At 43.9% G+C, this 72089-nt stretch overlaps 4 protein-coding genes, 2 non-coding genes and 2 pseudogenes across 7 annotated transcripts; 3 read left to right on the top strand and 5 right to left on the bottom strand.

Moving 5' to 3' along the window:
* Positions 1–7185: 7185 nt before the first annotated feature.
* LOC133899797 (NAC domain-containing protein 21/22-like) lies at positions 7186–10477 on the bottom strand. Its single transcript, XM_062340862.1, has 3 exons — positions 10217–10477; positions 8573–8880; positions 7186–7814 (listed from the first exon to the last, which is right to left on the bottom strand). The coding sequence occupies exons 1-3, from the start codon at positions 10392–10394 to the stop codon at positions 7431–7433; spliced, it is 870 nt and encodes a 289-aa protein (XP_062196846.1). The 5' UTR covers positions 10395–10477; the 3' UTR covers positions 7186–7430.
* TRNAV-AAC (transfer RNA valine (anticodon AAC)) lies at positions 8938–9011 on the top strand. The gene has a single exon. It is a non-coding gene; the product is annotated as a tRNA-Val (tRNA).
* A 16980-nt stretch (positions 10478–27457) lies between the features above and the next one.
* On the bottom strand, positions 27458–27805 carry LOC133899487 (uncharacterized). Its single transcript, XM_062340465.1, has one exon. The coding sequence runs from the start codon at positions 27803–27805 to the stop codon at positions 27458–27460; it is 348 nt and encodes a 115-aa protein (XP_062196449.1).
* A 2108-nt stretch (positions 27806–29913) lies between these two features.
* On the top strand, positions 29914–31089 carry LOC133899484 (ABC transporter G family member 7-like; annotated as a pseudogene).
* Positions 31090–40876: 9787 nt separating this feature from the next.
* LOC133899483 (putative F-box/LRR-repeat protein 23) lies at positions 40877–47766 on the top strand (annotated as a pseudogene).
* On the bottom strand, positions 45753–45891 carry LOC133899829 (small nucleolar RNA Z247). The gene has a single exon (XR_009906439.1). It is a non-coding gene; the product is annotated as a small nucleolar RNA Z247 (small nucleolar RNA).
* A 13836-nt stretch (positions 47767–61602) lies between the features above and the next one.
* On the bottom strand, positions 61603–63249 carry LOC133899380 (putative F-box/LRR-repeat protein 22). 2 transcript variants are annotated; one of them, XM_062340372.1, is made up of 3 exons: positions 62881–63249; positions 62594–62642; positions 62220–62346 (listed from the first exon to the last, which is right to left on the bottom strand). In XM_062340372.1, exons 1-2 carry the CDS (start codon positions 63231–63233, stop codon positions 62612–62614), a joined length of 384 nt encoding a protein of 127 aa, XP_062196356.1. In that variant the 5' UTR covers positions 63234–63249; the 3' UTR covers positions 62220–62346; positions 62594–62611. The 2 variants fall into 2 exon arrangements, with proteins under 2 accessions (XP_062196355.1, XP_062196356.1); XM_062340371.1 differs by lacking the exon at positions 62594–62642 and having other exon boundaries at positions 61603–62346.
* Positions 63250–68483: 5234 nt separating this feature from the next.
* LOC133899299 (putative F-box/LRR-repeat protein 23) lies at positions 68484–69840 on the bottom strand. The gene is made up of 2 exons (XM_062340276.1): positions 69411–69840; positions 68484–69214 (listed from the first exon to the last, which is right to left on the bottom strand). The coding sequence occupies exons 1-2, from the start codon at positions 69815–69817 to the stop codon at positions 68686–68688; spliced, it is 936 nt and encodes a 311-aa protein (XP_062196260.1). The 5' UTR covers positions 69818–69840; the 3' UTR covers positions 68484–68685.
* Positions 69841–72089: the final 2249 nt, after the last annotated feature.

Here is a 72089-nt window from a genome sequence, read left to right as displayed (position 1 = left end):
GGATCTATCCTCTCGTTCATGGTATCAAAGCCCTAAGGGAGCTTCATCCCCATCATGTCTTGATCCTCTTTCCACACTTCTGTAACCCTAGATATGGATCAAAACCTCAACCCTCTCTTCTCTCCCTCCAACTCCCCAGCTTCTTCCCCGGCATCTACCCCTCCAAGTAGCCCGCGCCCCGCGGTTGTCTCGATGTTCGTCGTTGAATAGGTGAACATTTGTGCTCATGTTATGGTCATCCTCGACATGGAGTCAAATTACACGCATTGGATGCACTTCTTCGATACCATCTTCGGCAAATTTGATCTGCACAACACATAGAAACCGACCTCACCTCATAGCACGTGAACGCATAATGGGTGATGAACGATCATTTGATCGTCAACTCGCTCTACACCACCATATGTAAGGAGGTGTTGCACATCATCATCAAGCCCGACGACTCTGTTGGAACCGACGGTGGCCGTCGAGCTCCGATCAACACCGGCGAACTCAGAGAAGAAAACGGTGGACGCGATCACCACGAACGCGCAGAACACGGATACACACACACGAGAGAGAGAGTTTTCTTCAGTGCCAATTACGCACTAATTTTCTGATGCATTACTTGAATTTAATCCCGGGCTTGATCCGCATTCCCCGCCACAATGCGCAGCTGCACGGTGCGCCTCTTTTTGTGAACAACCGTGCGACATGCACTGCGTGCTCACCATGGCGGGAGTCAGCCCTGAAGACGCGGTCACGGCGTGGCAACGGGCAGTCTCCGTCCCACCCGCGATTCTACGCAATTACAATATGTTTTGTAACAAAATCAAACATCTAGCTAATGCAACTACATGCACGATACATATTTGACATGATTACAGGATGCTTGTGCAACATTTCACCCCCTTAATCTTGTCAAACTCAAACTCTGATGACCCCGAGCTGCCTTCTCATCTCAACAAATCTGATCCTCCCGAGAGGCTTTGTCAGAATGTCAGCTAGCTGTTCATCAGTGCTCACATGATCCACATCCACCACCCCATTGCCAACACACTCCCTGATGTAGTGGTACCGAGTGTCTATATGCTTGCTTCTTTCATGATACACGGGGTTCTTGCTTAGTTCCTGAGCAGACTTACTGTCAATGAGAAGTCTGAACTTTTTCACTTCAGTGCAGGTCAGATCACCTAGCAGCCTGCTCAACCACACACCCTGACAGGCTCCTGTTGCAGCTGCAATGTACTCAGACTCACAGGAGGACAATGAGACCACCCTTTGCTTTTGTGATGTCCAAGTAACAATGTTCCCACCTAGAAAGAAAACAACACCTGTTGTACTTTTCCTTTTCTCTAGGTCCCCTGCATGATCACTGTCAGAATAGCCGAGCAACTCTGAATGTGCTCCTTTGGTATACTTGCAGCCATACTGAGTTGTTCCTGCAATGTATCTTACTATTCTTTTGATGGCACTCCAATGTTCAGCATTTGGTGTTTCCATGAACCTGCTCACCATTCCAACAGAAAAAGCAATATCAGGCCTGGAATTAACCAAGTACCTCAGGCTACCAACAACACTTCTGTACTTTGTTGCATTCATCACCAACTCAGGCTTGCCAGGCAGCAGTTTGATGTGCTGCTCCATTGGTGTATCCACAGGATTGCACCCCTTCATACCACAAATTTCTACAATTTTTTCTGCATAAGCACTCTGGCAAATGGTAATTTCACCTGGTTTTTGTTTCACCTCCATACCAAGGTAGTAGCTCAACAACCCCAGATCACTCATGTTGAAGCTCTTCATCATCTGCTGCTTAAATTCAGCTATACCATTGCTGTTTGGCCCACAGATGATAAGGTCATCTACATAAACCCCAACAAGCAGTAGTGAAACACCTGTCCCTCTTCTGTATACAGCATGTTCCTCCATACTCCTGTTGAAACCCAACTTCACCAACTCTTGATCAAGCCTGGCATTCCAGGCTGTGGGTGCCTGCTTCAGGCCATACAAGGCCTTTTTCAGTCTCAAAACTTTTCTTGCAGAGCTAGAGTCAGCAAAGCCTGGAGGTTTATGTACATAAACTTCCTCCAAAAGATCTCCATTAAGAAAAGCAGACTTCACATCCATATGATGCACTTCCCACTCCCCTTGAGCTGCTAGAGAAAGCAACAGCCTGACAGTCTCCAACCTTGCCACAGGAGCAAAAACTTCCTCATAGTCCACCCCCTGGATTTGAGCATATCCTTTTGCCACAAGCCTGGCTTTGTGTTTCACAACATTACCAGCTGGATCTCTTTTCACCTTGAAGACCCACTTCAAACCTATGGCCTTGTGATCACTTGGTAGATCTGAAACTTCCCAAGTTTGATTCTGATGGATTGAATTCATCTCTTCTTGCATAGCCCTCTTCCAACACTCTTCTTCAAGGGCTTGCTCAACACTCACTGGCTCATCAGCTGCCAGCATACAAACTCCACTGTACTCAAAGTCATGCACCTGCTCTGTTGAATCAAACAGATCAGTCAATGTTCTGAATCTTTGTGGCCCTTCTTCAGTGTTAGCTGAATTTTAGCTTGGTGGTGTTATCCACCCATGGTTAGGTGCTGCACTTGTACCTGGAGTGTTTAGGGAATTAGGTGCTGCTTCATTTGGACCCACAACACCTCCCTGACCAGCTGAATTCTCCCCCACTGCATCTGCAGCAGGATGCACTGCATTTTCAGCATTTTCAGCTGTTGTCGGTTTTTGGACAGTCATCTCATAGTGAACAATGAAGGTGTCAGTCTCCTGCTGATCTGTGCTGCTCATTGTGTTGTTCCAATTCCATGGTTGATTTTCTTCAAAAATGACATCCCTGCTCACCACCAATTTATTAGTTGCAGGATCAAACAGTCTATAGCCCTTTGTGCCTGACTCATAGCCTATGAACACCATTTTGCTAGATCTGTCAGAGAGTTTGCTCAAACCTGGACCAACCAACTTTACATGAGCTACACAACCAAAAGTTCTCAAGTGACTGACCCTTGGCTTCCTCCCATGCCAAGCTTCAAATGGGGTTTTGCTATTCAGGCTCTTTGTGGGTGACCTGTTAAGCACATAGACTGCAGTGCAAACTGCTTCACCCCAAAAACTTGGTGGAACCTGCATTGACTTCATCATACACCTAGCCATCTCCACCACTGTCTGGTTTCGACGCTCTACCACTCCATTCTGCTGGGGAGAGTAAGGAGTAGTAGTGTGGTGTTTGATTCCACTCTCATTACAGAAAACTGAGAACAGATTTGATGTAAATTCTCCCCCCCTGTCTGTTCTCAAAGCTTTAAGCTTGCCATCTGATTCCAATTCAGCTCTCAGTTTGATTTTCTTGAAACATTCTAGAGCCTGGTCTTTTGTCTTAATCATCTCCACCCACATATACCTACTATGATCATCTACCACTAGTAAGAAATATGAACAACCACCCAGGGTCTTAGGAGTGATATGACCACACAAATCAGCATGCACAAGTTCTAAGCCTTTTTCTGCTCTGTAACTTGACACTTGTGGAAAAGGAAGCCTGTGTTGTTTTCCAAGAGCACACCCATTGCACACTTGCTCTACTCTTTTTACTGTTGGCATACCATCAACCATATTCTTGCCACTTAGATCATGCAGAGCTCTAAAATTTAAGTGACCAAATCTAGCATGCCAACGCCATGACTCACTATTTGACTGTGCAAGCAAACACATTGGGGGTACCAAACCAAATTTGACAGTGTACAGTCTATTTGCAATTCTTGGAGCAGAGATTAACAATGAGTGCTCTTGATCAAACACACGCAATTTGCCATTTTTCAGAGAGACTTCAAAACCCTTCTCCTCTAGCTGACCCAAGCTAACAATGTTGCTTCTCAATTTGGGGATATAATAAACGTCAGTTAGTACCTTATGTTCATGGTGGCGACCTTCCATCACCACTGAGACAATGCATTGGATCTCGACACGGGACCCGTCACCAAAACGCACCATGCCGCGAACACCGTCGTTGAGCTGTGTCAGCGCCGACCGTGTTCCGGTCATGTGGTTGCTTGCGCCGGTGTCCAGCACCCACACGCCGTCGGGAACGTCCACCGGGATCACGTTCTCCGCCAGATGGACGATCTGTGTTGGCCCGCGCGCGACGTCGACGTCGCACGTCGCCAGCATCAACGCTGGCTGTTCCGCACTGGCCACAGCCATGTTCGCCTCCGGCTGCTTGGCATCTTTCTTCTCCTTCTTCGGGCGCTTACAATCTTGCGCCCAATGGTCGTAGATCCCGCAGTTGCGGCACCAGCCCTTTCGACGTGGCGTGCCCTCAGAGGTGAGTTTGACGCCTCCAGAGCCGCCGCCATCAGATCGCGCTGCCTGCTTGCCCTTCGATTGGCTTGCACCAGCTCCACCGCCTCCCTCCTTGTGAGAACCAGCTTGGAAACGGTGCTTGTGTTTCTCAAGCCAGTCCTCTTCGATGAGGAGCAGGCGTCCCGTCTTGTCATCGATCTGCTCCACCTTGTCGTCGAACCGTTCCTCCGCCGCGCGCAGCCTCCCCACCAACTCTTCAATTGTCATCGTCTTCAAGTCACAAAACATCTCAATTGAGACAACAACCTGATTGAAGCGTGGAGGAGCAACGCGAAGGAATTTCTTCACGACGCGGGTGTCTTCAATCGTTTCCCCGAGCGCCTTGAGGTTGGCCACGAGATTGGTGATTCTCATGCCAAAGTCGTCGATCGTCTCGCCCTCTTTGAAGCCGATATTCTCGAACTCCTTCAGTAATCTTTGGGCGTTGACGTCCTTGACGCGATCGGCTCCAAGCCGCATCGTCTTCACCACATCCCACGCCTCCTTGACAGTTTCCTTGCTCCCCAATGTCTGCCACATCTCCTTCGGCACGGAGCGGAGCAGCGCCCCCATCGCCTGGCGATCCTGCGCACGCTTCACGTTAACGCCGCCGGGCATGATCACCTCCCAAATCTCCATGGCTTCGTAATTGCATTGCATCAGCATCGCCCACTCGGAGTAGTTGGTGCGGGTGAGCATTGGCCACATGAGCGTGCCCTCGCGGACGCCGGACATGGTGCTCGGTGACGCGCCATCGCCCATCTTCTTCGGGATGTCGTGCCGCAGTCGCTTCGGCCAAGGTGGATGGTTCCACCCAGTGTCCTCCACCTCGATCTTCCCCCTGGACGCCTCCTCAACCTCGGCTCTGATACCAGATTGTTGGAACCGACGGTGGCCGTTGAGCTCCGATCAACACCGGCGAACTCAGAGAAGAAAACGGTGGAGGCGATCACCACGAACGCGCAGAACACGGATACACACACACGAGAGAGAGAGTTTTCTTCAGTGCCAATTACGCACTAATTTTCTGATGCATTACTTGAATTTAATCCCGGGCTTGATCCGCATTCCCCGCCACAATGCGCAGCTACACGGTGCGCCTCTTTTTGCGAACAACCGTGCGACATGCACTGCGTGCTCACCATGGCGGGAGTCAGCCCTGAAGACGCGGTCACGGCGTGGCAACGGGCAGTCTCCGTCCCACCCGCGATTCTACGCAATTACAATATGTTTTGTAACAAAATCAAACATCTAGCTAATGCAACTACAAGCACGATACATATTTGACATGATTACAGGATGCTTGTGCAACAGACTCTGCGTTGAAGGTCTGTCATGCCGTCTACATCAAGGCCGAGTAACAATCTTTGTACCAAGGTGAGCTAAGTATCACCCAATACTGCAGCAAGTTAAAATCCCTCACCGACAATTTGCATGGCATCGGCCAGTTCGTGTGTGAAGAAACGCATGTCCTCAACATGTTGCATGCCCTCAACCCCAAGTTCTGGCATGCCATCTTCGTGCTCACCGCCCAGGAGCCCTTACCATCATTCCAACACACACGCTCATACAAGCTACTGGAAGAACAAAACATTGATCTGTCAAGAAAAAAATGGGGTTTTCGGCATAAGACAAACCCAAAGGATCATTTCACTGTTACAAGATGTGGTGGATAGTGCAAGGGTTCTCCCAGCAGCTTGGCATTGACCTCGGGGAAACTTTCCGCCCCGTCATCAAGCCCAGCACAATTCGCACTATTCTCTCCCTTGTGGCGTCCAAGTGGTGGCCTACACATTAGTTTGACATGTCCAATGCCTTCCTCCTTGGCCGACTTAGTGAGGAGGTGTACTGTTAGCAGCTAGTACGGTTCATTGACGCCATGTAGCTGGATGCCGTTTGTTGCCTATCTATGTCCCTATACGGCCTCTGGTAAGCACCACAGGCTTAGTACATGCGCTTCACAACATTCATCACTTTCATCAGATTCACAACGACACGCTCGGACTCTTCGTTGTTCGTACTACGGTGGGGGTAGCAACACAACACATCTCCTTTTATATGTCGATGATATGGTTCTCACTACATCAACTAATGCTATCCTGCGATGCATCATCATTTGGCTGCGGTTTGGGTTTGCACTCAAGGATATGGGACCTCTCAGCTACTTCCTTGGCTTCGAAGTGAAGAGATCTTTTGCTAGCTTCTTCCTGTCACAGGCGAAGTACGCTGATGAGCTTCTGTAGCGTGCCGGGATGCTCAACTACTGAAGAAGAGTATCGGGCGGTAGCGAACACCATCGCTGAGTGCAGCTAGCTTCAACAACTTCTTGGCGAGCTGTTCTACCCCATTCACAAAGCTACGGACGTGTTCTTCGATAACATTTTTGGTGACCTATATGGCGGTCAACCCGGTACATCACTGTCGGACCAAGGCACATAGAGCTTGATATCCATTTCGTTTGCGAAAAGATGGCCATTGGTGAAGTCAAGGTTTTGCACGTTCCTACGAATCAGTAGTTGACGAAGGGGCTACCAACATCGACGTTTGAGTGTTTTTATAACAGCCTTTGGATTGGTTAGCGCACATGCTGTACATTATCCCTAAACTCGTGGCTAGCACACGGTCAGTAGAGAGATTGTTATGGCCATAATAGGTACGTTGTGCCGTTCTTTAGGGAGTTAGTCTAGTAATCCTTGTACTTGTACTACATAACACCTGATATCAAACAACAAACTGTGTTGGATCTATCCTCTCGTTCATTTACATCCGAGAATTCGATGAAGAAGGTCTATCATTTATAACTTATAAGTTACCTGAATAGTTGCTAACCTCTGGAGAGTAGAGAGATGTAAGAAATTAGGACATGTTTCCTTAGCCATACCATATACAAATACTATGGAATCCATTCCACTAATCTATTCCGTATGTCTATGTCACAGTACTCCTATTTTAAAATTAAGCAATATAAACTGTACCCACAATCCACCAATACTATACCAGTGGGAGAAGAAAGAATAGCTAGGTCATCTATTTACTACTATCCACAACACATAACTATCTAGCAACTGCACCCTATCACACATCAATATTAATCAAAGGGGGTTCCACATCTGTGACATGCCATTTTCTGGGTTCCAATTGCAATTTGGAGAGAACTCCAGTCCTGAAGTGCTGTTGCTTGGCATGCTGCTCAGGACTGTCCAAATGGCTTCCTTCTCAGAGGTGTCGTAGGTCAGCAAGTCCCCATGGCTCACCGGGACCTTGAATGGCAACACCGGCAGGCCGGAGAAGCAGGGCAGCTGCTTGGCCGCCGTTGTGACGCCGTCAAAGGCCGTGTAGGTGTCCACAAGGTGTGAAGCGGGTGGCGCAGCCGGCAGGTCCGGCTCAGTGGACGGCGTGCAGGCCTGATCTTCAGATGGTGGCCTTGGGGTGGTTGTTCTGCTCTTGTAGAACACCCTGCATAGCACCCAGTCCTCCTGTATTTTCGCAGAAGCATCTTACAGTTAATATGGCAATTGTAAGTGATCTATGCAAATGGAAAAGCTCTAATAGGTGCAATTCAAACATTTCTTCTTTAAATGACAACCAAATACTTTTCATAGTAGCAGGTAATGAGGAGAAGACTTCTGAATTCTGGTTTGTTAATTCAGTAGCCTGATAGATGGTGTGGATGTAACCAACTTGGCAACCTTTGCAACTAGCCCCTTGTAGAATTTCATTTTTGGATGTTAGTTACTTCAGGAGTTAGCAATCATACAAACCTTTTTTGCGAATCATACAAACCTGAATGTTTAATTGGCAACTTGGGGTAAAGAATCAGTCATCTAGAGAGTCAAATCATTTTCAAGGGAATGTTCAGTACAATAATTCACTTTGTTATAGCTAGTCTGATGGAACCAGTTGAACAGCACTGGAATGGATCATTTCAGTAATGTGGACATGGATTAACTAAAAAGAAATGGATAGGAGACTAGGTCATGCCTATTACCCTGTAGAATGATTGCAGGTAGCTAGTTTATCATGCAAGAGTGCTCAAATGGGCATCTTTAGCCTGAAGGAGTGCTCAAATGACAGGACTAGGAAGTAGTACTCATTATACTACTATCCATATACGTACCGTCGAATTAAGTTTATGATTCGTGCCGGAGCTTTGTCAGACGATGGTGCAGGAGTGACAACTTAATCTAGGAATTACAGGTGAGTATCAGTCGAACAACACGTTTGAAGAACATACCTTGAGACGCTGATCATGGCTTGATGGGACCGGGAGCTTGCGTCCCAGCCATGGTGCTGATGGCTCCAGGCGGAACTCGTGCATGACCCACTCCGTCTTCCGCCCCTTGGGGGCCCGCCCTCGGTAGAACACCAGCGTCTTGCGCATCCCGACCGCCGCCGCCTCCCTGCCGGCGACGATGGTGCGGTCCTTGCCGGTGGCCTTCCAGTAGCCTGACCGTGTTGCGCGGTTGGTGCGTTGCCCCGTGGCGTACTTGCGATCACGCAGGTTGAAGAAGTACCACTCCTTCCCGCCCACGCATGCAGCACCTGGTCAGAAACATTAGGAGTATAATATTTGAAATTGATAGTTCACTGTAACAGCAAGGTTTCGTGGTGTAGTTGGTTATCACGTCAGTCTAACACACTGAAGGTCTCCGGTTCGAGTCCGGGCGAAGCCAACGCATGTTACTCCCTTTTTCCTTTTCGATTCTTACTACCATTTTCCCAGAACTATACTCCATTCCAATTCGGCCTACAAAGCTCAGTTCTTTGGCTCAACCGAGACTAACTAGGCGGATTCTCGTTTTTTACACAGAATATGATAAAAGAAGAAAAAAAATTATGTTCATCAATTTTAGCATCTCAATATTTATTTATGAATTTATTAATATTTAACCCATATACTTAATTATGGGGAACAAAATATTATTTTTATATGTGCACATAATTTTAATATGTAGACGACAATAATACGAACCTAACAAAATTTGTTTCATATTTTTTTAGTTTTAAATATTTTTTTGTGCATTTGGATTATTTCAACTAATTTATCAATATAACTATTATATCTTTCGATATTTTTCTAGAATTTCTTAAAAAATTATATTATACATATAAATATATGGATACGTATATACATGCATACACATATATGTATATATATACATACATATATGTAAATATACATATCCATATATATACATATATACATATCTATATACATACATATATACATACGTAGGACCCATATAAACACTAGCTACAGTGCATATGCTACAGTGCCTACAGTTCCTTAGTCTATGAGAGGCCCCAAATCTTGGCCGGTTAATATATATAGTATAGATTTCCAGCATCCCATTTGGAAATGTTCAGCATCGGCCTAATTAAATGCAAGGTTTTGCATGGCTTGCTATACAAAATAGTTTATGGACTTGGAACATAGCAGAGGTTGGCCACAAAAAACTCACTGGCCCTCTGCCTGCCAAACGGCTGAATTGGCACATCACATCCTCGCGGCTTGCAAATACAGTAGGCGAATATGGGCAGAAGTCGCAATGGCTTGGCCAACCAAACACAGAGGTGGAACTCCCTAATCTCCACCGCGGCTAAAGAGCTCTCGACGACAACCTGGGCAATTTTTTCCCGATTTGAAATTCGTTTTGTACATATTTGTACTTCTTTGGTTCATCTGGGCTCTCCTTCTTAATCAAAACAATAGATAGATCTCCACTTGTTCTGTTTCCCTTTAATTGATTCATGCAAAGACAAAATTGCTAGAAATTAACAAGCCTGTAACACAGTACATGATGTCCCATTCCTTTTTGAATGGAGAGAGAAGTGCCAATTGTTGGATTGATCAGTAGCAAGCGCTTAATATACTAACCTGGAAGGTCCCATGGCTCGCACTTGTTGAGGTCGACGTCGACGATGGAGACGCCATCGCAGGCGCGGCCGCGGCCGGAGAGCTTGTGGAGGAGGTAGTCGAGCACGAGCTCGTCGTCCCTAGGGTGGAACCTGAACCCTGGAGGCATTCTCGCATCCATCATGCTGATGAAGCTCATTCTACCAACCTACCTGTTCTAGTCTATCAGAAGAGAGAGAGAGAGAGAGAGAGAGTTGTAAGGTCTGGAAGAACAGCAGGACTCTGAATGGATCAGCCAATGGTATTAATAGGGTGCACAAGTAAAGTCAACCATGGACCGAGCAATGCCAACTTGGTAGTATTGCATTGCTCCTATATACAAATCTTTACTTGCTTATGTTATGGTTCGAAAATCTTTTTTTCTTGGACGTCCTTACAGGAACCAAGTGGCTGCCTACCTATTGGCTTTAACATCAGGTGGTCAAATGAAATGGCACATCAATCGCGATTGAGCTAGCTACTCCTTCCATTTCAATTTTTGCTTGCAACTGTGTTGCAAATTCAGTTAATGTTAATTTGTTCTTCTTGCTCTTATTGTATCACGCGAAGAAAATGAAAAGAATTAAGGACATTGCTAACGTAGTGCAGCAGGTGGAGCCAGGGGCAGATCCAGAGCACCTGGCCATGGGGTGGATCTGTATTACCAGCAAACAGTAGGAGACACAATCAACAAGATTGTTCGAATCCATGCATCCGATGGTTTGCCCCCAACAAGGCAGGAGGGCTTGAGCGGAGAAAAATTTTATAGGACCGGATCTACCGCGAGACTCTCTCTCTATCCAATACGTGTCGTGCACGGTACATGCAGGGCTAACATATCTAACGTGTCGCGCAGCTGGTGGAGGGAGAGAGGATCTATCCCTGTCGGGTCCTATAAAATTTTTCTCCGGCTTAAGCCACCCCTAGCCCCTCAGCCCCCTAAGATCCGTCACTGGATATAATGAACCGTCTTCTCTGATGATCCACAACCGCCTCTCTTCTTTATTCATTCCCGACCGTCACCCTCTCCACCCTTGCCCCATTGTGCCTCTGAACCTCCATTCCACAAATGGCAGCCAACGATGCCACACCCACTTGCTATGTTGTCAGGTCTAACCTCTCTGATTGCTTGCCCCAACCCTACCAATTGACCTCTAGGTAGCAAACCCTAAACTCGTAAACTCTACCAGTTGAGCTCTTCATTATTGACAAAATAACTAAATTTAAATAATCCAGATGTAACTACGTATGAAGCTTCTAACCATTGTAAAATCACATCAATAAATATCGTAAGCCACATGAATATCTGTGTAGATCATCACCACAGATAGGATCCTACATGACCTATTCATATACCAGTAAAATTTACACAAAATTTTTCATACCCAAAGTGAAGATAGTAGAACATATCACTACCACCAAGTAAATTTATTTTAGTGCTAAAAAATATACAACATAAATAGAATTGTCACCATTGCTTGCTGGCTGTTTTGCTGAAATAAGAAATGCAGCTCTCTAGCGAAATATACAATGAACAAAAAATTCATACTCTTATGTATTGCTACCCTAATTTGGATGCATGGCTAAATATAAAGATACATGCGTCTACATGTAGCAATGTAGACGAACAAGATATACAATGCTTGTTGGGAAGTGAACGGAAGTTAATTTGTTATTTGTGGATTAGTATATACTATTAGATATATGATCAGAATTTTGTTGAAGTTATGAAACGTGGTTTTTTTTCTGCAACGCTTTTCCATGTAAAATCATGTCTCCCATTGTTCTTGATTTTTTTGATCCACTTTATTTGTTTATTATTCCCTGTGAATTTCTAACACCGTTCTCTGTCGCGTTAGTTGCTCGCTTCAAGCCTCTTGAGAATTCAGATAATCTCGAACCTGCCAGGAGATGGTAAATCATTGGCAAGAAGTGGTATTGGGACGTCAGTATTGTGCGAAAGATAGCGAAAATGACACGTATGCTCAATTTAAAGTACTTCGAGGCTTCTTTTGTGAAAAAGTCGCTCAATTATTTAGATAAGCTAGCTAGCAAAAAATAACTTATCCATTCGCCATGGAACACACATAATACAACATGGATTAATTGGCACATATATTATCGATTAATTCTTGACATACCACTGCAATTTTGCGAAATATGTCCCTGAGGGGATGGGTACAGAACCACAAGTTAGTGAGGATAATGAGCGGTATATAAAGCATAAATAAAGTTAACCTAATTTAACAAGCACCAATTTACCATATCCGTGCGAACATGCCAATGAAAGAGAGACCAGACCGTGGATAGTCACCACTAGCTCGTCACCATGCACGTACTCTCACCAGTAGTAGCACAATCACATATTTCAACCTAGCTTTCAAGATAGTGCTCATCTACCCATCAGAAATCAAACGTTAGATTCGCTCATTGTGTGCCTTATTAATATAGATTTTTTTTAGTTAGAGACGATGTATTCATCGATAACGAGACGTCTGTGATAACTTCGTTAACTTTTAAGTTTCATATCTCCTATCTTCAATATATATAGTGCTCATCTACGCATCAAAAATCAAACATTAGATTTGCTCATTGTGTATCTCATTAATATAAATTTTTTTAGTTAGAGAAGATGTATTCGTCGATAACGAAACGTCTATGATAACTTCGTTAACTTTTAAGTTTCATATCTCCCATGTTCAATATATATTATGCAAATACATATATATATATATATATATAGTGATATAAGAATATACGCGCCTCTACAAGTTGTAGCGTTTCTTTAAAAAACAAGACAGTGAGTGCTCTAAATCTTATCTACTCGCTTGACGACGACCAACCGAAAGACGTTCACCCTGGGGGCCTCTTCACATGGCCTCTGACGTGCCACCGCCCACATGTCCACAACTACGGCCGCCTTATCAGAGATCACCGGTCTGGGAATTGCGTGCGAGTCGCCGTCCAGGGCCACTGGATGCTACACATATGGACAAAGTTACCCTCTTTTTTTTTTATGTGAAGCAACTTCTACATCGTAGTAGCATCTATTATTGGCTCCAATTGCACCTGATATGAGATGAGATCGAAGGATGGATCTTATCGGAGTCTACAGCTATCATAAGCCAATACAAAGACCTACTTTCTGTAGATTTATCTGGACAGCTATACAGTGCACACGTGTTGCCACGGCGATGCATTCGTCCCCTAGTCCTCTTGTACGAAGGCGATGCATGCGCCTTGAAAGAGCTTCAACTTCAGATTAAACCCGGCCCTAGATCAATTCCGGGTAAAACTTTGCCACGCAAGTCGATCTGACTTGTTGGGCATGTTTCTAGGGGTGTAAAACTGTCGTATTCGATCTGATAAATCTGCATTATCAGACGGACTGTCGTATTCTACAAGGTGCAAATATGATCTAGATTTTGCCATCTGATTAAGAATTTGTCTCACACTTGCATTTTCTACTACGTTAGATTTGTTTTCGTATTATTTGTTGCGTTTTGATGATCAAGTGCATGCACCGCATGCCCCTTTATTTGGTGCATGCCCTTTATATACTGTTCGAGTCATTTCCATAAGAACTAGGTTGATTGGCGCGCCTAAGTAGCGCATGTTATTTTTTTCACAGAGCATGATAAAAGAAGACTAAAAAATTTGAATTTACCAGTTTTAGACATATCAATATTTATTTACGAATTTATCAATATTTAAAACATTCACTTAATTATAGCGAAAACAGTAGTACTTTCATGCATGCGCATACTTTTAACGTGTAGACAAAAGTAATACGGACCTAATCAAATTTGTTTCATTTTATTTTGAATTTTACATATTTTTCTCTGTATTTTAGATTATTTTAGTCGATTTATCAATATAACTAATATTCCATTCGACATGTAGACAAAAGTAATACGAACCTAACAAAATTTATTTCATATTTTTTTAAGTTTTAGATATTTATCTCTGTATTTTAGATTATTTTACCGATTTATCAATATAAGTAATATTCCATTTGACATTTTTGACGGAATTTATCGAAAATGAAAATTATATGTATATGTGTAAACATATGTATAAGCATAGAGGTACAAATACACATACATATATATGCACATCTATACCTGTGCATAAGAGGATTAAATGCTACAGTATTTGCTACAGTACCTACAGTGCATTAGCACTGCTGAGAGACCTCTAAATCTTGGCCGGTTAATATATAGTATAGATTCTGTAGAAATAGATGCTTTTTGCATACCTGATTTGTACTCTATGTATGATTCGCATATCTAATTACAGATATGATTTGATTTGCCTTTTAATTTTTAAATTTTATATAACTAACATATTTTTAATAGATCACGTGAACTTCTATATATTTACCGAATATTATTTATTGCAGTTCGGTCTTCACGATCATCGGTCACAACTGTTCACTGGACATAGACGTTGTACATCTAGTTAGAATTACTGTTTACCTCATCGGAGTTACTGTTCATCCGATCGGGGTGTTATATATCCATCCGGTCGGAGGGACTGTTCATCTGATCGGAGGTACTATGTTCACTGGTCGGGGAACTATTCACTGATAGGGAACTGTTCATTAGTCAGGTAACTGTTCATGATCAGAAATACTATTTATGGTATTTGAATGTCAGATTTTCCCAACATAAGGTCCTCAGTCCCGAATTATTTCCTGGACCGGACGTTCTTGATCCTAACAATAGAAGTTCCGATGTGCTTAAATCCTCCGGATCGGGGATTCTTCACGAAATGTCAATTTCTATGGTCAACAGGACCAGTCAGTCCGGCAGGAGTTACCAGTTCAATTTGGGCCCTAATAAACGGTTGCTTGCGAGACATTTTGAAAGGAAACGTTGCTCGCGAGACTTTTAGAGCCATGACACGGCTTTCCCTGACTACATGTCATATGTTAGTTCAGTGCTTTGTTTCTGTCACAGCGCGCCCTTCTCTTCTTTTTTACCCGTGATACTTTATTTTTCTACATATGCACACATTTGTTTATTTCATGTTTATATATTTAGCTAGTTAGATTATCTAATGATGAAACTTTGACCTCAGAAATAATAATAAAATAAAACAATGAATGCATAAAACATTTTATTCATATAATAAAAAAATTTACCTGGAAAATTCAACCCTACAGCTATATATTTTGGAAGTTGTTACTCATAGTTCTCCCTTTGAACTCATCAACTTCGAGCTTTTAATTTTTACATTTATAAATTTAGCCAGACATAAAAAACTAACGACTTTCAAATTGGAGAGTGAAAACATTCTATTAAATGTTAGACACTTCAAATCATTCCACCTTCTTCAACTTGGTAGCTCACAACATTTTAATTTCCCCATAATTCCCAACATTCAACTTATTAACTTTGATCTTTTGAACGGTAAATTTATACTCCCTCCGATCTTAAATATAAGTCAAACTAGATTGGTCCTGAGTCAAATTTTTTTGACATTGAAAATCGATAGCTAAAAAATCATATAGATTGATAATATAAAGTTGATGTTACTAAATTCATCATGAAAAAATATAAATATATAATTCTTTCTATTTAAAATAATATATTTTTATAAATATTATTAATTAAAATTTCGTATTAGAGACTATGTCAATATCGTTATAGACTTATATTTTAAGATTAGGTGGAGCACATGTAGCTGGACGTGGGAAACCCAGATGTGTTTACTGGGAAGCGATGCGTCCTATGGTGTTCAGCTCGACGCAACTCCAGTCTCGGTGGGTCCTACGTGTCACACAATGAGAGGTGTCCGTGAGGTAGCCTGGTAAAGAACGGTGGACCGCTAAATAGCTCTCGCCCATGCAGTTCCATGCTCCTTGCCAACCCCCGAGCGCCTCCGCTTCCCGAGCCCTGGCCCGACGCGATGTCTTCTTCCTCCTCAAGCTGCCGCCTCCGCTGCTGCGGCGAGGTCCAGCCTTCACCGGCTTGGTGGATCTGCCTACCGACGTGCTCCTGTCCGTCCTCCACAGGCTGGACCTCGTCGGTCTCCTTGCAGGCGCGGGGGCACACGTACGTGCCGCTCCTGGCGCCGAACCGTGCGCGACGAGCCCGAGCTGTGGCTCCGCGTCGACATGCGCTGCGGCAGGGGCCTCCGGTACCGGGTGCGCGAGCGCCACTGGACGGCAAAGAGGCCGTCCGATGCAGCGCAGGGCGGTGACAATATGTAAATAAAAAACTCATTAGTAGTTACAGATCTCATACTCGTTACTCTAAATACGTCATTAGTAAAAAGTTATAGGTAATAGATCATTTTTTATATATTTTTGTTTAAGTTTGGTGTAAAGGATGGTGATGATAGATATAAATGCGTGTTCCAAAAATAATATAGAAATTTTATGAGGCGAGAACTCAATCTTTCAGTCTATTTTTTATCTAAAAAATCTGCTGAACCCGACACTGTCGGGGAGAAACAAATATAACTTTTTATGTAGATGTCTGTAGAGTAAAAAAAGTCAAAATCGAAGTCAGTATGTAAAAGTTATAGCTATTGTATCGAAGGTCACTCTGAGCCACCTATCAAATTACAATTCAGTAAAAAAACAGCAATAAGTGATAGGTCATAACTGTAACCTATCACTTCTGACATTCAGCAGAAAATATTAAAAGAATAAAATATCTGGTTTCTTTCAGAACACACGTGATGGTGAGGTGGTAAGGGGGCAAAGCACGCGAGCGGAGGTCGCGACTTCGATTCCTACGGTTATCACTCATCACTTATGATTTTTTTTCACATAGTGCTCGTCTCCCATATACTGAGGAGAAACACACCAGTGATAGATTACAGGGTTACCCATCACTTATGTGTAAGTCATAGTGACGATTAATGGTCTTAACTCATCACTGATGTGTATCTCTCATGTGCTTGAGAGAAACACATCAATGTTGGGTGACGACGTTACCGGTCACTTATGTGTAGGTCATAAGTGACAAGTAATGGTTTTCACCCTTCACTATTGACTTCACCCCTGCAGGTTTGTAGGTTTCTCTTGTTTCCTGACTGCATGCTAGAGCATAGCCAGAATTTAGCAGCCGTCTTCTCCTTGCAAATAATAGCAATGCATCCATATCCATATTGACAAACACACTTATACAAGAACTTACTTCATCACAAAATCGCAAAGGTTATAAAGTTCCAATCAAATCATCACAGAATCACAAGTTATAAAGTTATAACCGCTTCATATTACATAAGACATCACGATGTGGGTTAATGACTTCAGATATTATGAACTCAACTATCCGTTGTCGAATCACTAGGAGTGCACCGTCATCAAAAAAATAAGCCTCACAATCATACATAATTTGACGCGTAACCAATGTCATATTATCATATAATTAAACTAATTACTGAAATTAGTTATGAATAATCTTGTGTTGAACTTACATCGGAGGATTTGATATACTTTGCTCGAATCGCGAGTAGGAGCATGTTGTACGCAACATAAAATCTGTAGGCGTTACTCGGTGATTGTTGGTAGCACTATGACAAAGAAAATTTACTGTTAGATAAAAAAACAATAACATAGAATATTTAGTAATCTGTTTGATAGTATTTACCGTAATCTCGATCCTGACGATCCATCACCAATTTAACATCTCCTTTGTCTATTTTTCATGTAGCGTGAGAGGCCTTCTGGCGTGGGAGCATCCCCTTCAATGATGCTTCCTCCGCTTCCTCTCTAACTAGTGAGTGAAACTTCATTTCTCTATTCCCCTAGTCGAATACACAGATTAGTTAGGCCTTTTTGTTTGGCTTGTCTCGTTCCTTTTTTAGATAAAGGAATGAATTATGGCCTTTTGCATCCTTCGATGCATAGAATCTTTTGTTCATTATTACAAAGTCTCATCATGGATGATTGAAACGATCAGAAGGTAAAGGAAAAAAACATAAGGTCGGCATAAGGATTATTCGTATATTCTATAATTAAGCTATCACCCATTATTGGTGAACATTTCTATGGTCACCACCTCTAAAGTTTGGCAAGTCTTCAAAAAGCCTTCCCTTTGATCCTCCTTTTGTAGCAACCTCTAGAACCACAACTAATATATTAGGAGTATGACTGAACACGATATCATTTCAGCAGCACCATATTGACCAAAAGATAGCAGCTACCCCACTAAAATCTTGTTCTTAGTTCGTGCACCCTTTTCTCTTAGCTAACTACCCATAATGCGGCATGTATTGCTAGGTTTTTTAATACCTAAGGTGATAGAGATAATTTACCAACAGATTCTAGCAAAGTGGCATTAAAAGAAATTTTGATTAATGGTTTCATTCCGGTTGCAAAAATGGCACTTTTAGTTTCCATCCAGTTTCTTTTAACCAGATTATCCTTGGTCAAAAGAACACCTCTACCCTAAGTACCATAAGAAACCTTAATCTTAAGCAGAATCTTGAGTTCCACAGACATTTGATAGTGATAATGGTGGATCATAATATCATTTGCTTGTACATGGATTGAACTAAGAATAGTTCATGTGCACGCAAATCCCATAAAAATATGTATTGCTCATTACATAATTGAATAGATGCTATTTGTGATACCATATACTGCCAAGCAATTAATTTATCCCCTACAATCGGTCTACGGAAGGAGAGGTTTAGCAGTAAAGATCGTATAATATCCATCACCATGTCTTGTTTCCTTCGCACCATATTATACAGTGTCAGATATTGCACGATAAGAGGACTATTACCTAACCATCTATCATCCCAAAACCTAGTCTGACAATCATTGTGAACTTGGAAGGAACCCCATTTGTGAAAGTCATTTTTAACTATCATGAGCCTTGACTAGAAATGAGAATCACTTGGTTTCCCTTCCACCTAGGTGAGTGTTTTACCTCCGAGATATTTATTTCTGAGTATTCTTTGCCAAACGCCATCCTCATTAAGTAGTGATGAAGCCACTTGCTAAGGAGGCATATATTCTTAACCGAGAGATCAATAATGCCTAGTCCTCCTTGGTCTTTTGGCGGGTATAGAATATTTCATCTAGCTAGTATATATTTCTTTTTGTGGTTATCCCCTTGCCAAAAAAATCTGGATCGAAGATAGTCCCATCTTTTAACCACACCTCGGGGAACCTCAAAGAATGACATCATGGAAATAGAAAGACAACTTAAGACTGAGTTTATGAGCACTAATCGGCCTTCTGCAGACAAAAGTTTCCCCTTTCAACTGCTTAATTTCTTCTCGAACCTCTCTTCAACCCCTCTCCAATCATTATTCCTTAGTTTCATGTGTATCATTGGAATACCAAGGTATTGAAAGGGTAACTAACCAATATCAGATCCGAATGATTGTGCGTATTGGTCCTCCCATTCTTTAGCCTCACCATAACAGAAGAATTCACTCTTATGAAAGTTTATCTTCAAGCCTGAGAGCTGTTCAAACACACAAAGTATGAGCTTCATATTTTTAGCCTTTTCGAGATCATGATCCATGAAGATGATAGTATCATCTGCGTATTGCAGAATTGATAATCCATCATCCACTAGGTGTGGAACAAGTCCAGTGATTTGTCCATCATCTTTAGCTCTTGATATTAATATTGCTAGAAGATTTACCACAATATTGAAGAGTATAGGCGAGAGGGGATCACCCTGTCTAAGTCCTTTATGAGTTTGAAAATAAGGTGCAAGTTCACCATTGACCTTAATTCCTACATGGCCCCAGATACAATATTTTAGATCTAGTCACACCATTGTGCTGAAAATCTTTTCATTCTCAAAGCTTGTTGGAGGAAGGACCATTTCACTTTATCATTTGACTTCTCAAAGTCAATCTTGAGTATCACCACATTCTGCTTTTTCCTATGCAATTCATGGATGGTCTCATTGAGTGTTATGACCCTTTCCATTATATACCACCTGGTATAAAGGCTGTTTGCGTAGGATTGATTATTTTTGTAGCCTCATTATTTATTTGATTAGTGATAGCTTTAGTAAAAAAATTAAAGCTGACATTGAGAAGGCATATAGGATGGTACTCTTGAATTTTTAACGCATTACTTTTTTTAGAGAAGTGGAATCATGCCAAAATTCAAGCTGAAGAGAAATCTCATGAGCGAAAGTCTCTAAACATATCCATGAGGTCATTTTTAATGACCTCCCAAAAGACTTGGTAGAATTCAGCCGGGAAACCATCTGGACCTGGAGTTTTATTATGCTCTATTTGGAAGATTGCCCTTCAGATTTCTTCCTCCTCGAATGGTGCAGTAAGTATCTCATTTTCACTATCACAAACTTGGTGAATATCATGTCTTATTGACTCATCCATTACAAAATTATTATACTCAGATTTGCCAAACAAGCCCTTATAATATTTTGTGATATATTTCTGAAGGTTGGTGTCTCCAATAATAACGCCCTCCTCTTATTCTAGTTTATAAATTCTCTTCTTCCTATGTTTCCTCTTGTTGGAACTTGTTCTAGTTATCATTATTCTTGTCCTCAAATCATCTCATGATACTGAAATCCCCCCTATAATCATTAGGTTAGATTCCAACCTACATACATGAGCCATCTCTGTAAGAAATTCAGCTTTATTTTCATCTTGGGCCAGTCTGTAGACTGCGTATAATACCCAAGTGAACCCATCATCTTTGTTCTTTAAGAGAAATTTTGAGTAAAAATCCCCCTCTACAATGGAACCAATATAAAAAACTGACGTAGTGACACCTGTAATCATTCTACCTAATCTACACCTTGGAGGCATAGTGTGCCACATATAATCCATACCATCACTTAGATGATTAAGAGTAGAAGCGGGAAACTTCTACTTGATTCCATGATTGCGAGAAAATCAAGGTGTTGTTCTTTTACTATGTTCGAATTATAATTATATATAGTCAAGTCTCCTAGATCTCTGCTATTCCAAAAAATTCCTTTCATTATAGAACTACTTTGGATGGAGTGTTTGGCTTCTTGAGAAGGCGAATAATCTTCCCCTTACTATTACTAATGCTGGATTTTTTCTTTCTAGTCACCACATTTAGGTCATAGCATATTTGATCTAAACCCTCTTCATCGAGGACCTCAGTTAAATCATGGCATATGTGACTGAGGGTCGTGTCTAGTCCATCCATCCTATAAGGACAAAACCAGATGCGGCTTATGTGTGCCCAGGATGTTCAACACACATAAGGACGTCACAGGTGAAGTAACAAAAGCAATACTTTTATAGAATAAACGTTAAACTCTTACAACAATGGACATATATTGTCTTCTATGAAGATATCTGCAGCAGAACAGAAACACTGGTGCCCAACAACACCGCAGGCAACTGACCGGGAGACACGCGCCTAGAACATCACAACCTCGTCTTGATAGTTTTCAACATCTTCACTCACTAAGCAGCAACATACATATCGTATGGTATAGAGAAAATAGCAAGTGTGAGCACATAGAGTACTCAGCAAGTGGGGAAAAATAATGATATGCAGGCTTATATCAAGAATAGACTAACACATGATATATTTACGTAAATACGAGTAATGAAAACATATTTGGACTCAAAAGCATTAAACAATTATTAAGTGAATGTAACCCATACAGTTCAACACACAGCATGCAAGGCTCCCCACCTTGCACACCATAACTGTCTAGTACTCCATGTACTATAACCAAAACCACAACCATCTAGTACTCCCTATACCACAACCATCTAGTACTCCCTGTATCAGAACCATAACCACAACCATCTAGTACTCTCTGTACCAGAACCATAACCACAACCATCTAGTACTCTCTGTACCAGAACCATAACCACAACCAAACCATAACCACAACCCATAATCACATCCTACTAATCATGTGAGGATTCAAGTCTCTCATAACTGTGAGCACGACTGTTATAACAGTTTTACACTCTGCAGAGGTTGCCCAGCTTTCCCCACGAGTCAATGAATTCCATGTTGCTGTGTTCACGAAACACTTAACACACGCCAGTGGTGTACCGCCAAGAATCACTGCATGACATTTGTCACTAACCAGAGACTAATCCAGTTTGTGTCTGCCCACTAGGTTTCACCGCTAGGCTTTACGCAAGCTAAGCTCCTACCCAGAAGCCCCCTTTTGTGCTGACCCAACACACAATGGATAGACTCTAATCAGTATGTCACGTCTTACCCATATCAGCCTCGTGGTTGGTACGTTACTTCTTGGGTTGTCGCTCCACGAACCGGTCCTTACTTAGGTTACTTGAGCAAACACTAAACCAATATCATAACCATGACAACCATCAAAACTACTTTGCTTAAGGCCTAAGGTTCCATATTGCTAGACCATTAACAAATTAACCATCAATATTGTATATGTTCATTAGTCAAGATCATAACACTTCTTAACATCCCAAAAGCATGGCTAAGCAATCTACCCACAAAGGACACCTAACCAAAAACCATTTAGGTTCCAAGTGATGATAAGGGAAAATCTAGGAAAAATCCTAACATAGGTGACTACCCATCATATTGACAGACATCGCATGTAATTTTGTAAAACAAAACATTTAAAAACATGGGTTCAATATGATCAAGGACACTTGCCTTTTACCCAATGCTGCTCAGTGTTGTCGAAATCATGGTCTTGAAGTCCCTTGAACTGCTCCGAAATGTTATCGACTAATCGCGAGAACTATCGACAAACAACACAAAGCAAACACTAAGAACAACATACCAAACATCATTAAAACACTTTAAAAATACTATGGTTGGATAGGGATGATTTTAAAAATGTTTAGACACAAAAATCGCTTAAATTGGAGTTAAGATGAAAAGATAACAGCTTTCAAGAGATGGATTAGACTGAAAAGGAAATGCTGATTTTCTGGAACTATCTTCCTATAGGAAATGTATTATTAGGCAATCACTGTGTCAGGCTTGACAACATCCTTATGCAAGATTCAAGAAGTGTAGGGCAAACTAGACTTCACTGACTAGGCTAAGGAGAATGATGTGGCGTTAACTTGGCATGCTATGCAAGTACCATCTTGGATTAAAGAAGGGATACGCGAAGATCTAGTATCGACCACCTATGATGGATCAAAAAGGCCGAAGGTTGCGCTTCTAGGTTTAGGATACTACTGATGACTCTATGTAGCGGTGGTGGTTCGGGTTTCGTCGAAGATGACGATCGGGCATGTGACCACAAACATAGATGTCGGTTTCAGTGGTGTTTCAGTGAAATGAGGGAAGCATGATGTAGAACGCGGAAATACTAACTCAATGGTATGGTTGGTTTTGGAAGGGGTCATCCGAGGTAGCGGCAAAACAACGATGACTGCTTCTAGGTTTGGTGGTGACTTTGCATTCTAGGAGATTGGCTATCAAATTTGAGAAACCGTTTGAATAGAGACGTTCATACATCCCGGGAACACAATGCTACGGCATAGTTTTGGGTAGATCATCCACTGAGAGGAAGAACGATCAACGAAGATGAGACGGATGATGGCTGCGACGTGCTATGGTTGGCAATGGCGTCCTGGTCGTGTCGCTGCACAAACGGGGATGGGCTCCTAGGGTCACGTAGAAGACTTCATGGGGCATGCCGTGACGCAGTTGGTGCATCCATATGGCTTTCGGATTGACGGGGAACGCGAATGCAAATCCGGTGCACACGCAGAACACGTCCATAAACCGGACAGCGGGTATGTCGACCTTGATTGCGGTAGTTTGGCTGCTCTACTGGCCGAGCTGGTTGGTGAGGGAGTGGGGAACATCATGGGACATGCACCGGTGAAAGGGCTTGGTGATTTGACCTCTGGTCGGTCGGAAACGTCGATGCCAATTGGCTACAGCGCGGCTGTCTCGCGGCTGTCCGTGACGGTGACGATCGTGGTGGCGTAGATCGGGTTTTGGCCGGGGCTAGGGCTTGGCTAGGTACTTAGTATGATGCTAAAATAGTATTAAGGGAGGAGAATGAGGGGTCCTCACCTTGCTTTGGTGGTCGAGGAAGAAGGATTCACGGAGAAAACGACGTAGCGCATCACAGGTGGCGGCGGTGGCGGCTAAGGCGAACGGCGGCGCTCCGGCGACGCACGGACAGGGCAGCAATGACTTCTAGGGCTTGGGGACGTGGAATAGAGGTAGGAGAGGGCGTGCAACTCATATATATAGGGCTAGGGGCGGTTGGTTGAGGTGGAGTCCAAACCGAACACGAATCATATTCGAGTTCGAGTCGGTTACGATTTCCTTTTTCGCAGCTCAATATTCTGAGGATGATATCTCCATCGTCCGGACTCCAAATTATACGTTTCTTGATTCTAAATTGTAGTACTCGAAACTATCTACTACTTTGGTAGTCATTGGAACTTTTGAAAATGTCATCTTGATTTCCAAAAATACACCACAAGATAAACTGTTTAAACTCGGATTTCTCTGCACAGTACTGATTTCGGGGGCCATAACTCCTTGCTCTATTATCCAAAAGGTGACTTCCATAGGTTCAAATCAAAGCTATCAATGAGACCTACAACTATGGTATTGTAAAGATTTGTATTTGAGGCCGTTTTGAACTCCAAAACTTCATGACGAGGCTGTCCAGGACTCCGCGAAAATTTACAGATTTCGTGGATCCTTTGTTGGGCCATCTAGAAGACTTGGCTAAGGGTTTGGACTTGAGCAAGATTGAGCCTAAAGACACTTTAGGTATATCTAGGTTTTAGGAAAGAAACTTTTGCAGAGAAATTTGAATAGGATTTGAATTTGAATTAAGTTTGGAGTGAATTTAAGAGAAACGAAAAAGATGAGGTTGAACAAGAATAGGACTAGATAAGGAATTTGAATTTAGATTTTGGGTAGAATTTGAGAAAGAGGAGAGATTGACTTTAAACAAGAATTTGGATAAGATTTGAATTGAACTAGAGAAGGATCAGGTATGATCAAGGAGTGAAGATGATGAATTCAAAGATTTTGAATTCCAACCATTAAGATCCTTAACTTATTCACTATTGAGTTTTGTAAAAACCTTTTCAAATTTTTTTTTCACTCAAAACACCAAAGAGAAAGAAAAGGAAAAAGAACTCTAATGCATTTACCTGGCTCCTAACAAAACTCAGCATGCAATGCATAAGAAATAATAACCTATATTGATTGATTGATTAATAAAATAAGTTTTAAACCTATTCTACTGGTGAAGCTATTCAATAATCTTGAAAAAAATTAGAAATTTGAGAAATCTGAAAATCAAGGTGTTACAAAGGATTTCCTTCAATCCATCAATTACAGGAAATTCATGTAGTGTTGCTGCCATGGCAATGTTCGTCATATTAGCTTTTACTCCATTGCTCGTGCATAAAGCTTGCAGCCTCCATTGAGGTAACCTAATAAAATCGGGTACAACTGAAAACTGGTGATCCTGTTCAGCTCCCTCCCCACTTGCTTTTGGTACCACATCATGCGTCGGCTCATTAACGGCCCTATCTCTTGAGATAGTGCCTCCGTGACTGCAGGACTGCGCACATCTTTGCAAGTGCAGAAAGGCACTCACGCGGTCGTCCGATCTCCTCCTCCCCGGCCAAGGCAATCATAATCGCCACGGCCGACCTCTCCTCCACGACCATGTCACCAACATGATCCAAAGTAGCATCGGCAATAGGATCCATGCCAGCCTCAATTGGCTCGCATGGTACTGTCACTTCCATCAGGTGCACTGTATCCTGGTGTAGTTCATGGACTTCATCATCCAAGGATCGGCTAGTACCCTCTTCTGTTGCCATGATCTTGCGTGTAGTCTGCACCCCAGGCCTAATGTCCAACGAGGTAGCCACCACATGCAAGGCCGCTGGCTCCACCGTCGTCACGGTAAAGCCTAGAGCAAGCATCGGTGCCACGGTCTTAGCATCAACCATGGCCAATGACCTTTGTGCCATGGTCTGAGCATCAACCATGGCCAATGACCTTTTCTCCACATTGAGCATTACCGACTCCACATCCTTTTCAGCCATCATCGATAGCCGAACTAGCAACTCGGTTAGGTCCAACCCTAGTGCGCCTACGTCCACTCCAACCGAACGCATCTTGATCAGAGAGGGGTTGGACCCGCCGATCATCGTAGGTTCAGGAGTTACCAACTCCTGTGCCATATCTCCATCAACCTGCAAAATAGATACCATACCAGAGAGAGCTCCTGTGTGACTTGATTCCAAGTTGTTCTTCCCATCTACAGTCAATGTATTATCATCGACAATGATTGTGTCTGCTAGCTCATGTAACAAATTGTCGATGGCCTTACCGAGAATACTATCAGTCATTGCTCTAACGTGCTCCTCATCTTTTGCTGCATACTCGGCATTTGGATTATCCTCCTGCATAGCTTCATCTATATTAGTGTTTTCAAATGTGTTTGCCTTGTCATCTTCTGTATCGTTCTTCAGCCTCTTCCTCTCTCTGTCCTCCACATTCTCATCCTCCTTCGATTGATGATCCTCATCCTCATTACCATTGGCATTGTGATCTTCCTATTTCTCATCATGTAGGATCTTGTCAACCTTGAAAAAAACCCTCGTAGACGCCATCATCCACAACAATGTCAGTGGCATCTGGGATACCTTTAGCATTCAAGACAACAACTAGGATGTGAACCACACCCATTTTCTTCATGTACTTCATGTCCACCTTTTGAGTTGTACTGAGAATAGTTCCAATTACCCAAAGTGGTGGATCTCATAGGGGACACCATACATATTCACACACACTTTCTAAAGGTACTGTCGTGGTTCAATCTTATTGTCCCACTCTTAGAAGGTCATCACCCCCCCCCCCCACCATGTTCAGTCCTCACATCCTTGATGGCAACCATTTGTTGCAGCTCCACTTTGCATGGAAATGGGACGACAAACCCATCTCCATGACATGTACCATCCATGTCCACTTCACGGGATAAGGCCTGCCAACTCAGATTTTATGAGGTCAACCAGAACAATCAAAGTAGTTGCACTTTCTTTCTTTGGTATTTTTGCTTGTCATTGCACCATCTGTAGATATCTAAAAGAAGCCTAGGTGATCACCAGTGAAACCATATAACGTTGCAACCGGTTTTGGAGCTTGTAACAGAGGACATTCAGGGTGAGATGCTCCTTATCACAAATGCGGCAACAAAGAACTCCCTTCATCTTCTTCCCGACGACATCTGCACCTTTGGCAAGTTCACTGCCCTGGGCCATGTCAACATGTCATTTCTTTCCATTGTCCTCCTGAGGGACATCATGCCGCATAGCTGATCCCGCGGCAGAGGTTGTTGCGACCTCCACAGCAGCTTGTGCCGACAATTGTTGGACATTGGAGTTCCCACGACCATCGTTGTCGTAGCTGTGGCCTCCACCAGAGCCACATCCGCCACCTCTTGAGCCATGACCACCACTGAAACCACAGCCCCGGCGGTTCAGATCGTGCCCTTCGCCATGGGCACATCCTCCCTGGGATCCCGCCCTGGGAAAATTAGGGTGCCAAAAGCCCCCATTCCCATGGCCAAAGCCCCTGCCATCGCCATCTCCTCCATAGCCGCATCCATCACTTTTCATGTCGTATCATACCACCGATGTGTTCGATCGTTTCTTGCGCGATAAGAGCTGCAAAAAAAAACAATTAGGGTTTGGAGGCAGATGACGTACATGTAGGGCATCATAGATCATGATGCCAAATTTTGGTTAGGAATGCATTTATCTAAAAAAAGTAGCTTCATAATATTATGATTTACCATGATGATGTTATAGAAATTTAACGTATTACAAAAATTAGTCGTCATATAGTTATTATATATTGAGGTTTTGATGGTTTGACTATATGCCCCAGCACTTTTCAATGTTCAACATTCATATGCTATTAAGAGTTAAGAGCTCGATCTGTTTGAAGGGCATCATCTCTAAAGTGCATTCTCCTCATATCTTGCAATGATATATCTAAAGAAGCATTCATGGAGGCAATTAAAAAGTTATCTCTACTTGAGGAGCTCGAGCTTTCGCTATGTAGAAAGGTGTTGTCACAGCCCATATGCGGAGACATGGCTACTCAATGGGGCCACGTCTGCCCACCTGCTTGTGGCCCAATCGGCAACTGCAGAGGCATACAAGAGAGGCAGACGTCCACTGAGAAGGATCATCAAAGAACTAGAGAATGGACTTGTTTCTACCTCCAGTCTCCATCTTCTTCCTCAGCTCCTGATTACCTCTGGTGTTTCCTCTCCAATCCCAGTCTATATTCTTCTACTAGTTTAGATAGCTTCTTCCCTATTCTGTGATGTACTGCTCTCCCCCAAACTTGTATCCATTTCTGTGATTGAATCTATTGGCAGTAAAGACTCTCTGTACTGAGGTGAATTGTGCTCTTGTGGTTGATTTGGGTGCTTGATTGAGTGAGGATCGTGACAATTAGTATCAGAGCCTTTGGTCCGGTAGCATCGATATTTAGATTGACGCAAAGATGGTGACGAGCTTTGTTGAGATTGCTGAAAGATTGGTGGAGGTGCAGGCGTCCATGATGGCGATTTTGGTGTCGACATGCTCTCTAGTGGCCTTGACACACTATCTGGCATCACTGGCCTTTGCTTCGGTCCAGCACACCGACCCCTTACCACCATCATGAATTACCATCACATCTCGACATCGACAACCATCAGTTGTATCGACATCGTCCCTTCCATGTACCCAAACCACCTTGACTAGACGTCGCATGACCTCAACCACATCACCCCAAGGCCACAGACCTTCTTCGATGAAGAAGTCATGGTAGTGATGGGTAGGGCTGCGATGGTAGTGGATCCGTCGATGTTTGACGCACCCAAGACATCTTCATTAGCTTCATTCATCGCTTACGCTGAGCACCTTGCAGTCATGCCAGACGAGTGCTCAATGGGAGGCCTCAACTACTCTGAGGTGGCTTCATCCAGACACATGCACTCCCTCTCACCTCGCACCACAGCACCATGGCCTCCTTGATGCATGGCTTTGCCTTCACTCATCGTGCCTCCGCGCAGGTAGCGTCATGAAGTTGTGGTGGGTGGTGTTGCTGTCGCCACCCTGCACTCGCGTAGCCTGCTCGGTGGCCTCTACCGTAATGGTCCGCTTGGCCAGCTGTGCGCCACTTGGTGCCCCACGCCACGGTGCCCTCCGCTTGTAGATGCCGGAGCTCGTCGCGTCCATGGCCGACCCGACAACTTCCTCTGGTTTGACCCCTTCCTCGTCCATAACCCTCTCTGGGAGAACACGGTGGACTCATATGGCCACCAATTTTAGGAGGGTCAAATGCTCGTGAACACTATGTTCCCTAACCTCACGTTGTGCTTGTATGCTTATGGGGCAAGGGTGGATGGCAACCCCAACTACGTTTCCACGTATGGCTCCTGGATTGCCAACCACTACTACCTGAACCACATGGAAACAAAGGCATATGACATCTGTGATGTTGAAGAACTCGGTTAGAGTCAATGTGTAAGGAGACGATGGACATGATGATGTCTAGGAACTAGTCAATGACAATCATCTGCGCGGTACTCGAAGAGGGAGAGTATGAGCATGTACCAGATGATGCACTGGAGGATGACAAACTGCACCATGAGCATGCCGAAGTCTGCGTCATACATGCCCCTGAGTAGCAGTATGCCCACGACGAAGGTGTTGGGGATGCACGCACGATGTTCAAGGTATTTCCTCTCACCATTGATGTTTTGTCCAAAGAGGTTCTAGCAATTGGAGACATGCACATTTACCTGGATAGTGAGGGGTGGGTGTTAGTATTAAGGCTGTAGTTCCAAGTCAATTGTGCTGATTCTATTATTGGTGATGCAAAAGTTCATGGAATAAGTGGAGCTGAGAAGAAGCACCCCTCACTTACATGTGAACTGATTGCTAGCCCTTCAATCATCTTTGTGAATGAACTGAAAATAGGCCTTGATTCCTTCCAAGTAGAGAAGGTCATGGAGACTCTTAGATAGCTTGCTGAGAATGGACACCCTGTGATTTGCTCTATACACCAGCTGAGGTGTTCAGTCTATGGCAAATTTGATTACATTGTTCTATTGTCAGAGGGAGAAGTTGTATACATGGGGCCTTCAAAAGAAGAACCTCTAGCATACTTTGCATCACAAGGGTATCAGTTTCAAGATCATATGAACCCTGCTGAGTTCTTGGCTGATCTCATTTCCGTTGATTATAGCTCAGCTAAAAGTGTAAAATCATCACAAAAAAGGATTGAGAACCTCATTGAGGCATTAGCTAATAATGTTCTGATAAATGAAGGCAACAATTCAATTACTAGACCAAAGGAATATGAATTTTCTGCAAATGTTGTTCTAAAGTCCACTGTTAAGCAAAGATGTTGTTCGTGGAGGCAATTTCATTTGCTAATTAAGTGAGCATGGATGCAAGTTTTCCGTGATGGACCAACAAACAAATTAAGAGCACGAATGCTTGTTGCTTTAGTAGTTATATTTGGATCAGCTTTCTGGCAAAGGGGGAAACCTCAAACGTCCATACAAGATAGGATGTGACTTCTTCAGGTGGCTACCATAAACTGAGCAATGGCTGCACTGATAGAGACTGTAGGAGTTTTTATGAAAGAATGGGCTATAGTTGACAAAGAATGTGCCAAAGGTTCCTATGTGCTTGGACCATATCTTTCATCCAAGTTGTTGGCTCAGATTCCCATTGGAGCAGCATTTCCATTGATATCTGGATCGATTCTCTATCCAATGGATAAACTTCATCCTACACTTTCTAGATTTACCAAATTATGTGGTATTGTGACAGCTTTGCAGTGTGCTGGTGGATTTCAGAGAAGTCAGAGAAGACTTTGTGTCACTTCTGAATGACTTCTAGGAGGAGAAGCTGGTGCAGAAGGTTGTTAGGGAGCCCCTACCTGTTTGTCTCGAGAGAGAAGGGCTTAGCAACCTGGCGTTTGGTGGCAGTCAATCATTTCGCTGAAGGAGCTAAAGCACAAGGAGGTGAATGGAAGTGTGCTACTGGAGGGCTATGTGTAGCAATACTTCTGTAAGAGGATCATGACGATGCTCAGTACTTGTATCTTGCGAAATACAAAGTCTTTGTTGGGGCACTTGATGAAATTGACAATGGACTCAATTCATATGATACAAACCAGACACCAAAATATTTTGTCATGTTGTGTTTGTTATCAAAAGGTAATGTTGATTCAAGTGGAGCAATCATGGTTGTGGATGAATTTTGTCTATGGAAACTTCATCCATTTGAGCTTGAAGAGAAGCTAAAGATTGTTGAGCCTCTAGTCGAGTACATGTTGAATCAGGAGGAAGTCTGGATAGCTACAGCAGGAGGGGTTAACCTTTGCTCAAGTCTTAGTGTGGCAGCTAAAGATCATAAGCATCAATATCATCTTGGAGTACAATATCTGTTGGAGCTGTCTTGGGCACCTACTGTTGGAGCGATAAACCTGTTAGAATGAGGGTCCCTATTAGGTATCAAGGTGTTCTGTGTGCCTTGGATCCAGGTGGTTCACTATGTAGGTCGGCTGAGGACAAGCCAAGACTCAGGGATGGAGGAATGTCATGGCCCATATGCAAAGACATGGCTACTCAATGGGCCCACGTCTTCCCACCTACTTGTGGCCCAACCGGTGACCGCAAAGGCATACAAGAGAGGCTCCCCAATGCCTCAACCGATGACTACAAATTTAGGTCAAGATGGGCGCCTAAGAAGAATGCTTGTCATAGAAACTCAACGAGAGAAAACATACAAGTAGAACTCGACAGATTTTGATCATGAATGCTTCAACGATTATGAGTTTATTGTCGACTACGATCATGAATGTGAGATCCTTATTGCCAGGATCTGTCTAATGAAATACCAATACCCATACCATATATTGAGCTAGGAATCAAACTCAATATAGGGACTTCATAGATGATAACAAAACATAATGTTGTTACTTAACATGATAATTCGTTATTACAAAGGGGACCTTCGAGGGTCAAAAAGCAAATAAACACCATAGCTAGTGCGATCCTTTATTCCCATATATGCCACAGGCAGACGACGTAGAGCACCACCTTAGAACTCTCCATCGTAGGAATAGTCCTCAGAATCTTCCCAACCTAGGCATTGTGGTTATAGTAAGTGTGAGTATGTCTTATACTCTGTAAGTTATGGTAAAAAGTGCAATGAAGGCATTCAGAAGAATAAAGCTTATAGGAGTTAATTTGCATAAAGGCAAAATTTAATAAACATGCAATAAAGCAAAAGTAAGTAATTCAATGAATAATAAACCACCTCAAGAACTATTCCTTTTAACTTAGTCTAACACTAATTGCCTCAACCAAGGTTGACCACCTCAAACATGATTCCCGTAATCATGAATGAACAATAAACTATTAAAAGTTTATTCTAATCATGTGTGGCATTCCTCGTCACTCATAACCATGAGCACGACAGATTAATCAGTTTTTCACTGTATAGAGGTTGTACATTTTACCTATAAGTCAAGATTTTTCATCTTGCTCGTGTCAACTAATAAACACTTATACACTTCCAAGGTGTGCGGCTATGGAATCACTATAAGGCTGTTACCCAATAAATATCTACCCACTAAGGTTTCACTGTCGCATGATTAACACCTCAACAACGGAAGCCACTTCTTGTGCCAAACGGATCTAGGGAAAAAATACCATTCCATTCCCGTTCCATCATACTTAGCTTGCTAGGTCACACCCATACTTGGCTTGTGGTTGTACTGTAAAGCTCGATCCGATCGCACCATGAACCGATCCTTAATTAAATTAAGCAAGACTACCACCCACCAACTCTATACAACCCAAACCATCCTCTTGCTCAATTTCCTAGTATGTGTTTCTAAAAACATTATCACACGTTTTTATCTCAAGTTGAATAATACCATTATCATGATTATTGGATTAAGTGTCATGGTCAAAACTCGCAAGTAAGGCTAAGCATTTCTATCCTTAATCCCATCAAAAACCAAGGCGACAAGATATATATGGAGAAACTAAGGTATATCCTAACATGGGTTTTCCAATGACATTATTTACCATGTAACTTTGAAAAAAAAGTATTTAAAAACATGGGAACAAAATACATCAAGGACAACTTGTCTTCTTCTTGGTGCTCAGCGGGTTTCTCAAACTCCTTGTTCAGGAATCCCACAAACTGCTCCTCCTAGATGTCGCATCTAAATTGAAAAGAAAAATAAGTTAATAAACACTAAGAAACAAGGAAGACCAAAAACGCACAAAAATAGCTTAGATTATTATTTTATAATTATTAGTTAAAGAAATGATTAGATCAGAGATACAACAGTGGAGCTATGGCCTTGGAAGAATGAAATAAAGGTGTAGGAATTTTTTGGAGGTTTCTAGGATTTTTTGGAATTTTTGGTAATTATTTGGAATCAAATTGAATTATTAGGAATTAAAGAAACACTAAAAGGAATTAACAGATTATTCTAAATTACTTTACTAAAGATAAACCTATTTCTTGATTTATCATTATTATTTACCATTTTCTAGAATTAAAAATATTAAAGAAAACCTATTTAAAGGATTTAACAATTTCTGCAAAATATTTCTCTACTAAAAAAGGGCTTTATGACATAAGCTAGCGTCAGCAAAGGATTAAAAAGAAAAGAGAGAAAAGAAATGCTGACGGGGAGGTTACGTCGGATGGGCTACTGACGTGGCAAGCACACATCGGACAGATCACCAGATGTGCCTAGTCTACATGGCTACACTGACTGAGCGAGGACTATTTAAATCTCGATCGTCCCTTGAAGATCCAACGTCTGGGAATGATCAAGGCGAACCAGTACGGGTATTTCTAATCACATCCGCGCAAGGATGATCGGACAGTGGAGGTCACACCTACCTGGGATCCGGCAAGCAGGCGGCAACAGCGACGCAGGCTCTGGTGGTCACCGGAGTTGAGCTCCTGTGCTTAGATTGCGACGGCAAGCATCAGAAGATGGTCCCTGGGCTACACTATCTCGTTGCACATGGATGTCGGGGTGATCTCCAACGGCCTGGCGACAGCAAGGTTTCACGGGGCGATTGGAACTCGATGGGAAAGGGCTTTTGGGCGGCACTAGAGCTTTGGAAATCAAGGGGAAAAGTTATGGAAGTGATTGTGATGCTTGAGAGGAGGGTGTGGGGGTATATATAGTCTAGGGCATTGAATTGGAGTCTGGCTAAGGTTTGGGGTCAACGGCAATCCTCGCGGTGGTTTCCATGTTTCGAGCTTCAATCCCGTCGCAAGATTGATCCCTTTCCTTTCTTCATGGCTAAGGGTCCCTATTCGAGAAGCATGGTGTGATCTCCTTCCTTCTCGGGGAGCTGATTTGGTGGGGTGTCGAATTTGCTACAACACGGAGAAAGGAAGGGGGTGGAGGTAGAAGGAAGGTCTGACATGTGGGCCTAGCGCGCGCGCGCGAGAGAGAGAGAGAGAGAGAGAGAGAGAGAGAGAGAGAGAGAGAGAGAGAGAGAGAGAGGCCGGGCGTGAGAGCGGGCACGGCACGGAGATGGGCTAGATGACGCAGCTTCGGCCCAAGGACGCGGAGCATGCAGGAGAGGGGAGGGAGATGGGCCGGTGCGACGGGTCAGGTTGGCGGAGCACGTGCAGGAGGAAACGGGCCACGTGCGGGCTATGCCAGAGGGAGAGAGAGGGAGGCTGGGGTGAGTCGGTCTGAGAGAGGAGAGATACAGAGGGTGTTGGATGGTTTTCTCTTTTTTCTTTTTATTTCTTATTCTATTTCCCAAACATTTCTTTATCCCTTGTATTTCTTTTCTGAAATTTCTTTAATTTCGTTAATTTCATTTATTTGGTTTAAGCCAAAGAGGTATTAAGAACATTTATTTATTGCTTATATTGAGAAATTTTTATGTTGCAAATTTGGGGTGTTACACCTATCGCTACCATGACGAACTTAGTGAAGATGCAGTTTTCTTTTTGTGAATGTACAAATTAAGTTCCTGTATTTGAGCAATGCTTAGTTTGATATTTATAAACCCTATATACTATGAGCATCAGGTGTGTACTTTACCATGGATGACTTGAGCAAATGTTGCTCAAGTCAACGCCCTTGAATCGAAACGCTTCTGAACCGTCACGGACACCAGGGCTTATATATGATTATTACAATATCGTCTAGATTCGGGTATCTCTGCTGTGCTTTCTGTCACGTTTTCCACGGTTTGGTCATAGTTCAGTGTATCCCTGACTGAGTTCCTGGCGCCGGAGGTTGCAATTGCATTGCTTTGCTCTGGTATGACGGCGGCGTCTCGTGAATGACGTACGGAGTATACATATGAGAAAGAGAGTATGCATGCCACGACCCGGCTAGCGTAACGGTAAAAAGAACTGCGTACGATATGAAATGACGTACGGATCTACATCATAATGTTATTTTTTTTTCTGCTGTGGTTTGAGTTCAAATTTTCTCGGACACAGGGCCTCACAATCTGTCAAGCATGGCCCACCTGCATCACAACTTCTTCTCTACGTCAATATGATCAAGTCTGTTTTTGGGTCATACATGGTTGCAACCTGTGAACATTTGAACCGTGTTCTTGCATGGATAGATGGATTCTGCCAAATGTTACTGCATCTCAATCCTGCCTCTTTTTCTTTCTATTTTTGCGTTCCGAGGATCAATCATCTGTTCACTGCTAAAAGAGGGATATATATCACGACTGAGAAGTACTAGTTAACAATTAAGAAATACTAGTTAACAGAGGATCAACTAACCTACACTACTATAAAAATTATTTTTTAATATTTAAAGTGTTTTTTCATATAAACGTCTGAGCAGGTCCTACGGTTTCGAGAACTAGTTAACAAAGGATCAACTAATCTATACTACCAAAAACTATTTTTTTTAACATATAGAGTGTCTTTTTATATACGGCTCAAATCATAAACCGTCTAAACAAGCTCATGCGGTTTGGAGCCACCTGTGGAAACAAAATTTTCATAGTCGGCTGCTTACGATAGCCGCTTGTGCAAATGGAACGATTACAAATGTTATCTTCAGAGACGACAAAAGGTTACAAACCGTATTGTATATTACAAGCTTGGCCTAGTGGCCATCAAAATACACAATGGAACAAAAGCTCAAGCCACAAGCAGTGAGGTGCTAATGCGACTTTAGAGACTACTTTTCATCCCCAGCTTCACCTCCGGTGAAATTAGCATCGGCTTTTTCATCTGAATGACAGCAAGAGTGAGTACGGAAGGTACTCAACAAGTTCTATACTACTTCAAAATGTTGATAGATGCATACAGGGGTATTTCAAGGCGAGGCTTTACGGTTTTAGTTTTAGCGTAAAGCAGTTTTATGTAGGTGGTCAGTGGTATCATCAGCTAATGACTTTAAAACAGTTCACATAGTTCAAAAACCAGTAACAAGCTATATCTGGGGTTTTTTTATCCTAGGAGGGGCTAAACCTCACTCTACAGTTCCTATTATCACATCTGGTGTACCTCTAGTACCACACAGCTTCTGGCGAATCAAGCTAGAAACCACATCACACGGACATCTAGTTCACACACTCACTCATCAAGACACACGCATCCGGAGTCTATTCAAGCGTGACCATGCCTTCGCACTTCCATGACCGTGGACATGGCTATTCGAATAGATTTACACTCTGCAGAGGTTGTATAGCTTTACCCACGCGATATGCTCAGCTTCTAACCATAGCCAGCGGAGGAGCGAATCATAACAAGACCCTTCAAATACTTTTCCTGCCAGGCTTTTCCATGAGACACGGCAAGTACCAGAGCTGTATGTTTCGAAGACCAGCTTTCTTTTTTAAGCCTAGACCGGTTCCTGAAACCTCCAAACAGTGGGAAAGATGGACTCTTGGCTGCTCGCTGCTCTCAGTCTCCTGGTATGATGCACAACTCAGTCCGGTGAAGAAAAAGTCAAGTCCTGCCCATACAGGATGCATGGTTGTACAAGGGTGGCTAAGCATGACAGCGCAAGACTCGGTTCTTAAGCGATTGGGCCAGACATCTTCTTTGGCAATGAATACAACCAGGTAACTCAAGCCCCCAAGAGCATCCTTCCCGGAGGACCACTCTGCCTGCCCGCGCTAAAACAGTTTTCGCTCATTTTTACACATCTCTCATCATATCCCATACGGCATCAAAGATTTCACAACCGTCACAGGATTCACGACCATCAACAATTCATGGTATACGAGTTAATATTGATCATGGTAAATCGTTATCTCCGAGGAGATGCATTTTAAAGGCGATATCTCCGAGAAGACGTATTCAATCATAAGAATGCTAGATATCATTGTGTCATCCATTATTATTATAGTTAACAATAGGTAATCCTAGGGTGATATATACACTGGATGATAATATTTATGGCATGGTAAATGTTTAATAGATTAACTAGTGCAAATTGTCTGTAAAAGCGCAATACATAGCACATGCGATAATAAGTCAAGTTTTAGTTATTCATGTAGATTATTTGAAAACATAGATTCAATATAATCAAGGAATTAGGACTTGCCCTCTCCGGAGTTTTCCTCGAAGTCTTTGTTGAAATCGGGGTCTTCCTCTCTTCTGACACTTCCTGCACAGAACTCGCAGAAGTCGTGCTTTTCTGCAGTTATAACCACGATCAATAACAAGCTATACTAGAGAATAATCAAATAACACCAAATGAAAAGTCAAATGGGTCCTAATATATATCACAATGTGACAAATGAGTAGGTCTTGATTTTAGATGAATTTCAGTGAAAGAATCATCAAAATCGGAGCAAGAACGGAGAAGTTATCGTTTCCAGAAGATTTAATTAGAAATTAAATCAGGAAATTATGATATGATACTGTTTATAGGTGGGACCCATAGGTGGGCTCACATAAACAGTACTCGATGGGACCCACATGAACGGTAATTGGTTGGGCCACAACGAGTTTGGATTGGACTGGATTTGGATCTAGATGGGCTAGGCCGGGCTTGAGCTGTACAGTACCGGACCACACAGTACTGACCCATTCGGATTGGGCTGATTGGCTAGCGGGCCACGGAGGTAGGCCGGTCCACTAAGCGGCCCATTTGGCGGCTAGGCCGGCCAGGTCAGCCAGCCGACCACTGGGCCGAGCCAAGGGTGACTCGACCAAGCCAAGTCATGGTCCGCTGGTGTGCAGACGCAAGTGTGCAGGCGCGCGAGCGTGTGAGAGCAGCGGAGGGGAGGGAATTTGGCCGGCGACGAGGAATCCTACGGCGGCACTCTGTAAGCACTTGCTCAAATTTTACTTAATAAAATTTGAGGGTGCTCGATAGCCCGTACATGTAACCAGGCGAACCGTGAACATGATCACTGTGAATATGTGACGTTCAGCTACAACTCTGTAAGCACCTGCTGGACTAGTCTAGTCTCACTACTAGGCTACCAGCTGATGAGCTGACCATGGGAGCCTCCAAATGCACAAGCCAAAGCTTGCTGAACAAACGAACAAATGCAACCACCACTCTGAACAAACGAACAGATGTGCAGGAATTTTTTCGTTTTTTGAACAAATACAACAATATCAGCAAGGCTACACAGAACCCTTTGCTCTGCTTGATCAGGTTATTGAGCTTGGCACCAAAATAAGCAACGAGGCATTCAAATCTGAGATAAAGAAAATAAGCAATGAGACAATGAGGTTTGGGATGTCTCCATTGGCATCAGTAGTGTATGCATTACAAAATTAGCATGTTTAGCGACTGTCCACCAAGAACAGTTAGCTAATCAGGCGTTCCTCTTGCGACTCGAGAGTTCCAGAAGCAACTCAGGAGATCCTCGTCACCGCCGCCTTGGGCCCCCTCCCTCTCTGCCTCCAGCATCCTTGCAAGCGACAAGAGGGAGCGGGAGGCCCTCCTCCTTTAGATCTAGCAGTAGTTAGTAGTTGTTTAGCTCCAATAAAGGCCCTATAGGGTTCGTCTGTCAGCAATGATGGCTCTCCGCCTGTTTTGGGGAATTGTTTTGGTTTCCCAAGGTTGTCTCGATGAGGTCGTCGGCTTCGTCGATCTTCCCAGCAACGAGTTTGAGTGGTATGAGGTAGTAGTTGCAGGGTTGAAGTTGAGATGGGGAGGGATTTCTCTGTTCCCCTTGGGTGGCAGGGGCATCGAATCTTGATTCGACGGTGCCGGGAAAGGTTGCTAGGTCTTCGACTCCGGCATGCTGGTGGTTGGTGACACCAGCTTGAAGTTCCTTACGGAGTTCAGCGGTGAGGCTGCCGATGTTCTTTAAATGTCCCAGATGCGGCCGGTGGAGCTTCTGTATCGCTGGCTGATGCGGTTTTACAACGTTTGGGTCTTGACGTCGACTCCGGTGAAGGGAAGTGAAGTTCTTTGGCGTCCTGCATCGCTGGCTCCGGCTCATCGGCGTAGGATGCGGCGGAAGACAAGGCATAGGATGAAGAGTGCTAAGGAAGAAGATTGCAGACAGGCCCTGGTTGTCTTTTGTTGCAATTTTCAGTTGTTCTTTGGGGGTGACTGTAAAATGGGGATGTATTTGCACGATGTATGAATGAAATCCCTTCCCCTTGGCAAAAAAAAAAGAGCATGTTTAGCAAGTCTGACCATCAAATGAGACATGAAGAAATAATAGGATTCTCAATGAACAGCAGTCCCAATTTGACTTATGATCCACGGAGAACAACAGTGCTGGCTGTGCTCTTCAATCTGCTCCCCTCCCTGTGCCTGGATCTCTTCACTTGCGCTTACACGGTACCTAGTGAAACCCAAAAGGCCATTTGGTCAGCTAGACTTGTATCAGAAGAACAAAGATTGTACTCTGAAGAGAATCAGAGGAGAAAAGGCAATGTTTGAAAAACATTAGTCTTCAATACTTGAAAAAGAAAAGGCAATGTTTCCGTTCTCCTAATTTTGAAGCTTTTATTTTTTAGAAATCCTAATTCCAGTGCTTGCACAACTGATTAAGCCGCATAGCATTCCCCAATGGCCCTCAATCGAGCTCCCATTTCCCTGACCGACAACAGAACAACCTAATAATCCCAGCAAATCAAATCATCCCCAAGAAACAAACAAAGCTCAAAGCGAGTAAAAACTAGTCGCAGCCATGGTTGCTCCTGCGATTCCGTGAGCAACCAAACTAACGCCACTCTCGGTGGATTCGAATTGAGAGGTGAGCGTGCAGATTCGATGGCTAATCGAGCTGAGATTCGTCGGAGAGGAGCAAGGAGAGGGGAGGGGATTAGAGCTTACCGCGGGTCGAAGAGGAAGGAGCGAACCGGCGGAGGGGGAGGAGCTTATCCAACCAAACGCTCTTAAAATTAAGATGATCATCTCTCATTCATATATATATCCCATAAACCAAACAAACTCTTAAACAACAGATGAAAGACTTATTAGCTCCTTGAATTAATCGTTGGGAAGGATGATGGAATAAGTGACATCATGGGTTGAAGATGAAGGTGTTTGTGATAGTGGTACACAGGCAGAGGGCCCACCTGCCAGCGACACTAAAATCTTGCCGATCACACCCACGACCTTCCTCGACGAACAACCAACCCCCACTATTAAACCCTCCCAGGCTCCCGTCCAAGCCCTAACCGCACCTGTAAAGATACCGTCCTGCTCCCCGTCCCTTCGCCGCCGTCGCACCGCCACCGGGGCCGGAGGCAGCGGAGGCGAGGGACTGGGCAGAGCTCCCGCGTGACGCGCTGTCGACCGTCCTGAGCAAGCTGGCGGTGGACGACGTCCTGGCCGGCGCGAGCCAAAGCATGCATGCCGCTCCTGGCGTCGGGCGGCGGCCGAGGAGCCCGCGCTGTGGCGCCGCATCGAGGCGCGGTCCCGCGCGGGGCTCGCCGCGGCCAGGCTGGCCGTCCGGAGGAGCGCAGGGGTGTGCGAGGCGTTCGAGGTGGAGCACGTCGGAGATGAGTACATGACTACATCCTCCAGTACCTTGCCGAGCAGTAAGATCCCGAATTTTCTTTCATCGGATTGGGTGTTTAGGCGATGAGATAATTAATTAGGTCGTCTAATAATGTAGCATATGTTATGAATAGAGAGGGACTAGTCGAAGAAAAACGCATGGATATTTCGTTTCTCCCTTTTTTTAATTCCTGTTGCGGCACCAAATCATTTGTCCAGTTTGCATGGCACCAAAACTGATCTAGTTTTTTGGCTACTCGGTGTGGAATTGCGCATCTTATAATTAGTTATTCTCGGGCCGTTTTCTAGTACACGCTTCCTATAGTTTCGTTGCCAGGCTATGCTGAACATAAGGCCGCCGGCGAGGTTTAGCGGCGGGAGTTTGATTTCCGGTGGGATTTCTCCATTGGTGGGCTTAGAGGGAAATCACAGGAGGCAAGGCGGACTGGTGCTGGTAACGCCATTCGGCCATTGACCACGGGCGGCAGAGGACAACCGGGTGGGGAGGGTCGGGAGCAAACAGCAGGAGAAAGAAACACACGATAGAAGAAACAACTGGAGGTTGAAGACAGTTTCGTGCGTTGGATGGAGATCGAACGGTCCTGAGACGTCACCGGAAAGGAGCTCTGTTTTTAGGCATTGAAAATTATCATCTTCCTTTCTAGTAAGATATATGAAAATTCATGGCTGTGAAATTAGGTTAAGTGAAGTACCTCGTCCGTACTCGCCTTCATGTTAAATAGGGCCGACTACAACCACCGGCATGGTCATACATGTATTAGAATACAAGATATACATCTTTCCATGTTTAGGATATACACGAGATCTAGATTTCCAAACGTTTAAACTAACGTATCTTGATCACCTGTTGATTTCCAACGTTTAAACTAACGTATCTTGATTTCCAAACGTTTAAACTAATGTATCTTGCTATATCTTCAACAGCCTCCCCCAATCTTAACTTCCCAAGTTGAGATTGCGCCCGAACTCCATTAACTGGCAAACTGATAGAGGTTTGGTGAAACCATCAACGACTTGATCTCCTGTTGGCACAAACGGAATATCCAGTAATTTTTTAGCAACACGCTCTCTCACAAAATGATAATCAAATTCTATATGTTTAGTTCTTGCATGAAAAACAAGATTACCTGATAAATAAGTAGCACCAATATTATCACACCAGAGACGAGCTGCTGAAGGATGAACTATACCAAGTTCATTCAATAATATTTGTACCTACATTACCTCAGTTGTTGCATTAGCTAATGATTTATACTCTACTTATGTACTAGATCTTGACATGGTCGCTTGCTTTCTAGCACTCCAAGATACTAGATTGGATCCCAAAAATACAACAAAACCCCCAGTGGATCTTCTGTCATCCATGCAACCAACCCAATCTGCATCTGAAAATGCACTTACCAACATGGAAGATGACTTGCTTATCCTGAGTCCAACACCCAAGGTTTCTTTAACACATCTCAAGATTCTTTTAACTGCAGTAAGATGTAATGAAGTGGGAGAATGAAGGAACTGACACACCTTGTTTACTGAAAAGGATATATCTGGTCGTGTCAAGGTTAGGTACTGAAGAGCACCGACTATACTCCTATAATGAGTTGAGTATTTTGGTCCCAACATCTCTCCTTCTGATATTGATAATTTTTCTGAAACAGACATGGGTGTACTTACTTCCTTGCATGTATGCATACCTACTCGCTTGAGTAACTCCATAGCATACTTCTCTTGTGTCATCAAAATTCCATTTGCTGTCTTCTTTACTTCTATGCCAAGAAAGTAACATAAATCACCCAAGTCTTTGAGTGCAAAGTCCTTCTCTAGATCTCGAAGTAGTGCTGAGGTTGCATCTAAAGAAGAGCTGGCAACAATAATATCATCCACATAAACTAGAACAAAAATGGTGAGTTTTTCCTTACTGTAGAAAAACAAGAATGTATCTGCCTTAGATGGAGTAAACTCAAGTTCTTGTAATCTTGTACTCAACTTGGAATACCAAGCTCTTGGTACTTATTTAAGACCATACAAAGCCTTATTTAACTTACATACATAGCGAGGCACTGACTTGCTTTCATAGCCTGGCGGTTGTCTCATATATACTTCTTCCTCCAGAACACTATAAAGAAACGCGTTTTGTACATCTAATTGGCGTAGACTCCATCCCCTTGAGACTGCAACCGACAATACAAGATGAATAGTAGCAGCCTTCACAACAGGACCGAAAGTATCCTAATAATCAATACCATATCGTTGTTTAAAACCTTTTGCAACTAGACGAGCCTTATATCTATCAATAGTTCCATCTGCCTTCTTTTTAATCTTGTAAACCCACTTGCAATCAATAATATTTCTCTCTTTAGTTTGTGGAACTAAGTGCCAGGTTTCATTTTTCATAAGAGCCAAAAATTCATTATCCATAGCTATTTTCCATCCACCATCTCCTAGTGCTTTTTGAAGATTACTCGGTTCACCAGTGGCACTAAAATTTCCATACCTCAAGGTGCCATCAGTATATACTTTTGGCTTTCGAATACCTTGTTGAAGTCTTGTTGTAGGACGGTTTGTTGCAGAAGTAGCTGGTTCAGCTGGAACTTGAACAGGAAACCAGGAGCAGAATCCACCACAGATGCAGATGTATCGTCCCCAGGCTCGATCGAGGACGTCTGCTGCTCGGTCACCTCCCTGTCACGAACGCGACTGTGTTCTCCCAGGATTCCTCGTTGCTGTTGGTCGGACGCGGCGGATGACCCACCTGGGACACCAAGCGAGCTCTCGCGGACAGGATCGCCATGCTTAGGCGCATGTGCTTTAGTGTTTTGTCCCCGTTCAGCATTATTTTCAAAGGGAATTTCTGCAGCATGCTCACAAGAGGAGTCAGCAGGATTTAAAGGCAAATTAATCAATGATTGATCATCTACATGTACGCCCCCATGATCAATAGATGATGGACTATGAGAGGCACTAGGCAGAAGCAAAATCTCAAAGGTTAATCGAGCACCAACATTCAGATTGAGGTGAGCAAAAGGGAAGACAGTTTCATCAAAGATAACATCATGAGAAATATAAACACGACCCGTAGAAACGTTGAGACACTTAAATCCCTTGTGAAGAGAACTATATTCAAGGAAAACGCATTGTTTAGATCGAAATTGAAGTTTATGAGAATTATAAGGGCGAAGGTTCGGCCAGCAAGCACAACGAAAAGTACGAAGAAGAGTATAATCAGGTTTGCCATGAAACAAAAGTTCCAAAGGTGTAGTGTTATTAATGACTTTGCTAGGAAGACGATCAATGAGAAAGGTGGCAGTGAGAAAAGCTTCATCCCAGAATTTTAAAGGCATGGATGCATGAGCAAGGAGGGACAAACCTACTTCAACAATGTGACGATGTTTCATTCGGGCGAACCATTTTGTTGGTGGGCATAAGGACAAGAGACATGATGAGTAATACCAATGTGCTGGAAAAAAGAATTCAACTTCTGATATTCACCTCCCCAATCTGTTTGCATAGAATAATTTTTCGATCAAAGAGTCTTTCAACCAGATTCTGAAATTCATGAAAGCGCTGAAAAACCTCATATTTATGTTTGAGTAAATAAATCCAAGTGAATTTATTGTAGTCATCAATAAAGCTAACATAATATTGTTTTCTTCCAACAGATTCTGAAGCAGGACCCAAGACATCAGAAAAAATAAGTTCTAAAGGAACTTTGGAAACACTAGAAGACTTGGGGTATGATAATTGATGACTCTTTGCTTGTTGACAAGCATCACACACAGATTCTTTATTTAACTCACAAGAAAAAGGAAGGTTATTTTGGCTAAGCACTTGATGAGCAATAGATAAAGATGGATGACCTAGATGACTATGCCATCTTGTAGTAGATGGTTTGACAACGCCATGAGCTTGCTTGCTTGAACTGGATGGAATGGTTGGCAAGGGGTAGAGGCCACCCTTACATCGACCGTGATGAAGGGTTTTCTTCGTAACGTGATCCTTAATAGAAAAGAAATCAGGGTGAAATTCTAAAAAGGCATTATTATCAGTAGCAAGGCGATGAACAATAACTAAATTTTTGTTTGCTTTAGGAACATGGAGAACACTATTTAGATGAAGATCACGACTAGGGGTACGAACAGTAGTATGACCAATATGATTAATTTCCATACTTGCACCACTAGCGGTGTGGACTTGATCATTACCATTGTACTTGTCTCTCACCGTCAATTTGTCCAGCTCACTTGTAATATGATGAGTGGCTCCTATATCGGTATACCAATTTGTGTCAATACCGTACGAGGTGGTAGCCGACTCGACACTCCTCTCTTCTCCTGTGAAGGACGTGTCGAATCTTTTGTAGCACTTGATGACGGTGTGCCCAACCTTACCACAAAGTTGACATTGTGGTCTTGTGTCGGAGTTGTTGGAGTAGCTGGCATTGAATCTGCCTTTACCATGGCTGCGGGCACCATCGCCGTGACCTCCGCCTCTATTGCCACGGCCCCAGCCTCCATTGCCATGACCAAACATTGGCCAAATGATTCTGCTGAAATCCTTGTTGAAGCTCAAGGCGAGTCTCAAAGCCCACCAACTGGGCAAGGAGCTCGTCCATGGTGATGGGCTCAACACGAGCTGCAATGGCCGAGACCAAAGGATTGAATTCAAGGTCTAGACCGGAGAGGATATAGGAGACCAATTCCTCATCGTCGAGGCACTTCCCAGCCGATGCCATCTCGTTAGCCAGGGCCTTCATCTTGTTGACGTATTCTAAAATGGACATGCCGCCAGTCTGGGTCGTAGCTAGCGCCATCTGTGTATTGATTACATGTGCACGAGATTGGGATGCAAACATCCCGTCAATCGCCTTCCACACCGCAAACGAGCTCGTGAGCGATGCCACCTGGATGAGGATCTCCCTGGATAGTGACGAGAAAAGATAACCCAAAACATGTTGATCCTGCGCCAGCCACACTGCATACGCCAGATTTGGAACCTTCTCTTTGTCGTCCTTGCCGCCATCAATCTCCTTGGACGGACATACTGCCGTGCCGTCGAGGAAACCCATAAGCTGCGCACCACGAAGAGCAAGAAGGACCTACGGCTTCCAGAGGACATGGTTGGTCCTTGTTAGCTTCTCTGTAACGGTGTGGCCGAGAGGAGATGCGGCTAGGGAAGAGGAGGATGAGGAGCTCGCCATAGATGAGTTTTAGGAGGAAGCGGCAGCTACTCTAATCACCATGTGAAATTAGGTTAAGCGAAGTACCTCGTCCGTACTCACCTTCATGTTAAATAGGGCCGACTACAACCACCGGCATGGCTCATACATGAATTAGAATACAAGATATACATCTTTCCATGTTTAGGATATACACAAGATCTAGATTTCCAAACGTTTAAACTAACGTATCTTGCTATATCTTCAACAATGGCAACGATACATTTCTGTTTTAGAGTGCAAATACAGCACAACTTTGCATAGTTGTTTACCGTTGCTTAGTTCCCTAATCCAGCGGATCCTGATTCAGCACGCAATTGGGAGTACAGCTTTGTTGAGTTTGTGAGCAAAAGTATTTGCTTCCTTGTACAACGTCTCCCACATTAGTCATGATACCATAGTCTTTGAAAAAAAGTAGTAGGTCTTCAAAGATATGTGATTTTAATGTTGTTTAAAGCTACACAGTTCTGAATCTTTGCTTTGTGAAAGAAATGCATCTTTGATAGTTAGTAAGATCAAGTTCTTTTGTTTGCAGATTGTTATGTCTAAAGAGCCTTTTGCCTGATCTCTTGCTTCAGCATTTCTAATGAAGGATTTGTGGCGGCAATAAAAAAGTTCCCACTGCTTGAGAAGCTCGAGATTTCACTTTGTAAAAATATCTTTGGGGAGGCCATTCAGGCAGCTGGGAAAGCTTGCCCGAACCTGAAGCGCTAGATTGAGCAACGATCGCTTTTGCTGCTTTGAAGATGAGTACAACAATGATCAGGAAGCCCGGGGCATTGCTCCCTTCAGCTTTTTTCGAACAACCTCACCAACAAACGACTGACAGCCATCCTTGATAACTGCCCCCACTTGGAGTCCATCGACATACGTCATTGTTTCAATGTTAACATGGACGCCGCACTACAAGCCAAGTGTGCCAAGATCAAGACAATGAGACTTCCCGATAACATCACTGATGACTACGAGTTTGAGGTCAAATGCTCCATCAGGTAAAATTCGAATTTCAACTTCTATGTCGATGATGGCTGATGGATCCTGGGCCGCCTACAACCCCTTCGAGGATGAAGATATCCTGGATGACTTTCAAAATGTGGATGAAAATGTCGATGAAACTAACGACGAACCTTCTGTGCGCATGGAGCTGCCTGGAGAAATCCCAGATGATGAGGAGGCTATGATGTTAGATTACTATGCCTTACTCTATGAGCAAGAACTGGACGAATACAAATCTGATGAAGATGGTGGGATGATCTTATGAAGTCGGTGGACAAAACACTTGCTTGTTCAGTTACCTCAAAGAAGTGCTGTTGGAGAAGCTGCTCCAATTGAAAGCAATTGATGATGTTGAATTGGCGTTGTTTCGATTTTTAATGTAGTGGGTCTTCAAAGATGTGATTTTAATGTAGTTGAAAGCTACATAGTTCTGAATCTTTGCTTTGTGAAAGAACTGCACCCTTGATAGTGAGATCATGTTATCTTGTTGAGGAAGTCTTTGGTGCAAACAAGCAAAAGAGTGCAAATAACAAATGTTATCTGTCCGATCCTCATCCGAAGGTTACGATTGATCTCACCAATAGAGAGGTTAATTTGTAGAAAAACCCCATGACTATAAAATATCATGAAATAACTCCTTTACTGGTGGAATGGTCGAATCAACTGTAACCTTTAGATAGGGAACCCCGTATGATCATAAAATATCATGAAATAACTCCACTGATGGGATAGTCGAATCAACCATAACCTTTGGATAGAAATCAAACGGACAATATTCACTGTTTGCACATTTGTACCTATTTGCTAGTTTGCACCAAAGATTTTTCCGCAGGTTGTTATGTCTAAAGAGCCTTGCCTGATCTCTTGCTACAGCATTTCGAATGAAGGATTTGATGTGGCAATAAAAAGGTTCCCACTGCTTGAGAAGCTCGAGATTTTACTTTGAGAAAATATCTTTGGGGAGGCCATTCAGATTGCTAGGAAAGCTTGCCCGTGCCTGAAGCGCTACAGATTGAGCAACGACCGCTTCTACGTAGTACGTATTCGTTCAACGATGAGTACAACAATGATCTGGAAGCCCTTTGAATTTCAACTATGCATGAGCTACACTCCGTCAACTTTTTGGCAACAATCTTACAAACGAAGGACTGACATCCATCCTTGATAACTGCCCCCACTTGGAGCCTCTCGACATACTCCAGGATATGAAACACCTGACGTAGCAGCAGAATATGTCCATCCATACAGCAAATGTAGATGAGTATATCATGTATGAAAACCAGTACTCATTTACGTAGTAATGGAGCTAAAATCTAATTCATGACACTTTTGGAACGTAGTGGGAGCTCCTGTCAGTCCATATGCCATCACCCAAAACTCATAATGCCTGTGATGTGTTCTGAATGCAGTCTTCAGCTCATCAGCTGGATTCATGGGGAGTTGATGGTAACAAGCCCTCATGTCCAAGCTAGAGAATATGCAAGCTCCCGCTAGCTCATCAAGTAGTTGGTCGATGACCGGTAGAAGAAATTGATTATTTACCGTAATTGCATTCAGACATCTATAATCGACGCAGAAGCGCCAAGCCACATCTTTCTTTTGCACCAAGAGCACCAGAGAAGCAAAAGGACTGCTACTCAATTGGATTACCCTGTGCCCCAACATTTCCGTCACTTGTTTTTCGATTTCATCTTTCTATGCCGATTGTAAGGATATGACATAAGGTTGATAGGTTTGGCCCCTAGAATCAGCGGAATTGAGTGAGCGTACAGTCTTCTAGTAGGCAAACCTTTGGGCTATTTAAAGAGATCAACAAATTTCAGCAACAGCTCCGAGATTGGCGGCGTCAATTGATCATGTAGTTCTTCCAACTCAGTGATGCAGAGCTGAATCACATGAGTGATAGCATCGCAACTGATCAAATTGTGTAGCTCGCAAGCAGAAGTCATACCACAGAGCTAATGAAGCGCCCCGGGTCATCTCCGGTGCTTAAAACTTTATTATACCAGTTCCTGAATCAGTCGCTGGTAAATACAAATCTTACAACAGGTGATATCACAAACATACAACAAAAGGGTGGTGAAATAAATCCACCAAGCTAATAACACATAAAGGATTCCACAAAGGCTTGTGAGCAACATAGTCCACAACAACAACGTGCACAACACGATCAGCATGGGGATATGCCACTCCATAGACAACTTGGGTGCGGACGCGATCAAGACTTATTCGTTAGCCTCACCGTCGACGTCGGTGAAGACCGGATCTTCCTCTGAAAAGTTAAGCAAGGATGAGTACAAACGTACTTAGCAAGTCCCAACTATTGCTCTACATTGAGGAGGTATAAATACATGCATACAATACTGAAAAGGGTACATCTATAAGTTTGATTTTGCAGAAATTCCAAGTTTACACGTGCAAGGGTTTATTTTCATAAGACGGATTTTGTGAAATATCATATCATCAATATTAAATGAAGGAGGGGTTTGGCCGTGGTGGAAGGTCACCAGGGCCCAAGTTTTATTATTGCCAGACATTTTGCCCATAGCAGCCAACAGTATACTACCGGGCCTATTTCTAAAACGGGCACACCTTACCCACTCACACTCCAAGAAGATGCACGCAACCCATGCTACTTGTTGTGATCGAACCGTAGTTTGTCCGTGACCGTGGACATGGCTATTCGAATAGTTTTACCTCTGCAGAGTGGTACACTTTACCCACAAGCTGAGTTTGGCAACATACTGTCGTCGTGGCAGTGTAACTCAACAAAACCATTACCCACCCAAGCATCATCACACTAGTCACCTATGGGACCTACCTAGGGATTCTTGACCTATACTAGGCCTCCAACCAGGTCAGCAAGCCTGCACCTGCTCCATGGTCTCACGTTGCACTCCTGCCTCCAGATGACCAGTGGATTAGCCGGTGGGGTTTAGACTAAGGATATGTTTGGTTCGGCTTATTCCGACTTCTGCTTCTCGAAAGCCAAAAGCCGAACCAAACAGCTCAACTGTTGAGCTGGCTTTTGGAAAGCTGAAAAGTTGGCTTCTGAGAAAATGAACTAAAAGCTGAGAAGCTGATTGAGAGGAGCTTTTTGGCTTTTGGTGTGTTGAAAAGCTAAAAGTTTGTTGCAAAAGCTAATATCAAAAAGCCAACAGCCAGAAGCCAAAAAAGTAGCTTTTCAGCCAAAAGCCAAAAAGCCTCAGCTCAACCAAACAGGCCCTAAGCCCTGTGACATACAAGGTCAAATAGTTGTACTGTGAATACTAGGTATGATGTCACACCAACTTAGTCCCTAATCGAGCCAAAACAAATATATCTACAATAAGCTTGCCACACAGGCATCACTTAGACTCCCAAGGTATTCCCGACAGGAACCCTAATTTGCCCCTGCTCTAATAGGTTCCCTTCTGTTCTTAATTATCCAGTAAGTCTTCCCATTCATATAACTCTCACAACGCCAAGGCACCGAGTGCACACATTTCACAAAATAATCATGATTAAACATGAAATGACAATAAAGTACACAATCCTAAGCATACTAGTAACAAGGTGTTCGTCTTAGCGTAATTAAAGTTGCCGAGACAAATGCCGCAGGGTTACCATGGTTATATTCAAGTTAAAAAGCATTCAGTCTGGCTAATCTAAAATAGGACATAACTAAATCAACAATTCAAATTATACCAACAAGTAATACTTCATGCAATTATTTTGTGGAAGATGACTACTACGGGTTGTGGTGATAAAACATGGGTTTAATATGATCAACGAGGAAAAACGGATTGAGACTTGCCTTTGCTGACATCGTCGAGAAGGTCCTGCTTGAAGTCCTGCGCTCCCGGCTCCTCCTCTTCTTCTAACCCTCCGGTCTCTAAAGCACGACACACAACAACAAAATAAATACACACAAAAACATAAATAAACTCCAAAAATTATGAAATTGATGAGAATGGATAGGGCTTGAACCATTTTACTATTCATCTAGGCTAGCACCGGTTTGATGGGCCATGGCCAGAACAGTACTAGTCGTTTGCTAGAGTTGGGAGCGACAGCGGCTGATAGGGGAAAATGTGGAGAGATGGTTTGGCCAGGGTTTTTTTGGGTGCCAGGAGTGACCGTGGGGTGCGAGGGAGGGATCTCCATGCATGGCTTGGCCAGTGAGGCTCCATCGGTGGCCAGTGATAGAGGTAGAGGCCAGCGGCCATGGTGGCTCAGTGGCGGCTCGGAAGAGATAGGGAGGGGTTAGGTAGAGGGGCGAGGGAGGTGACGGGTGGTCGGGTGAAGCTTGCCATGGGGCCTAATTAGCCAGCGGCGATCCTTGATGATGGATCGATGACAGCTGTCATCGGAGGGAAAAACAATGAGAGAGAGAGAGAGAGAGAGAGAGGAGCTTGCCTCGGTGAGTGGCAGTGAGGTGCGGAGGGCGAGCAGCTGGGCCTTTATAGCCGGGCGAGGGCTACAACTCCTGGCGGTGAGGTCGTACGGCGGAGCTCTGCATGTGGTACGGCGCGCGATGGGTTATCAATGGCAACTGGACACGGCGATGCAGCGACATTAGATCCACATGACGTGGGTGGAAAAGTCAACACTACAACCGTGGTCATGGATTATCCACAAGTGCATGCTTGTGTCGGTGAGGTTTTCGGACACTGTTGTTGCGCAGCACTAGAGGAAGAGGAGCGGCGAGGCGGCGATGTAGACGCCGACTTCGTTGTTGACATGGGGCAGAAGTTAGGCGGGTGTCATTGTCTCGACTTGGCGACGGGGCCAGCTGATGGCGAGCTGGAGAGGAAAGAGAGAAAGAAAGGAGAGAGGAAAAGGTTTTGAAATTTTGTTTGGATTTGTTTTCCCTGAAATGATTTGTTGATTTCAAAATCGCTGAAATTTTGGGATGTTACAAACCTACCCCACTTAAAATGAATCTCGTGTCTTCCTTGAATAGATAGGGAAATTATTTCCTTAGGGCGTCTTATCGTTCCCATGTGGCTTCCACTTTGTTGTGCCTACTCCATTGTACACGACATAGGCGTACCGTTGATCCTCTGGTCTGTCAGCTGACTACATCCAAAAATTTTACTGGAACTTCTTGGTACCATAGGTTGTCTTGGAGATCCAATGTTTCCATGATGACATGCTCTTCTGGTATCCTCAAACATTTTTTCAGTTGGGAGATGTGGAATTCATTATGTATATCAACCAGTTCTGGCAGTAGTTGTATTTGGTAAGCCACTGCCCTAACTTTTCTTAAAACTTGGTATGGTCCTATACACGGGGGAGCTAATTTTCCACAGACTCAGAACCTCCGTGTTTCCTTTATTGGTGATACTTTAAGGTATACATAATCTCAAACCTTGAAGTCTAGATCATGAGGAGCCAGTATACTCGGCCCAATTCGGGCCACACAGGCGGTTGGAGCTCGTGGCCGAGTGGGCTAACTAAGGTGCACAGGCCTAGGCCGGCGAGACGCATGGCCCAACAGACAGATTGGCTCCAGAGGACGGCCAAGGCCCGACCGAACGATGAGTCTATGTAGGACTTCAACCAAAAGATTTTTTTTTGAAAGGAACAGCGATATATTCCATCAAACTGATGTGCTAGCCAAATCGTTTAGCACCACCGTCATTACATCAGTTGGGACCAAATAGTGCCATAACATGTGAGAAATTGGTTCCATCATCAAGCCAATTCTAGCCAGTTCATTTGCCATTTTATTACACACTCTAGGCCTATGAACAATGTCGTAATCAGTAAACGCACTAAGCAACAGAAACTTTGTAACATGGATTGGTCACTTGATCGAGCGACGTGGATGCACTTAAGGGTGACAACGAGTTGGGTCAAGGCTAGGTGGAGCAAAAATAAACCTGACCCGAAACCTGAAACATCAAACTTCACCTGGCTCCGAAATTCATATCAAGTGCAAAGCCACCCCTGGCCCCGGTCTCGGTGGGGACCCGAGAACCGATGGGGGACCCGAAACCTGATGTTTCAAGTCGGGTGCTCGGGTGGAAGTCTTAGGTGTGATCTGCCTCTTCGCAGGTGGGTGCTCAGATGGGAATCTAAGGCATGGTCGGCCTCCTTGGTGGCGGGGGTTCGGAGGACGGGGATGTGGCCGCCGCAGCCTGACTGCTTCTTGCACTTCCCCAACAGCAGTGCCCACATAGGGAATGGCACAAACATTGGCTCATGTGCGGAGGAGGCGACGACGCCCTGCTTTACCCTTTTCGGTGGTGGTGGCAACGGACGCATCTTCGATAGAGGTGGTGGCCGCGGGCGAGGGGGAGTCGAGGAGGAGGAGGCTGGATGTCTAGACCGCTAGAGTAGGAGGACTGATGTTTCTTTGCTAGCCACCCATGTGGGCCTTCAACCTTGTTAGGCTGCATTTGGGGTCCGTGGGGTACCTGCAAGTGCAGATTACACCTAGCCTCGAACCCAACACCATAGCCCCGCAGGGTAATTTCTACAACCAACCCTTCCCCCGTCGGGTTTGAAATCTGCGGGGCCCCGACCCGACCTGGCCCACTACCATCCTTAGATGTGTTGCTTGGCAGGCTGAGGCCCGATGGCCGGTTGTTTTCTTCGTGTCAGACCAGGAACAGGATCCGACGAGGGAAATAAATAGATTAGTACTATGTGACCATGAACAGTACCGATGCTTTTGAGATTAGACATAAACTAATGTAGGGTTAGGGTTTCTGTGAGGAATTTTTATAGATGTTTTGAGATGCATCTTGTGAATCCATCCATACAATGAAAATTATGTTTCACAAGTTTTTCTCCATGTTCGTTCTGTTCATCATTTCAGATTGATTTTTTTGGTGGATCGTTGCAATATGTCTTGGTTTGATCCATCCAAAATCATCGAGCATCAAGGTAACTTTTTGAAAAGTTTGATTGATCAATTTTTCATAATTCTTGCATAATCGTAAATTTAGTGGTTGAGCTGTTTTCATCACGATTAGGTATTTTGTGTATAATCAATCCTACATTTGGCTTCTACCTCCCCTGCCTAGAACAACACGGTGTAAGTCTGGTAACATTACTGTTAATATAACCTTGAAATCTGACCAAACACTGCTCATAATTGCACGCTCGAAACCTTGTGCACAATACGCACATAAAGTTTCGAGCTGAATATACCAAAAAGATCTCCACAGAATCAAATGAAAGGCCCATACGCAAGGCACAAATATGATATATTTAAATACAGTCGTGGGTGTTATCAGAGAAAATTAATTTAAATAGAAATTCAAACAGATTATATTTAACGATCCATCAGCTGAATAGTGCGGTGAAACTGATTCTACCCTTTTCTTTGACCAGAAACTGATTCTTATACTGTTCATATCTAAGATCTGTTCAGAAGTGCAAGAACAGAAAATACATACAAACTAGAAGGTAGCAAAAAATTTAACAAAATGTGACAAACTTAATTTAAGGTCAGAAGTCCCGTTGTGGCCGGACACTGAAGGACGTTAGTACACAAGACCAACCCCTGACAACAGTTGATCTCACCCTGAAGCCATAATTGCAACCACGATCACTAAGGGCTACGCATACTGATCTAAACTTATTCGAGGGGAAATCCATGCTCTACATGGCCGAGTTCATCAAGAAAATAATGATACTGATGATGGCATGCAATCTCCCAGCTGTTGTAATCCGGACACTCGCTACCACTGTAAGGAATCGAATTCGTCATCTTCGTTCGATTCACAGTCCTCTTTAGTTGGGTTAAAAGGAAGAGTCAGCTTCTTCACTCTAGCACATTTCACCTGTAACTGCGCATCCATCACGCCATCCAAAATGTCGGACTTCTCCTTCGGGTCATCTTGTGCAACTCATATCAGTCCCTGGATCAGTAGCTGGTACGCACATATTTTCAACAGAAGTACACATCACAGGCATACATCGATTAGAGTACGATATTAGGGAACAATACAGAGTTCATTACAATAAAAACCTGTATGCATAATTAAACAACGCCTCACAGTACAACAGAAATGACGCAAAATTGACTCAAGCTCTACAAAAATAGCTTGAGTGTGGATAAAACCCATCTTTTCTATTCTTCATATTTATCTTCGACGAAGTCGGCCTCTGGATCATCTGAATCCACATATAGCAAGAGTGAGTACATAAGATACTCATTAAGCCCTACCTCAAAGGGAGACATTAGATGCATAAAGGTATATCAAAGATACGGCTATAGAGTCTTTAGATTTTACAGAAAGCTTCCATTTGCAAAGACTATCTTAAAATATTGTTGAGAAAAACGCATAAGTTGAGTTTATAGGGTTATTGGCCTTAAAGGGAGATATTTCCATCCCATGAGTTCTCACATTTCTTTTATCGGTGGACACATACACATAGCCAACACTTATTAAAAATACGGGCACATTGCCCACTCACACGTCAAGGAGGTACTCACACCGGAAGATAATCATTGTGATCGAACGATAGCATGTCCTTAATCGAGGACACGGCTATCTGGATAGGTTTAACACTCTGCAGAGGTTGTACACTTTACCCACAAGATATGCACAGACTCTAACCTTAGCAACTGGTGGAACTGTCATAACAAGACACAACGTCCTTACAAAATAGCCACAATATCCACTCACGGGGCACTAAGATACCAGAGGCCTTAGAATATTCACAGAAAGGACCACTTAATAATCCAAAGGCTCTAACATAGCCTTAACAACATCACCAGCGGTATCTTGAGTTGTGCACTGCCCAATTCTTCTCCTGATCCCTGTTGCCACTACCGGCCTCTGAGTGGGTACCGAACTAAGTTGAAGGGGTTGGATCAAGTCCTACCCATTCAGGTCATATGGTTGTATAATTGAATACTAGGTAGGATGTCACAACGAACTGATCCTTATACGACCGAGGCAAGTGTCTCCCAGCAAGAACACCACAAAGGAGAAACTTGCTCTAAGGTAATTCCCATCTTTGTGGGGTACCTTACTCACCCTCGTCAAAAACACACTAGAGTTTCCATGAACCCATCTTACACACACCAATCACACAACACTTCATACTTTTTGAAAAGGCATGATTAACGTATGTAATTATCCCGGTTCTTTTATTTGAGCAAATCAATCCTAAGCATGCTAGTAAACAAGTATTCATCCAAACAATCATTATAGTTGATGTTGGGAACCTTCTAGGGTTTCAACATAATAAAGGTGACAATAGCAATGTATGGCATAAACAAGCTAGGTCATAACTACATTAGCATATTTTTTAAAATCACAGTTATTAACTTAAGCATGCATATCCCTATAATTTAAAACAATGGCTCCACGGGTTGTGTTTGAAAACATAGGATCAACATGATCAATGGTGTAGGACTTGCCTTCATTGAAGTCCTCGTTCGCTCCTTTGTCAAACTCTGGATCCTCTGGGTCTTCCTTGAACTCTCCTTCCTCTAACAAACCAACAAACAACAAAAGCGCACATACAAGTAATCAATCAAATGATTATATTAAAAACTAATTAAATTACAAAAATTATAAAATTTACATGATTGGGTAGATCTCGAATTTAGATGAATATCAATGGAAGAATCGTCAAAAACGGAGTTAGGACGGAGGAGAAACGGGCTTTAGAAGTTTTATCGCGAGAAAAAAATCAGAAAAAGAAAAGGAATATTCTCAAAATATTCCTCGGCTCGGCTAGGGAATGGGTTCACCTCGGCCAGACGGCTTGGCTTGGGGCTGGGCTCGGCTTAGGGCTAAAGGGCAGGCTCACCTGTCAACGAGGGGAAGAGAGGATAAGGGAGAGGGAGAGGTGGCCGGCTCTGATGGATCGAGTAGAGAGAGAGAGAGGGAGAGGTAGAGGAAGAGAGGCGATAAGAGCGGCGGACGGCAGCGCGCCGGCCGACCAATGAGCAATAGGGTAGGGCGACGGTAGCCGGATCCGGCCCGGGCAGGGGCAGATCTGGCCGATGAGGGTGAGGGCGAGGGTCAGTGACAAATCGGGGCGGGAGAAGCTCTGGTGACTGGCAAAATGGAGCGAGGATGGCCGAATCTACACCATGATGGAGGTGGCACACGGCGAGGCTAAGGTATGGGGCCGGATTTGAGGATTTTGGGGCTTCTCATTTGAGGAAGAGAGGAAGAGTAGAAGGATGGTAGAGCTCACCGGTGGCGAGCTTCGGTGTGGTGGTGGCAGTGGTGCTTTGCTCGGGTGGAGGTGAGTTAGAGAGAGAGGTGGTGCTTGGAGGGAGGAGGAAGAAGATGACACTGTTCATTTTATAGGTGGTGACGGCATAGGCACGAGGCGGTGTGGGGCGCGAGGCGAGGCGCGGGGCTCAAGGGAGTAGCGTTGGGTGCGAGGCGGCATGGAGCGCGAGGATGGCTGCGACGCGCGACAACGGGATGGACGACGTGGTGCGGAGCAGAGCAGAGGGCGACGTCGGTTCACGAGGATGGGAGAGAGATGAGTTCTCAAGATTTTTTTTCTCTAGGAGAACACGGGTGTGACAAAAAAAAAACCCTGTGATGTGAAGAGATTCCAGTAGAGGGCAGTTATCAAGGATAGCTATCAGCCCCCACACCAGTGAAAACATAGTTGAACAACTCTAAGGAGCATAACTCGCGCATCATTGGAGTTCTATATATGTCTCCATCAGAGCTCTCCATGAGTATAGCCTCATTAAAATCATATTCAGAAGGCACATTGAACCTTATTTTGAGATTCTTCAGAAGGGGACAAGCTTTGCATACATATTCAAACAACCTCTCTGAAGCGCTATTATCACAATATGACGGTGAAAGGTCAAGATCTTCATGGAGAGGGAGCTTCTTGATCGCAGCAATAAATAACCCATCAGATCTATATTCATCATGTGAGAGATGGAGGCTTTTCAAAGAGGGTGCTCTGCAGGAATGAATGCCTTAAAATTAGATTCCATATTGGCGAGATTGGACCTAGAGCTCAACTTACAATCTCAACTCTTGAACAATATGTAGTCAATATTGCTCACAATAATAGTAATTACTGCAACAAATTGTTTATGCGAAGCACAGAACTAATCAAGACAATAGATTACAAGTAGTTTGCCACTATCTTCACGATAATATAACCAATCAGACTTATCTTTTCACATAATTAATAAGAAATTACATGTGTTACAAGTTAGTAAGAGACCATAAGATCCCCCAAAAATATTAGGAAATAGTGAACCATCTACCAATGTGATCTTCCAGGCAATAGCACCTAATAAGAAACCATGCAACTTCGACACAACGTTATCCAAGAAAAAATATGTAGCCCACAAAAGAACAGTGCAAGCCCATCACTTCATATTAGTAATCGAGCAACATGTTTGCTAGATCGGACCTCGTAAGAAAACAACTCACACTATCGACCCATGAACAATATGCAATCAATATTGCTACCCATAATATATAATAATTGCTGTAATAAAATGTTTATGCAGATCTAGCTAGACAAAAAATACAAGATGGCCACGATCTTTTATAAAAGAACCAATTGGACTAATCATTTCACACAATCAATTAATAAGAAAATTACAGGTGATACGAGTATTCTCACATAAGATCCCCAACACACGTTACAAAATAGTTGACATGAACAGTGCAATGCTCATATGTAGCGAAAATGGTTGTATTAGATTATGATTGTGATTTTAGTGATTAATGATAACATAGTCATTGGGACTAACATATTTGTCAAGAATATATGCTAGTAGGTCTTATGGATGTAATACATCAAGAAGCTACCGCAGCCGGGACAATGTTTGATTGAAAGGAAAAGTCCCGGGAAGATTTGCCTCACCAGAAGGTCCGGTGTAGATGAGTTTGTACTCACCGGAGTATTGTGTCCAGAGATCTATAGTCTCACCGGATAGTCCGGTGAATAGGATATGAACTCACTGGAGTATTTCTGACAAAGAGGAAGAAGGCTGAGGACCTCACCCGATAGTTTGGTGATCTGCACTGGGTAACACCAGAGTATTTCCTGCAGAGAAGAATACAAGGGTACAAGACTGAAGATCCACCCACCGAAAGGTCTGGTGCTTGGTTTGTGCATATCCGATTATAGCACCGGAGCATTTCTTGCAGAGGTGACTGTAAGTGTTAAATAATGAAGAATAACCTACTGGAAGGTCCAGTGCTCTGAAGATGAATGCACCGGAGCATTTTACACAGAGAGGCTGCAAAGTCTCGGATGACTCAAGATAACTCACCGGAAGGTCTGGTGATGGATTTGAAGGCACACTGGAGTGTCCAGTGTTCACATAGGTATCGAGTGGAGTTCCAATAGCTAGTTTCTGAGGTTGTACTCATCAAATGATCCGGTGTTAGTACTACTGTTCTCACCGGATCATCTGGTGTTAACAGCTTTTCTAAGTTGTTGGGAAAACTGCTAGTTGGCGAGTTTGGGGCTATAAATACCTCTTCACACAGTCATTTAAAGGTGTGACATGCTGCTGGAGTCTAGAAAAAGCTCATATACATTTGAGAAGACATCCAAGCCACCAAAGTGCTTAAGTGATCATCCAAGATAATTAAGTATATGATTAGTGAGTAATTAGTGCTTATATGCCTAGAGTGAGTTGTAGTTAGGTGTTGCAGCTTGAAAAAAGGATCAAAGAGTGATCCTAGCTTTTACCAAGTGTGTCAGCGCCTTGGAGTCTTGGTGAGTCACTAGCATCTTGGACCTTGGTGGCTCAAGTTTGTTGATCCTCCGACTTAGTGTGGAGCGGCGGCAAGACACGTGTACGGGGACGCAGAGACCTTCTGTCTTGGTGCTCAAGCTCCGAAGTGATCACGGTGCCAAGTGACCAGAAGAGAGACCAGTAGTGAGACCTTGCCTTGGTACCTTATGCGGTTTAAGGCCTTGTCTTGGTGGTTTGGTGGCTCAAGAGTTATGATTGAGTGTCTACCGGAAGCATATTTTTGGTCGAGCTCCAACATAGATTAGGGGTAACATTCATATCATCGATACAACAGGATAAAAATCCCTTCTACCGAGCTTGTCTCTCTACCTTATTTACGTTTTACATTTACATACTTAGAATTTACCTTGCTAAAGTAAATTGTAATTCTCTTAATCGGTAGAGTAGACACACTAGATAAACCTAAAGCATATTTAGGTAGAAATTGAGATATATTTATCTTATGAATTTTTTGAAGCTATTAGTTTCTCAGTGTCCTAATTCACCTCCTTATAGGACGTCACCGTTCCTCACACAGCCAGTTAATATTAGTAATTGAACAACTTAATACGTATTGTAAATTAAAACTGATTGAAATCATATGGTTGCTAGTTACAAATGTACTTAGGAAAAAGGAAGAAACTAGACGCACGAAAACAGTGTTCATGATTAAAGACTTTGCTCCAAGCAAAATACATCAAACATCAGTCATCAGTGACATGAACAATGCCACTGGTGAAGCGTGAACACTAGAGAGACAGAGACAGAGCAGCGAGTCGTCGTCGCAAAGCCACGAGAAGGCTTCGCACAGGCCCGTGCTGCGGTCAAGGGCATCACGCACAGCGATGCCAATGGACCACAGCGGGACCGCGGTCATGTCGACGCGGCGCCACAACGTGGGCTCGTCTACCGCAATGCGCCGCCACGCCGTGCACACAAGCTCCGCCGTAGGGCAGCGTCGCTCAGTCCCTCACCTTCGGGGGCGCGGATGGCGATGAGGGACGTTTCTGGAGACTATTAGGGTTGGGTTCCGGCTCTCCCTTGCCCAATACAAATTTTTCACGACTCGGGTATTCCAACCTAGCCCAAATTATAATAAACAATTATCACAGTCGGTACCTCTTAGTTAGTTAGGAAACCGACTCGAATAACCCTCTAGAACCGAATGTGATTTGTTTTTCTGTTTTTTTTCTTTTTTTGCTAATGAATGATTGACCAGCCCTTGAAACTTTTGAACCAATAGTCATACCGACCGTTTACAGTCATGGATGTTTTCGGGAAAAAATAAATTATAGAGAATTTTTTGAAGTACCATTAACGACCATAGTTGATTACATTGCAAATTGATTTCTACAAACGCTACCTTTCATATATTAATATAAAAAGATTGATTCAGCCACAACTGCAAAATAGACAGAATATATATGAAACTATAGGTAGCATAAAATCCAAAAAAAAAAAAATGTGACGCCCTGATACCAAGGCAAGAGGTTTCATTGCGGCACAATGCAAAAAGCTACACATACTGATAGTGGATATCATTTCCTTAGATCCAGACACCATCACTGTAACAATGATGACTAAGGACTACACATACTGATCAAAAGTGATTCAAGAGAAACAAATCCATAAAACCATAAAGTTCAGTGGATCATCACAGATATAATGACAATGGCAAGCAATCTCCAAGATATCATGGAACCAACGCTCAACATCATCACCATAAACATACTTATTAAAATTCATCATATTCGTCTGATTCGTAGCCTTCCTCTAGATCATATTCTTCAGAATACTCTTCATCCGAGTCAAAAGGAAGAGTCAGGTTCTTCACTCTAGCACATTTAGCATGCAGCTCCTCATCCATCATGATGATGAAACCACCGCTGACATTGAGAGATTCCAGTAGAGGGCAATTATCAAGGATGGCCGTGAGCCCCGCAGCAGTGAGGTGATAACACAACAATTCTAACGAGCGTAACTCGCACATCACTGGAATCGCATATGTTTTTCCATCATAGCTATCCATGTCATCGTCATAATTGCAGTCAAGGGACACATTGAAGCTCATTCTGAGTTTCTTGAGATGGGGACAAGCTTCGCATATAGATTCAAACAACTCCTGAGAGGCGTAGTCACTATAATATTCGAGCGAAATTTCCACATCTTCAAGGAGAGGGAGCTTCTTGAGTAGTGCAACATTCAATACTAATTTGGATTCATCGAGATGTGAGATATGGAGGCTTTTCAGAGAAGGTGCTCTGCATGAAGGAATGCCTTCAAATTAGAATACACATGTACTCAATAATTAATGCTAATGATTGTAGCAACTTGTAACAAACTGTGTATCCGAAGCATTGAACTACAGATCTAGATAAGAATATACACGTTCTCAAATGGTACACTCGGAAGCACCATAAGATCCAATGAAATTATGCAGACGAAAGATTAACCGCCTAGCAATGCACAGCGGTTGACATTGGGTAGTAAGCAAACATATTAACGCACCCAAAACTGATCCATCATCTATGACGGCGTCATCATATACACCTTGGCACTTCCAAATACAAGACAAATGTTTGAATTAATCTGAATTTAGGGACAAAATAAAGCAGTAGTTCACAGTTCATTTTTAAGTAAATGTTCATATCATCGTAGTACAAATAAAAATAAAAAGAACAAGATCCCACAGCTCTTATGGCGGCGGTGCATTCTTCAAAATAGATTATTCGTTTGCCATGCCTATAGATGCAAATGTGTCAGAGAAAGGCAGACGCCAGATGGATTAGGGATACCTTTCGACCAAATAGAGCAGCAAGTCGTCGTCGCAGGGTCCCGAGAAGGCTTCGCACTGGCCAGCGGCGCGGTCCACGGCGGTACGCGCCGTCGCCCGCCACCGCCCCGTGGACCACTGACGGACCGTGCCCATGTCAACGCAGCTCCACAGCTTGGGCTCGTCGACCGCGACGCGCCGCCACGCCGTGCACGCGAGGTCCGCGCCCCGCATGATCTCGCGGGGCCCCAGCTTGAGGAAGACAGCGAACAGGATGTCGTGGGGAAGCGCCGCCCAATCCATCGCTTCCAGGGACGTTGGTGCCACCGGCGGCAAGGAATGCTTCTTGCGGCGGCCGCGGGAGGGAGACGACATCGCTGCGGCCTGCGAATTGATTAGGATGCGCGAGCCAACAGTAGTGGAGAGATCAGGAGTATCTGATCGTCAGTTTTGTAAGGGTGTTTTAGACTTTTCCCAATGGGAAAAGAAACTCGTCTATAGAGGCACTATCGACTTTTGACCTAAACCTAAACCTTTCGTCTTCAACGCTGCACGCCATCCCAAATTGCGACGTGCACCTGTGTTAGGCGGCGGCGCTTAGAGCAAGGCAGCGCGGCGGTGGGAGGGGGGCGGCAAGCCGGCAACGCAGCATACCAGCAGCGCGAGTAGCGAGTTGCCGTCGCTGACTCAAGGAGAGAATCCGATCGGGCATGCAAAGTTCCATCTATGATCTGCAGGGTTCGGCAGCAATTTTCTAAGTACCAACGGCAGTAGACTAGATCTGATACTAGATTTGTAGTATGGAAATTGAAGCACATAGCGGCATTGGAGTTAAACAGATTGTTCGTATCGGGTGAATTAAAATTCAATATGAACCTGAAAATTAAAATGGGTGCAAATCCACCCGCGGTCCTAACGAGGATCCGAGACCCGACAAGGGATCTAAAACCTGACAGTGGGATCACAGGCTCGTAGCGAGATCTCATATCTGACCCAAATGAATTAATCTGTTGAACTAGGAACGTGAACTCCGCAAGAATCAGAGGAGGGAGGTGAGGGGCATGTACTGACACACGAGAAGAGGATTGCGCTGAGTTGACGAGCGACAACACGGCGGACATCAGTGCCTTGGCAGTGTTGGAGAGGTGAACGCACATCATGAGATTCACCACTACCTCCCGGAGCACCCTTCCTCGCCACACCCTCATACGCCGACGCCCTACCTCGCCGTAAAGGAGATTTGAGCCTAAGATGATTTGTTCTTGTGTTGTGTTCTTGAGTTGTGTTGTGTCCAGTGAGCTCCACAGGCACGGCGACGACAGGAATGATTTGTTCTTGAGTTGATTTGTTTGTATGGATGAGATGAGAAGATTTGAGTCTAAGATGAGTTGATTTGAGTTTGAGATGAGTCATATTTGATTTGATTGTGTGATGTGATTGTATGAATGAGCATACGGCTGTGGTGGTGGCAGGAGCGACAACCGAGTCGGCTCTTTTGAGCCAACTCGTTTATCTTTCTCTTATAATTTTAATCCAACTGAGTTAGATTCATTTTTTTTTGTCTTTTCTATATATGCACTAAAAGTTAAAAACTTTCAACAATTTTCAAGAACACATTTGACATTTTACATGTGATTTGTTGAAAACAATATATTTGAGCTGTTAAAATAGTTCTTTTGAATTGTTGACTAATAAAAAAAGTCATCACACTGAACCTAATTTTGATAGAAAATGTGTTTCAAGTTTGAAAAAAAAATACTCAAATCCCATCTCACCAACCATCTCTGCCTAATCGGCCAACCAGATTGTGCCACATCACTCTGACTAGTTTGGGGTAATATTCAGGTGACCAATAAGTAGAGATTTTCCCTTCCAATGGCGCCACCGGGCCTTACAGCCTAACTTTTATTTGCTACCCGTAATAATAAAAGATGGCCTAACCCAATATGAGAGAGCCATTTGAATGTCTTGGTACGAATTTGTTAGGCTGCTCTTGTCCTAACTATAATTAAGATTTGAGCGCATGAGCAGTACTCTGGTAAATGCCGTTACCGTGTTCAGAAAATTAGAACTACTTTTGACAAATCGAAGTGTTTTTTTTTTACCCCAACCCCAACTTTAGCTGCAAGACAAGAACTGAAGACGACAGGCATGCCGTCAGGCACAGCTGCAACCATCCCCGAATGGTGCTCGCCTGAGAAATGACCTTGCCCTGGTGGATGAATGGATCCTGGCAAGCTCCTGGACACCATGCATGTGTATGAGCCCCACTGCCACTTGATGTGATGGTGTTTGACACTAAATAGAGTAAGTTCTGATCAATTAAAGAAGTTTTATTTTTCCATAGAGCCGAGGAACGCAACATAATTATATAAAATGGTTAAAAAAATCTCCAATAGCACACAACGATGCTTTGGCCAAGTAGTTAATGAGTGTGTCCACTAAGTAGATTTCCCCACCGAGTTCGAATCTCTTAGGCATGGTACGCTTTTTCTTAATTTCGGTTTATTCGGTTAACAGCCGGTTTTTACCGATCAAACCGAACCTAAAAATCATAGAATTTAAAAACCAAACCAAACACCGAAAACTGATCAAACCGAGTTGACCAGTTTAGTTCAGCTTATTCGGTTTGGTTTTCGGTGGCGTGCCAGAAATGCACAGTCCTATTACCTCGTCTGGAAGTCCTAGCTGATGCCACGTGGTAAAATAAAAAATGGTGTGTAGCTGCCACACACCCTAAACAAACCCACAAAACCGGCCATAGGAAGTAATTTGCACCAGTTGATGGACTGGGCGGCGCTGTCCCGCGATGTCCTGTTCGCCGTCTACCTCAATCTGGGGTCCGGCGAGATCATGCGGCGCTCGGAGCGCGCGTGCACGGCATGGCGTCGTGGTCGAAGAGCCCGTGCTGTGGCGCCGCATCGACCTGGCCACGGCTTCGAGGTGGTCGGCGACCTGGCGTGCGTTGGCCTATGCGGCGCCCTTCTCCGGGCCCTGCGACGATGAGTTCCTGCTCTATCTGGCCGAGAAGTTTTTCATATACTGATATAATGAAACATATATATTTGCTAGATCTAAGAAGGCTTAAATCTTGCAAAACCTAGAGTCATGTTAAGTTCAGCAGAGACGTAGGATTGTGGGTTGATCTGGGTTGTTAATCCAATGGATTAGCAAATTCTAGGTCACCTTAGAACTCGTCACTCTGATAATGAAACGAACATTCGATCATAGAACCGAGTTTGGACTGCTATCATCAATTCGGTATCTAAATTGGATTGATTCCAACAATTGATGTTCTTGTTTTGGGACGGCATATTGGGGCATATAAGGTTATAGGAGCACACTTTGAAGAAGATGGATCAGTTTTGACTTTTGAGCGGGAATTGTATTTGTTCTCTACTTAGTGGGCTACACTTATTTTACTGATAATGTTGTAATGAGGTTGCATGGTTTCTTTCAATCAGAGAGGTGCTGTTGCACGCCAAGAACACATTGCAATGTGGTTAATGTTTTGTTGCAGTTGCTGTAATATTTATGATCTGTTGCAAGTTGCATGCAAAATCTATGATATCTTAATTGTGCAGGACGATTAGTCCACTTATTTTTATTTTTGTAAATCTAGTGGATATTTAGTAAACTCTTATCTAGATCATTTGTCCAATGCCTCGATTACGCAGTTTGTTTCGAGTTGCTATATACTATCATTAGCATTATTGAGTATACGTGTATTCTAATTTGAAGCCATTTCTACAGAGCACCCTCTCTGAAAAGCATCCATCTCTTAGATTTTGATGCAACTAATGTGAACGAGGCCATAAAGAAGCTCCCTCTCGGCACATTGTAGTTTCTATGACTCCAAAGGTTTGTTTGAACCCGTTTGCCAAGCTTGTCCCCATCTCAACTCTCAAGAAACTCAAACTGTGGTGCCAGATCGATAGTTTTCACAACACAAGAAAATTGTATAATGGCTGGGAAGCACCCGCAAGAGAAAAATAGCCAAACCCTACAATAATTGCTAGGCGAGCTCAGAGGTTGCGCTCGTACGTCGTAGAGGTTGGGCTCGTCGAACAGGACGATCAGGTCTAAGAGGTCGCCGTGGATATGATGTCGATGCGGCGGCACACCTGGCCGGCCCCCACAAGGACGTCGATGTGGTCGAGCTTAATCGCCGAGGACGGACAGGATCGCGTCCAGCGGCAGCTCCGCCCAGTTACCCCTGCGGACGCGTCTACTACGGACACGTACGGCCGCGGCGCCGACGGCGGTGAGACTTGGAGGAGGAGGTGGAGAGCATGGGCGGTGGGGATTTGGATGAGAGAATTTTAGGGTTCGGTTTGGAAGAGCCAGGCGCGGGAATGGAAGTTTCGGGCGGGGGCAGTGGGCTTGGGGAGGGAAGAAGATTCTAGTGGGCTTTCTCTGGACCAAATCGAGGCTTCCTTTGCTTATCTACTATACCACGGTGGGCCTCGATGAGTGGATGGGATTTTGAGGGGAAAAGGGGGTGTTGTTTTACAGAAATTTGGATTTTTGCCACTCTAAATAGTAGGTTTCGTAATTTGGTCACTCTAAAGATTATCTTCGTAGAATTTTGGTGAAATGCTCCAATGATCTCATGTCTATCACCGGATCATCCATCAGTTCACATACACCAGACTCTCATTTGCAACCTCTTTGCAAGAATTTGTTTGATGAATAGTCTGGTGTGCACAAGGCATAAGCACCGGTCCATCTGATGCCTTCATCTCCATCTGACTCGCTTCTACACCCTCTCTGTAAGAATTAGTCCGGTGCAAACTCTAATGTTCACAACTTGAAACACCGGACTATCCGGTGAAGGCCATGCCACCAGACCCTGATTTGCAACTTCTCTTAACAAAATAGTCTGATGTCGTCGCTTGCCCTCACAGGACCATCCGGTGCACTACTCACACTTTTATTTCTACGCTGAAATGTTCAGATACTCCCTTCACCTTACACCCGACAATCCAATAAGTGCAAAATCTCAAGCACCAGATGATTCGATGAGATAATTTTCCCTGAACTCATACTAACTCCATTATACTTTTCAACAATAGCTAGTCATAAGCCAAATCATGTATAAACACACTCATGCCAACTAAGTTCAACTCAAGACCATATTGTTAATGACTCATCACAATTAAATCAAAGCACATCTCAACTTGGTTTGTCAATATTTGACGTGGCAAATCCCTGAAGCCCACTCTTTAGAGTGACAAACACCCAGATTTCTCTATAGTTTTATGGCACTAATACCACACAGGGGTGTAGCACTCGACTTTTTATTATTACAATGTTGCGTACATACACACTACACACCCGCGAGTGCGCACCTATCATACACCTATAAATAAAACCGCTGATAGGTGATTTTTTTTTTGCAATAATTAACCATGTAAAATAACGTAGTATGTTCCCATAGGTGAAAACAAAATAGAATTTGTTGGTACATGTGGTAGGAGATGTCTTCCGGGAACCATACGATCGAGTTCAAGATATCGTATATATGCTTTTTTTAAGACTTGTTGGTTAGTACTGTTTGGCGCAACATGCATGCTAGTTTTCGCAGCGATAAATAAGGGATTGTGGAGGTTTTCAATAGCATAGGAAAAATTATATAACCAAATCTTCAAAGGTTTGTAAGTACGCTTCAGGACTTTGAGCTTGCCGTAGAACAAACAAGAAATGAACCCAAACAATTAAAGACACTGGATATATAGTTTACTTTGGCTATTTTTACTTCTTTTATTTCCCCTCTTTTTTCCAAACTGTAATTTATCATCCGCCCCATTTTAGAGTTTGAGTTGCACTACCATGAATCCCAGAGTATATCCCCACGAAAGCTGTACTCCAACATGCTCCCGGAGTCCATGTCAGGGCTGTCGAAGCGGAGGTCGTAGTCCTCCATGGAGTCGTCGGGGAGCCGCAACGTCTTGACCCTAGCACACCTGGAGCGCATCTCGTCGTCCATCAAGACGTTGAAACAGTGGCGGATGTCGAGGGACTCGAGGCGCCGGCAGCCGTCGAGGATGGTTGCCAGGCCGGCGTTGCCGAGGCTGTTGCCGAAGAGCTGCAGCGAGCACAGCCCGCGCATCCTCGCGATATCCTTGGCTTCGCTGTCGTCGACGCCCCTTCTCCTGCGGAAGCGGTCTCTGCTCAGCCGGAGGCGCGTCAGGAGCGGGCAGGCATCGCCGAGGTCGTAGAGGCCGGCGGCGATGCTCGTGTAGAGTGACAGCTCCAGCTCCTCGAGCAGAGGAAACTTGCTTATCGCTTCGTCGATCCTGTATGTTGAAATGTTGTTGCAAGATATGAGCCGGAGGCTCTTCAGCATTGGCGCCCTGCAAAACAGATATTCATTCCATTTTTGCATGAACTTGATTTCTCGCAAAATATGAGAAAACAGGAAACCTACTGCAGTGTAAAGTCAATTAGTCTTAAGAAAAGAATCAGACTAGCAAAGCAAATACTAAATTCTTTCGTCTTATCAAAGAAATAGTAAAGTAGCAGAAATAAAGAAAGAAAAAAGAAGCTCACGCGTCGGCGAGGAAGAAGAGAAACTCGTCGTCCCCGACGCCCTCAGCCCAGAAAGCCTCACACCTCCCGGCACTGCACCTCACGGCGGTGCGCGCCACGTCCTTGAGGTCGACACGGGAGGCGAGCTCGGCGCGGGGCCGCATGTCGACGCGGCGCCACAGCTCGGGCTCGTCCCGTGCAGCGCAGCGCCAGGGGCGGCACACCTGGCCGGCTCCCATGAGGACGTCGGCATGGTCCAGCCTGTGGAGCACGGCCAGCAGCGCGTCCAACGGCAGCTCCGCCCATTTCCTGCTAGTCTCCTCCTCCTCTTGCGTCCCCTCCGTGCCTTCCATGGGAGGGGGCCGCAGAGGCTGTCCATCGACAAGGCGAGGCTGTCGGTGGCGGGGCGAGGAAGACGACGTGGCCATCGATCGCCGTCCGACCGGTCGCCTTGTCGTTGTGGCAGTTACGATGTCGCGGAGCCCCTCATTTTATATGCAACGACGGAGACGCGTGCGGACATATTGAAGGTCCATTTCACCGTCGGTGTTACGGCGCTGGTGCTGACTCACCAAAAGTGACATCCTTTGTTGCTAAGTATTATAAGTAGAAAGTAGACAGAGTATAGACTCGAGATTGAATTCAAGAATACAATGAATTTGATTGTTTGTTTCATTGATTCATGACGAATATATACAAGGTGAACGGACACTTATTCATGGGAAGACATCATTTCTCAGTAGACGAGCAACCGACCATATCGGTTACATTGATCACTTGTTTCGTAACTCTCTCTTGCATCATTTGTATGCATTATTGTAATACTGAATTGTTTGAGAAAAAAAGAGAGAGGGAGTTGACCAAATTTTTACTTTTTGATCCGAGGCTCGTACCGACGATCGGAGACCGTGGTTGTGTTCATCTCGTCGAGACGAACCCATTTTGCTATTCATATATCCGTTCCGGGCACTTTGAGACCCGTAGCGAGCCCAATAAATTTCGACCGTTCGTTGTTTTGAAATATAATAAAAAAGAAAGAGAGAGATAAAGCTCCGGTCGTCACTCGATCCATCCAGAGGCTTCGTGCTGCCTCTAGCGCGCTCTCTCTCTCTCGCGTCTCTCTCTCTCCTGCGTCTGCGCCGAGCCCGTCGCCGGTCTACTCCTGCCGCTGCTGTGCGGTGCTGCGCCGCCGGCCGCCGTCTCCTCCACCGGGCCAGCACAACGCCGCCGCTGCGCCGCGCTCGCCGTGCTGCTGCTGCGCGCGCTGCTGCCGTGCGCAGTCGCCGCACCGCTGCGCCGTTCCCGCCGCCGCCGCCGCCGCCTGCCTGCGCCGTGCGCCTGCTCCGGCCGCCGCGGGCTCTCCCTCTCTCTGTGGCCTGGCCGAAGAAGCAACAGCAGCCGCCGGCCAGCCGGCCGAAGCAGCGCCGAGCGGAGAGCCAGGAAGAGAAGCCAGGAGGAAGGAAGAAAAGGAAGAAAGAGAAAAAAAAAAGAAAAGGAGAAAAGGAAAAAAAGGAAAGAAAAAAAAAGGGGGAAAAAAAGAAGAGAGAGGAAAAAGGTGAAAATTTTGGATTTTCGTCGGATTCGTCGTCGATCCTTCGAAGGTGATTTCTCAGTAATTCTTAGATGTTTGTGGTTGGACTAAATTAAATTAATCAATTCCTGTCGTATTATTTCATGTGATTAATAGTCTGTTTTGTTTCAATAATCATTATTGATTCGAAGATACGACATCCGAGTCGAAGTATTCTTTTCGTTCATCGAAGCGAAGTCTAATTAGTGAGAATTTTGGTTCGACTCTGAATTGGAAATAATGTATCATTTCATGTGATACGGCTTTCTGTTCGATTTTTCGAAATATAGGCGTATACGCGACGTTTTCAGGCGTAGGATTGACGCTTCATATTTTATGTGTTTTAAATGTGTTTTAGTTCTAATAGTATGCCTGTACAGGTGGCACTATTTCCGGATGTTCTTGATCGAATTTTCTTCATCGTCGGTAAAGGCAAGTGAATGTATTGTATGACTATGCTTTAACCTAATATTGGGTTGCCTACATTCTTTAATTACAGTGCATTCATCTAATCTGAATGACTGATTCTGGGCTGAGTACTATGTTGTTTACGTTTCCAGAAGTTTACTCGATGATTGATTTATGAAGTGCAGTAGGCACGATATGCCATTCTGCAGTGGTTCATTAGTGTTGTATGCAATGTTTTTTTTTGAAGTCTCAAGCATATTCCGGAAGTTATGTTGGTTATGCTTGAAGCACGTCATACATATACATCTCATGCATTGGAAGTTTGTCGTCGTCTTCTGGCCGCGACCGTACCGGTACAGTACCGTATGTCACCCGAGGAGGGGTACGGTGCACACCCTTACGTTACCCGAGGAGGGGTAAGGGTGAGAAGAGCATGTCATGTGCATGGTTATGTCTTCTTGTGAAATTCAATGAATTATTCATATCAAATCTTATTTCCTTTAGTTAGCGTGTATATAGATATATATGCGGCTCTGAAGGCTTATACCAACCGGATGTTAAAATTTTAATGTTATCGTTGGACTTGCTTAGTCATAATTGTTTCTCCTAGTGTTGGCGGTCTGTTTCTTTACTAGTTTCTATTTAGAATTGTTAGCATATTCAACTGTGGCTAAATAGCTTTTTGTTAAAGTACCTTTCACTTGCTGAGATTTTCGAATCTC

Source organism: Phragmites australis, chromosome 18 (genome assembly GCF_958298935.1).
Source record: "Phragmites australis chromosome 18, lpPhrAust1.1, whole genome shotgun sequence".
Taxonomy (NCBI): Eukaryota; Viridiplantae; Streptophyta; class Magnoliopsida; order Poales; family Poaceae; genus Phragmites; species Phragmites australis.
Note: the sequence above shows the minus strand (reverse complement) of the source record. Positions and strands in the feature narration are given on the sequence as shown.

Excerpts from the sequence above, each read along its gene's own strand:
- LOC133899797 (XM_062340862.1), bottom strand. The coding sequence starts at position 10,394 with ATGAGCTTCATCAGCATGATGGATGCGAGAATGCCTCCAGGGTTCAGG. Across the intron at positions 8,881-10,216 it reads CGAGCCATGGGACCTTCCAG|GTGCTGCATGCGTGGGCGGG; the intron begins GTTAGTATATTA and ends GTTTCTGACCAG. Across the intron at positions 7,815-8,572 it reads GCCATGATCAGCGTCTCAAG|GAGGACTGGGTGCTATGCAG; the intron begins GTATGTTCTTCA and ends GCGAAAATACAG.
- LOC133899487 (XM_062340465.1), bottom strand. The coding sequence starts at position 27,805 with ATGAAAAGTGATGGATGCGGCTATGGAGGAGATGGCGATGGCAGGGGC.
- LOC133899380 (XM_062340371.1), bottom strand. The coding sequence starts at position 63,233 with ATGTCGTCTCCCTCCCGCGGCCGCCGCAAGAAGCATTCCTTGCCGCCG. Across the intron at positions 62,347-62,880 it reads CTGCTCTATTTGGTCGAAAG|AGCACCTTCTCTGAAAAGCC; the intron begins GTATCCCTAATC and ends TCCTTCATGCAG.
- LOC133899299 (XM_062340276.1), bottom strand. The coding sequence starts at position 69,817 with ATGGCCACGTCGTCTTCCTCGCCCCGCCACCGACAGCCTCGCCTTGTC. Across the intron at positions 69,215-69,410 it reads CTCTTCTTCCTCGCCGACGC|GGCGCCAATGCTGAAGAGCC; the intron begins GTGAGCTTCTTT and ends TCTGTTTTGCAG.